Source organism: Mauremys reevesii, linkage group 10, assembly GCF_016161935.1.
Source record: "Mauremys reevesii isolate NIE-2019 linkage group 10, ASM1616193v1, whole genome shotgun sequence".
In the NCBI taxonomy this organism is placed as follows: domain Eukaryota; kingdom Metazoa; phylum Chordata; order Testudines; family Geoemydidae; genus Mauremys; species Mauremys reevesii.
In genome coordinates, this window is record NC_052632.1 from 53,677,721 (window position 1) to 53,747,008 (window position 69,288).

General features: G+C 52.7%; 5 protein-coding genes and 1 long non-coding RNA gene across 7 annotated transcripts in view; 4 read left to right on the top strand and 2 right to left on the bottom strand.

Moving 5' to 3' along the window:
• The first annotated feature begins 1,296 nt into the window (after window positions 1-1,296).
• LOC120373640 (deoxyribonuclease-1-like 2) lies at window positions 1,297-18,636 on the top strand. The gene is made up of 9 exons (XM_039492331.1): window positions 1,297-1,397; window positions 6,512-6,684; window positions 8,889-8,977; window positions 10,834-10,917; window positions 12,708-12,808; window positions 14,637-14,749; window positions 16,170-16,324; window positions 17,067-17,163; window positions 17,935-18,636. Exons 2-9 carry the CDS (start codon window positions 6,538-6,540, stop codon window positions 17,986-17,988), a joined length of 840 nt encoding a protein of 279 aa, XP_039348265.1. The 5' UTR covers window positions 1,297-1,397; window positions 6,512-6,537; the 3' UTR covers window positions 17,989-18,636.
• A 26-nt stretch (window positions 18,637-18,662) lies between these two features.
• ECI1 (enoyl-CoA delta isomerase 1) lies at window positions 18,663-29,291 on the bottom strand. Its single transcript, XM_039492330.1, has 7 exons — window positions 29,138-29,291; window positions 28,923-29,027; window positions 25,612-25,739; window positions 24,845-24,991; window positions 22,727-22,848; window positions 22,097-22,275; window positions 18,663-19,223 (listed from the first exon to the last, which is right to left on the bottom strand). The coding sequence occupies exons 1-7, from the start codon at window positions 29,181-29,183 to the stop codon at window positions 19,057-19,059; spliced, it is 894 nt and encodes a 297-aa protein (XP_039348264.1). The 5' UTR covers window positions 29,184-29,291; the 3' UTR covers window positions 18,663-19,056.
• Window positions 29,292-37,387: 8,096 nt separating this feature from the next.
• On the bottom strand, window positions 37,388-41,664 carry LOC120373446. The gene is made up of 3 exons (XM_039491849.1): window positions 41,130-41,664; window positions 38,553-40,647; window positions 37,388-37,679 (listed from the first exon to the last, which is right to left on the bottom strand). The coding sequence occupies exons 1-3, from the start codon at window positions 41,662-41,664 to the stop codon at window positions 37,388-37,390; spliced, it is 2,922 nt and encodes a 973-aa protein (XP_039347783.1).
• Window positions 41,665-45,139: 3,475 nt separating this feature from the next.
• PTX4 (pentraxin 4) lies at window positions 45,140-57,869 on the top strand. The gene is given in 3 exon segments (XM_039492413.1): window positions 45,140-45,376; window positions 47,430-48,246; window positions 56,660-57,869. Coding segments are annotated over 3 exon segments (1,695 nt in total). The 3' UTR covers window positions 57,301-57,869.
• A 7,998-nt stretch (window positions 57,870-65,867) lies between these two features.
• Window positions 65,868-69,288, top strand: part of CLCN7 (chloride voltage-gated channel 7) — a 62,344-nt gene continuing 58,923 nt past the window's right edge. Inside the window, exon 1 of one of the 2 annotated variants that reach the window (XM_039491535.1) lies at window positions 65,868-66,140. In XM_039491535.1, coding sequence (XP_039347469.1) covers window positions 65,928-66,140 — 213 coding nt within the window. In that variant the 5' untranslated portion in view covers window positions 65,868-65,927. The remainder of the gene's footprint in view (window positions 66,141-69,288) is intronic. The other variant, XM_039491534.1, reaches the window with a different exon arrangement.
• Window positions 68,139-69,288, top strand: part of LOC120373293 — a 1,936-nt gene continuing 786 nt past the window's right edge. The window contains exons 1-2 of the long non-coding RNA XR_005585478.1: window positions 68,139-68,251; window positions 68,344-68,482. This is a non-coding gene — a long non-coding RNA (uncharacterized LOC120373293). The remainder of the gene's footprint in view (window positions 68,252-68,343; window positions 68,483-69,288) is intronic.

The following is a 69,288-nucleotide window of genomic DNA, read 5'->3' on the forward strand; positions in this document are numbered from 1 at the left end:
CATTGTCCTTGGTTGTGCTATTCTGGAGCTGACTGAGTTCTTACGGGCCACAAGGACCTTTGCAAATGGTTCCAGAGGCTCAAGCTAAGCAGTGCAGACCCTGATCTTTTCAGGGGAACTGTCCGCAGCAGCACTTAGCTTGAGAGCTACCAGACAGTGCCAGTGGGGCGGGCACTGCCTGGCTGCCCGCTGGAGGGAAGGAGAGCTGTGTGGAGCCAGGGGCGGCTCTAGAAATCGGGCTGCCCCAAGCAGCGCGGAGCGCTGCGCCGCCCTTCCCCGGTCCCGCGGCGGCTCCCCTCTTCCCACGGCTCCGGTTGAGCTCCTGCCGGCATGCCTGCGGCAGGTCCACCGGAGCCCGGGACGAGCGGACCTGCCGCAGTCATGCCTGCGGGAGCTCAACCGGAGCCGCGGGAAGACGGGACCCGCCGCAGTCATGCCTGCGGCAAGTCCGCTCGTCCTGGGCTCCGGTGGACCTGCCGCAGGCATGCCGGCGGGAGCTCCACCGGAGCCAAATGCCGCCCCCCCGGGAAACGGCCGCCCCAAGCGCCTGCTTGGCGCGCTGGTGTCTAGAGCCGCCCCTGTGTGGAGCCCTCAGGTGTGCCTGGCATTACTGTGCTAGCCACGCTCTGCACAGTGCTCCGGGAGGGAGGGAACCAGGCCCAGCCTTCCCCAGCTGGGGCAGAGCTGCCTGGTGCAGAGCTCTGGGCGGTGACTGTGGGGAGGCCAAGGGGGAAACGTGTGTGGGAGAGGGGAGGAAGTGGGAGGGTACCAAGGAGACCTGTAGGCAACATGAGCCCCAACAGAGGTGACTGGTTGGTCCAGGGCAGAGATGAGTCCAGGCTGCAAAGCTCAGCTATGGAGCATTTGTTCCAGGGGCCTGCATGGAGCCTGCCTGAAACTGGGCAGCTTTGCTCCCTGTCCCAGCTTCTCTCATCGTTCTGGGGGCAAATTCACACGAACACTCCCGTGCGCTGACCTGTGAACCAGGCTCCTCCAGGCCGATTGCTGGGCTGTGAGGCCACCCTCCCCCTGCCACCTCGAGCGTCATGCTACGAAGGGAAAAAAGACCAGCTGGCTGAAAAGAGGAGAAAGATGGCATAACCCTTAATACGGCGCTCTGTCATTCTGATTTCACAAGCAAGGTGTCACCACAATCAGCAGTACCCTCTATACCGTAAATACCATAGGCTGACAGGAAGGGGCAGATGTCCAGATCAGGGACACGGAACTAGGAAACGTACCAGAAACAAGATGTGTTTTCCTCTAGCCTATGGAAAGATGAACTAATGGATTTGTAAACAACCTGCCTATAAGTACCAACCAGGTATAAGCAAATTGCAGAACCAAACAGGGCGAGGTACCGGTCGCCAGCTGTAGAATCAGGCTCACAGACTGTGGTAACTATACTCTTAGTCTTTCTGCTGTCTAGTTAATTAATTATTTAATAAACCCAATCAAGCTGACTGATGCGGAGGTCTCTTTAATCACTGAATAAATTCAACCTTACTAAAACCATCGTTGGTAACGAATTGATGGCCCAGATGGTCACCTTGATAGGCAGTAGTGTTTGAGAGCGTATCAGACAGCAATGCTTGGCCTAGTATAGTGCCAGTAGAGAGCTCAGCAGAGGGGTGAGCAAACTACGACCCAGGGGCCTCATCCAGCCCTTCAGATGTTTTAATCTGGCCCTCGATCTTCTGCCGGGGAGTGGGGTCTGGGGCTTGCCCCACTCCAGTACTCCAGCTGGGGAGCAGTGTCGAGGGCTTGCCCTGCTCTGCACGACTCCCGCAAGCAGCAGCATGTCCCTGCTCCAGCCCCTATGCGTAGGGGCATCCAGGGGGCTCCGCACACTGCCCCTGCCCTAAGCACGCCCCAAGTAACTTCCATTGGTAAGGAACTGCAGCCAATGGGAGCTGCAGGGGAGGCGCCTGTGGATGGGGCAGCGCGCAGAGATACCTGGCCGCACCTCCGTGTAGGAGCAGGAGGGGGGACATGCCGCTGCTTCCAGGAACTGCTTGAGGTAAGCACAGCCCGGAGCCTGCACTCCTGAACCCCCCTACGCCCCAACCCCCTGCCCCAGCCCTGATCCCCCTCCTGCCCTCTGAACCCCTTGGTGCCAGCCCAGAGCACCCTCCTGCATCCCCAACCCCTCATGCCCAGCCCCACCCCATAGCCCATACTCCCAGATTCCTCACCTCGTCCCATACTCCAATCCCCAATTTTGTGAGCATTCATGGCCTGCCATACAATTTCCATATCCAGATGTGGCCCTTGGGCCAAAAAGTTTGCCCACCCCTAGTCTAGCACACCACAGTGCGCCTAATCCAATCTGAGACCAATCCGTGGGGTCACGTGTGTTCATGGCTTACGTCAAAAGCTGAGAAGACACCTAAGGTTAAGGAGTTAAGAGAGGGAGCAAAATGGGGAGCTAAAAATGCTGCTTGAGAATATGAATAGTGTAACTGTGGCTCTGGCTCAGAATGGCCACGAGGAAAGCTCAAGGAATGTCAGATCGATTGTGGTGAGATGAGGGTAAGGAAGTTAAGTTGGCACAAAGAACCTAAGGAGTTGAGAAGTGCTCCCCAGGTGGCACAAGAGCAATTCATTGTGGCAAAGCAGGGTGTCCCGGGGAATCGTGTTCAGTGCTGGAAGGAACAGCAGGACTTGAGAGAGCAGGTTCGTGAGTGAAGGGGACAAATTGCAGTGTTGAGTGAGAGAGTTGAGGAGTACAGAAAGCTAAGAACATTAAATGAGCAAGGGAAGGAAACGATGCAGGAATTAACCACAGACTCACACAGACTCAGGTGCTCATTAGATGAAAGAGAGAATGCAGCTATGCAGGTCCAAGAAACACCAGTGATCTACAAGGTAATAGTGGGTGGTTGTCCTGAAGGAGAAACTGAGAAGAACCTAAATGAGAGAAGCAACAGAGAGTCCTGTGGCACCTTTAAGACTAACAGAGGTATTGGAGCATAAGCTTTTGTGGGTGAATACCCACTTCATCAGAGGCATGTCTGATGACAGAGATTATCTGGGGAAACAACCAGCTTGGAATAAAGATCAAATCAGCCTGATGGTAGATCCAGACCACACCCCTAAAAGGAAATTGTAATGTTAACCCTAAAGCAACCAAAATGACTAGTTTAAAAAGGAAAGCACTATGATTTTAACACATTTTAGATTGACCGAAAAGATATTGTTGGCTATTGGCTACAAAGTAGGTAAAAATTCCTGCTACATGAATGGATGATTTGGAAATTTGAATGTGCCATAAAATGCTTTTGGAAATTGGCATCTTGGTGTGATTCATGCCCCTCAGCCCACTTCCTGGGAGCATGGGTGTGCGTGTCCATGAAATCACATGAGCCTGAATTAAGGGAATGGAAAAAATGGCTCCATCCATTAATTAAAATTAATTCAAATTTTAAGCAAAAGGTACTTAACCGGAGATGCAATAAAGTTGTGTGATTGTGAAAGGTTTAAAGGACCTAAATGAACCCTCCCTGTCAATACAACCCTATTTAAAAAGGAAGGGGTATGTGAAATGTATGTGTCAAATAAATTGGCTTTCAAAGGATTCCGCTAAAAATCCATTTGCTTCAATAATTAAAGAGCTAAAACATTTTTATTTTGAACATGAAATGGTAAAGGTGAGACAAGTTAGCCTTGTTAAAGTAAAAGTATTATTCAAGTAATTCCTGGGATAATTTAAAGTTAAAGGTATTAGGTCCTCAATTGTTGCCGTGCCTTTAAGTTATGATTTTTGGTTCCAAGTCAAAAAGCTGACAGGCGACCCTGAAAAGCAAAAGGCAGCAACATCACTTGGACTCTGAGGCTAGCAGCTAACACGTTGCTGTACCAAGATAAAGAGGAATTGCCTTTCCTGGCAGGCACTGTTAAATGGTTTTGTCTGTGAAAAACTAACTAGGCAAGCAGAATTGCTTTTAACCAAGGATTTGGTTTAATGGGCATTAAGAATTGTTGCCCATGGACGCTGGTCCTAAAACATGACAAATGTCCAACAAAGCAATTAATTTTTGAAGTCCTCAAACCTTTGTTTTATATTTAAACAATGGATCTTGGACTCTGAAGCCGAACACAAGTAACTCATTTAAGCTGGCTTTGTTGTAGCAATGACACCAGGCCTTTGAAAGAGATGCCCCTTTAAACAAGGCGATGCCTGATGTAAATGTCAAAATGCAATTAGTAAATGCAAATAGGGGAAAACAAACCCCTACTCGCCACCCTTCTAACCTGCAAAAAAGTGCGGGGGCGGGGGGTGGAGGGTAGGAGAAAAAGTAAAACGAGGTAAATGGAAGTATTAAGCATATGTGGAGAATGCTTTGTTGCTTGTGTATTGACATGTGGGCTATTAGTTACATGTTGGTTTAATAAGTTAATAGATACAGGAGTTGTTATTTTTATGCTCCGTGAAGACAACCCCCATTTCTCCCCATCTCCTCTAGAAAACATTTCACTTCTGAAACTTTTGTAAGTAACCCTGTTTCCTCTGTTCTTTCTGAACTGCTGCCCGAGATCACGGTGATTTGGCTCCACTGCTTTGTGCTAACCTGTTTATCGGAACCATGGAATATGCTGGGGTCTGACCGTATGGTCCACCAGGGCTGCATTGCTGAGTTAACCAACCACCTTTGTGTGTAGCAACTGGCTGTTCTTTGGGAAATGATCCTGTAGCAATAACAGATTGCCATGTCACTGCAGCAGTTCCAAAGCCTGCCTGTTACGAGCTGTCAGGTCTTTATGAAACTCACTCTTTGGCCTTTTCCAGATATTGTGCAACCTCAGCCTTGCTCAATATAAGCATGACTGTGAAAGAATGCCTGTCATGGTTACTGTTCCAGGTCCTAACCCAATAGCATCCACAGGGCCGGCTTTAGGAAGTGCGGGGCCCAATTCGAACAGTTTTGAAGGGGCCCCGGCAGGGATGACCAAAAAAAAAAAAAAACCACATGTAAAAAAACACGTGGGGCTTGTACTCACCGGGCAGTGCTCCGAGTCTTCAGCGGCTCTTCGGCGGTGGGTCCTTCACTCGCTCCAGGTCTTTGGCAGCACTGAAGGACCCGCTGCCGAAGTGCCGCTGAAGATCCGGAGCGCCGCCAGGTGAGTAAAAATTAATAAGGCGCCTCTAGCCAGGGAAGGGATTCTCACTGGGCGCGGGGCCCGATTTGGGGCAATGGGTGGAACAGGCCTAAAGCCGGCCCTGAGCATCCATACCCAAATCATATGCAGCTGAAAGCATGAATTCCTTACTACAGCTGGGTGTCCACCAACCCTGTCTCTTGAGACACATCCGCCAGTTCCTGCTCTATCCTGGGCAAACCTCACTGACTTAAGTTAAGCCTTAAACAATGTTGCAGAATGTTAAAGCTGCGGAAAAAAAACCTTTCAAAAGGTTTCTACCTGTATCTCCCAAGGATAAGCAGGCAGTGAAAGTTTATTATCCTCAGAGGGTTTATATAAACTCAAAGGGGCTATATTTTATTTAATTGTTATATTATTTTCCTTTCTACTATGTGTAAAAATGTACTGGATATTAGAATGTATGCTGTGTATAAATATTTGAAAACGTTTAATTGATATAACACACAAATTAACCCTAAACATTTCTGTAACTAATGTTCTTGCTAAAACAAAGTGGTCGGGGGAGAAAGCAGTATATTTTTTTCACTTATAGAGTGAGCACCCCTGTCTTTGCAGTCAACCCCCTGTTTTAGCAATTAACCCTACAAATGCAGGGCCGTATAACCTTAGCAACCCCTATAGCAGACAGTCCAACAATCTGTGACATGCAGACACCATACAAATCTGTCCCCTCAGTGATAAGGGATCCTCCAATTCCTGAACCCGCCACACCTGCTACAATGTGGAAGAAATTGCAACTGTCCCTGCCCCTTTTGGGGAAGTAAAGGGGAAGATGCGTGTGAGTGGGGAGGAAATGGGAGGGTTCCCAGCTTTGAGTATTAGTGGATCTGTAGCCAACATGAGAACCAACAGAGGTGACTAGCAGCTTGTTCCCTGTCCCAGCGTCTCTCATCCTTCTGTGTCCAAGTTCACATTAACGCTGTTTAATGCAATCACTTGCTCTGGGCTATTTTCAGATATACAGGCATGCAGGGTTAATGAAGGGAACATGCAGAAAGGCTGCCCCATACCTGTGGTAGCTTTAGAGACTGTTGTCTGGGGGCTAAAACAGGTGACTGGGAGCCAGGACTCCTGGGTTCTTTTCCCAGCTCTGTTGCTGATTCACTGGGTGACACTGGGCAAGTCCCTTCCCCTTTCTTTGCCTTAATTTCCTTATGTGCAAATTAGAGATAATGACACTGACTGACTTCCCAGAGGGTTGTGACAGGTGCAGTTTAGTTTGGTACATGCGTCCTCTGGCAGCAGGCTACGCCCATCACAAGGCCCCCCATCATTCCAGCCCAGCCAGCGCCCCTAGGCGGCTTATTACTCCTCGCCAATACACTAACCTCTCTGCTGATCCCTACAGACGCTGTGTCCCTTCCTGCCTGCAGGATGGGGACCACGAGGCCAGCACTGGCCTTGCTGACCCTGGCCTACCTGCTGTGCACAGCCGCCACCCTGAAAATCTGTGCTTTCAACATCAAGAGCTTTGGAGACAGCAAGCTGTCCGACGAGACCACCGCCGGCATCATCGTGAAAGTGAGCAATACAGGCCGCCGGGCTCCAGGCTGCCTGGGGTTATGGCTTGGCAGGGGTAAGGGCTGAGGCACTGGTAGTGCTGGCTCTAGGGCCAGCTCAGGAACTCAGCGGCAGCCAGGGATGGTTTGTGTTTGCAAGGTTTTAAAAGGGCCCCGTCTTGGGGCTGACAGCAGGGGAGTCCCAGGGGACGGAAAGGGGATTGGTATCCACTGTCCAGAGGATTGGGGGTTCATTCAGGGGGTCACGGAACTAATGATCTCTCTGCTGGGGAATGAGGGTGGATCCAGGCTGATCACACTCACCCCCCACGCCCTGCTGCCTTGGGACTCAGCTCCCCCTGCCCTAGGATGACCCGATGTCCCAATTTTATAGAAACAGTCCTGATATTCGCAGCTTTTCTTATATAGGTGCCTATTACCCCCACCCCCATTTTTCACACTCACTGCCTGGTCACCCTACGACCCACTCGCCCAGGGCATGGTCTCAGGGGCGGGGGGTGGGGCGGGGGTGGACCCTCACCAGCTCCCAGCTGGCAGAGGAGCGGCTGGGACTGGGAGAACACATTAGTCGGGCTAGTGGCTGCGGTGGACGGCCCCTACAGTCCCTGCCCCTGCCCTGTGTCTCGTCATGCTAGGTAACGGGGGGCACTTGCTGCCAGGGCAGGGCAGTGGGGACCTCCCAGTTACTCTGGGCAGGCTCCACTGGTGACACTTGCACTGCGGATGAGGCAGAGCAGCCTCTGGGATCCTGGATCTCCTGCTGGAGACAGGCAGGGAGCTGGTATCCCAGGAACTTGCTTGGTTCCAGCCCTTTAAAGTGGCTGTGGGCAGAAAACGGCTGTGAACGGCTGGGCCAAATCCATCCCTGGGGTAACCTCACTGCAGGTGGTGGGGTTACCCCAGGGAGAGCCAGGCCCCATACTGGCAGCCCCTCTATAGTCTCCCTCGGGAGGGGCCAGTGGCAGGGAAGAAAGGCCAGGGATGCCAGGGCTCAGCAGCCAGGTACATTGGCACCTCCCTGAGCCCAGTGTGCCCCTCCCCTGATCCTCCCTCACCCTGAGACAGATGCCACTCAGCTAGTCACAGGGCCCCCTCACCCTGGGAAATGGCTGGGAGGTTGCCAGGACCACCGTAGCCTAGCAGTGGGATGGGCCTTTCCAAGAGCCCTTGCTCAGAGCCCAGCCAGCTCAGCGGTTGCAGGGTCAGCTGGGCTGGCCATTCCTCTGGTGCTGAACCCAGCCTACGGCCTGCAGACACGGCCCCTCTGCCTCCCTGACCCCCAGCACACACACACACACACACACACACACACACACACACTGCTAGGAGCAAAGAGACCCACCAGCCAGGCATCCCTGGCTCCGAACACCGGGGAAACCAAATAGCACTGAACCAGGAGGTGCCGGGCTGTGGGCTGGCTGGGTGCACTGCAATTGCACCCTGCCCAGGGCTCTTTGCAGTCCTGTAGCATGACAGGCAGGCTCAGCTGCCCCCTCTCTGGAAAGGGAGCGTCTTTCAAGGCAGAGGAGAGGCACCGCCATTCCTGTGCTCACCTCTGGGGGAAGCCACAGAGATGGGCCCAACCCAGCCCAAATCTGAGCCCGGACTCCTAGTGCTGTGCGCTCCTACCCAGCGGCTGGGCTCTGGTATGTGGAGCAGGCCCAGGCAGAGACAGGATCCGCTGTGACCCAGGCCAGGACCTGGAGCGGGACCTGGGTTTTGCTGCACAGTGCCCCCTCCTTGTCTCTTGGCTCCGAGGGGGTGCTGAGGCTGTGCGTCAAGAGGCCAGGCTCTTCACTGTTCTGTGACCCCAGGCAAGTCCCTGCCCCTCTCTGTGCCCCAGGCTCCCCCTCTCGGGGATGACATCCATGCCCTGGTGAAACAGGCAGGACACAGGCGCCTGCTACTACCTTGATTCCCCAGGTTGCAGAGTCGGGGGGCTCCGTCCATCCCCCAGTGGGGCTCCCAGCCCTGTTCGTGAGGCTGGCCCATTGCACATGTACAATTCGAATGGTGCTGGAGCCACCTTCGTTCCTCTCTGGGGCTGTGTATTGTACCGCGCCGGTGTCCACTGACCGCAGAGCCCAGCGCTCTGCACCGTCCACAGCCGGTCCACGTCAGGGCAGGGAACAGAGCTGCCCCTCCAACCCTCCCTGTTGTTTGCTCCCAGCTGTGCGCTGACAGCTGCCCCTGTGCCGCCCACAGATCCTGTCACGGTATGACATTGCCCTGGTGCAGGAGGTGCGGGATGCCGATCTCAGTGCTGTGACCAACCTCCTGGACCAGCTCAACAGGTAACCTCCGGAGTGGGTGGCAAGGACATGTCTCAGTCCCCATTAGTGATTGTGACCAGAGTCCCAGGGGAGCCAACTGAGGTCACTCAATTAGGGTGAACTGCAAAGAATGGGGCAGACAATCCCCAAAGCTGGGGGATTTTCCAATACTTAGATTTACCAAACTAGCACAAAACTGCTTCTATAATACCTCACTGGTTACCCAGAAGTCAATGGCACAGTTCCCTTAAAGCAACCCGGTCTCAGGCCTCCACCCAGAAACCCAAGTCAGATACGATTAAAATCTTATTCATCATATAAGAAAGTGCTATCAATGCCAAAGGACTGGACACATTACCTCCCAGGTTAATGACTATTTCAGATCTTACCCAAATACATGCTACAGCCAATTCTTATTAACTAAACTAAAATTTATTAAAGAAAAGAAGAGAGTATTGGTTAAAAGATCATACAGACATGAGCACAGTTCTTGAGATTAAATTCACAGGAGAGATGGTGAGCTTTGTAGTTGCAGAGTTCTTTCAGAATTAGTTCATATGTTATAGTTCAATGTTTATATTCAGGGTGTTCCAGCTTAGGACTGGGATCTCAGCCTTACAACTTAAGCTTCCCCTGCATGAAGCATCATGCATGTCAGAGATAAAAAAGATTGGGACCCAAGGCATCTTTATACAGCTTCAGGCCTTCTTATGATCGCTCAAGTCCCTAGGCAAACAATAGGCACTCAGGCAGACTTTGAAGTGGATCCATTTCCTAAGCATCGTTGGTAATTATCCACACAGATTAACATAAGGCAATTGCCTGTTTTCCGTCATTTTCAGGTGATTTGCTATACATTTGAAAGAGAGACGAACAAAGTGATATCCTATGTTCACAGTTCATTTAAATGTTAATATTCCCTTTTGATCTCTGAATCAATAGCTATAGTGACAGGCAGGAACGGTCTGTTTACCTGGCTAACATTTACAAGATACAAGTACAAACATACAATTACCCCCCTCCATTTCTCTAACAATACAGGTTTGCATTTCAAAGTTCTAGCCTATCTAGGATGGAGTGGCCCTAATTACCATTCACACGTCTCTAATGGTTGATTCTGTGTCATTTATCCGGAAGGATGCTTAACGCTTCCTGGCCATACATCACACGTTGTATACGATTTGGTGCAATTATATAACAGTGGTAGGAACAATGATTTGCATGGTCGTATTTTAATTAGACAATGTCACAGTGATAAACGAGGCCATAGAGCAGCCACCAGGCAAAGGGGCTGGCTCCATGCTCCAGGGTCTGGGAGGCCGAATCCAGCCTTGTCAGCACTAGGTCCTCAGCTGGACGGGGCCACGTATCTGTGCATAGGGCTGTGTCAGTGTCAGGAAGGGATGCGTGCCCTGCGCAGCAGCAGTGTCGCGTAACCATGTGTCCTAGGCCCGACAGCGAGAGAGTCTCCTTCAGCTTCTGCAGTTGGTGGGCGCACAGAGGGGCCACACAAGAGTGCAGGCTGGAGTTCAGCTGTGAAAGGTGCGAGCACAGGGCGCAGGAGCATTGTGGGCTGGCTAATTAGCTGGTGTCTGTAGGGAGAAGACCTGAGTGCCAAGTAAGTGCCTAGTGCCAGGACCCTCCTCCGCCGCACACAAAGAGCAGGGTAAAGGGGAGCAGAGGGAGAGTAAAGCAGGGAATGGCTCATGGGGGACTGGAAGTGTTTATCTGTCAGGTCTGCGCCCAGGGCCTGGTTCCCTTGGCACTTCCACTGGGTACATTGGGGGCACCCCACTGACACTGTCGGAGAGGGAGGCTCAGACCCAAGGCCAGCCTGTGAGGTCATCACCGCTGTTCTCCTTTGTGTCCCCCCACAGTGCATCGAAGCATCAGTACAGCTATGAGATCAGCGAGCCCCTGGGTCGGGAGAACTACATGGAGATGTACCTCTTCATCTACAGGTAACAGGGCTCACGGGAGAGGCTGGATCAGCAGCTGCCAGCCTGGAGACAGGCCTGGCTTGCCTCCCCCTGTGTACATCAGCAGCAACTCCTGGGGAACCTGACCCACGGCGTCTGTGGTGCTCCTGGCCCCACACAGAGTGGCCCCTTCACACCTCCTCTCAGGTCCCTTTAAGCTGGCACCGTGGTGTAGAGGGATCTTAGTTTAAACAAGAATGACACCCATAGTGTTTGGGCACAAGGTGATCTCATGGTCTGGGGGGAGTGAGGGCTAGGATTTGGGGGTCAGAGCTAAGGCCCTTTGCGTCACAGTAGCTGTGTATTTCCATGCTTCTAAACATGTCCGTTGGGCAGCATGTCCCACATGCAGCATTTCCTGCCGGGGCGATATTTGCTTGGGGGATGTCATGGGACAAGCACCTCCCAGCCCCTTTTGAGGCAGGGTGAGATTTATTATTTCCACCCAGCTGAGTCTGTACGATCACCCCTTGTCTTGGGACAGTGTAGCCAAGGGGCAAAAATCAATATGAGTGCCCTCCCTCAGGGCTGTGGCCTAATGGCCGGATTTAGTATATCTGCCCTCTCCTTCAAGCCTGTGGGGCCTAATGGCCAGTCAGGAGTGGGCCACCACCCAGGGTGGGTGGCAGCCAGGTAGGGGGACCCGGTCCCTCCCTGCTCCACCGGGTCCCAGCTCAGTGCCAAGTATATTTACCACTTTGTCAGAAGGGCATCCATCTGAAACACACTGACACCATCCAGCACATTGACTAATTCTCCTGAGCTCCTTCCTATGCTGTCCAGGTGCAGTGGTCCTGGCATCTCCAAGGTATTTGGGCTCCTCAGCCTATGCGTCTGTCAGCAGCTCTGTCGCTCCTTGGGCATCCACAGGAGCTTGGGCATTCACCTGGGTCTCAGGCTAAAACTTTTGTGGACCCCTTAGACATAGTCCGTGGACCTCCAGGAGTCCACAGACCACAGGTTGAGAATCACTGCTCTAGAGGACATCAGTATCGGGCTGTATCCGAGCAGTCCTGACGTGTTAAAACCCGAGTCAAATAACAGAGAAAAGAGTCATGGACGAAAATGAACAAAATGTATAGTGAACCATTGCTGCTGGATGCTCTCAGCACCATGGGGTGGCTTGGTTCTGACATGGACCAAAGGGATCCTGCTGCCCCAGGCCACCCCACTGTGTTCAAACAGCTGAACAAATGAACTAATGAACAATGGGCCAGAGCTGCAGCTGATGTTGACAAGTGCAGCACCACTGAGGGCCGTGGAGCTATATCAACTGACACCAGCTGAGGATCTGGCCCATTGCCTCAGGACCAACGTCTCCTGTGTTGACAAGGAATATCTCAGCACTGAGGAGCTGTAGCAGCAGGTGATCCACTGGGCATGAGAGGTCTGCCTTCTGGTGACACATTAGGCTGGAGATGTACTGGCAGAGCTACACTGTAATAGCTGGGGACCAGGGTGCAGCAGGCTGGGATTGAGGGGCACTGGCAGAGCTGTTGGTGGGGAGCCCAGGGCTGCAGGTCAGGATTGAGGGGTGCTGGTAGAACTGTGGGTGGGGAGCCCAGGGCTGGGACAGTAGGGGGCTGTGGGTCAGGACTGAGGGGCACTGGCCCAGCTGTGGGTGGGGAGCCAAGGGCTGGGACAGTAGGGGGCTGTGGGTTAGGACTGAGGGGTGAGATGCCCCTACCAAGCCAAACCCTTCGGCATGAACAGCCGGAGCCCCCTTCCCATCCTCTTACTGACTCTCTCCCCTCCCTGCTGTTTCCCCCCAGGACGCAGACGGTGTCTGTAGTGGCCACATACCAGTACCCAGACCCAAGCAACACCTTCAGTCGGGAGCCCTTCATCGTGAAGTTCTCGTCCCCCAACTCGAGTAAGCAGAGCCCGCTGATGGGAGTGACCCCAGCCCTGCCAAGTCCCTGCCTAGCCCCACGCAGGGCCCTGCCCCCGGTTTGCACCATCCTGGAGCTCAAGGCACCAGTCAGAGGCTCAGAGTAGCCATGAGCCCCACTGAGCTGAAGCAGGCTGGCGAGCTGCATCCTTGAGTAGGGTGAATGTCTAGGAAGGGGTAGCTCTGAGCGATGCAGGAGCCACGTGCTGGCTCATGTGCTGCGCTGAGGGGGTGACAGATTCATGGCCTCAGGATGGGTGCATTGTCACTGCCTCCAGCAGTGAGGGACCTGGCCCTCCTGCTCTGGGCTCAGACCCTGCTACTGGAGGGCAGGGAGACTCTGCTAGGTCTGGGAAATGTGGCTGTGGGGGTCCACTCCCCCCAGGTGAGGGTACCAGCTCGTACAGTATGCGGGGGACTGAACCCTGCAGTCACATTCAGCTACAATCTGGTGTATGTGCATAGTGAGAGCTGCACAGGGGGGGATGTCGCGAGATGCTCAGATCTCCCCTCCAGATTCCCCGTTCTCACCCACCCAGTGGGGTACGGGGCTCTGGCTATGTTGGCTAATAGGGGACAGGACACTCATGGATGTATACCAGGGGAGGGCAAACTATGGCCTATGGACTGGATCTGGCCCATCAGGGCTTTCAATCTGGCCTGTGGGACTGCCAGCCCCATGGCACAGCAGGTCTAAGGCAGGCTCCCTGCCTACCCTGGCCCCGTACCGCTCCCGGAAGCGGACGGCACCACGTCTCTGCAGCCCCGGGCGGAGAGGGAGGGACAGAGGGCTCCGTGTGCTGCCCTTGCCTGCAGGCACCACCCCCCTCAGCTCCTATTGGCCAGGAATGGAGACCCACGCTCAATGGGAGCTTTGGGTGTGGTACCCGCAGGCGAGGGCAGCACATGGCGGAGCTGCCTGTCCTACCTCACGCCCAGGAGCCACTGCTGGACATGCTGGCCACTTCCGGGAGCGACGCAGGGCAGGCAGGGAGCCTGCCTTAGCCCTGCTGTGCACCACTGCCACCCCAGAGCCACTCCAGGTAAGTGGCACCAGGCAGGAGCCCGCACCCCAAACTCCTCCTGCACCCAACCCCCTGCCCTGAGCCCCCAAAGCCCCTGCCTTGAGCCCCCTGCCGCACCCCTCCTGCACCCCAACCCTCTGCCCTGAGCCCCAAGCCCCTTGCCCTGAGCCCCTTCCTGCACCCCAACCCCCTGCCTCAGCCCTACATTCATGGTCCTGCATGTAATTTTCCCACCCAGATGTGGCCCTTGGGCCAAAAGTTTTCCCACCCCTATGTAGACGAAGAGAGAGAGCTGAACATGTCTCCTGGGTGGGGGCACTCTTGTCCCCACTAGGCCAGGGAGCCCCAGGGCAGCGCTGCTGGGGGTGTTACTGAAGCTGATGGACAGGACTGCGTGTGTATGGTGGCTCTGTGTGTGTGTGTATTATGGTGTGAAGTGTGTGCGCATGCATGTGTATGATGGCTCTGAGTGTGTGCATACATGTGTGATGGCTCTGAGTGTGTGTGTGTATGATGGCTGGGTGTGTGTGAGCATGAGATGTCTGTGAAAGCTCTGCATGTGTGCGAGATGGCTCTCTGTGTGTATATGTGCAATGGCTGGGTGTGTGCACATGTGATGACTCTGTGTGTGAAAGTTCTGCATGTGTGCAAGATGGCTCTCTGTGTGCATGTGTGCGATGGCTGGGTGTGTGTGATGACTGTGTGTGCCTGTGAGAGCATTGCAAGTGTGCGAGCTGGCTCTCTGTGCATGTGTGTGATGACTCTGTAACTTGTGTCTCTGGCAGAGGGGCAGGAGTTCGTGCTGGTGCCCCTGCATACGCCCCCCAGCGAGGCTGTGGCAGAGATCGATGCCCTCTACGATGTCTACTTAGATGTCATCGACAAGTGGGGGACTGATGTAAGCAGATGTATCCGGGTGCAAACCCAGCCCCATGTGAACGTATGAAGGGGCTTTAGATTCACAGCTGTTAAAGCCATAAGGGCCCATTCTGACCATCCAGTCTGAGCTCCTTCATCGTCCAGGCCAGAGAACCCAGCTCCCTCTCCCCCTTGCTTAGAGCAGGGTTGGTATTAATTATACAGTTCCCGTGGAACCCACAGCATCTATCGGCTGCTGCCTCTGGGCCACCACGCTGGCTAGGAAGGAGCCAGCTGTGCAGGCGATCAGCTGAGATCTCATCCCCAGAAGAGCTGGCCGGGATGCTCCATGGTCTGGAGTCTGCTCCCAGACAGCTCCAGGGTGATGCTGGCATAGTTCCACTGACAGCAGCCTTACTCGCCCCCAGTGTAAATAGCCGTCTGTGTCTCCGGCTCTGTGGGACAGTGGCTAAATGCCACAAAAACGCCCACGTTTCTCTGATGCAGACCATGTGCCATCACCACCTCCTGCAGGCCTGGCTCTGTGGGGCACAGACCGGGAAGTTTATAGACAGACTCAAAGCTCCCCTGGTTCCAGGAGGCTGTTCCTGCATGGACAGCCTCTGCTGGCAGAGTGCCAGAGCTCTGTGCCTAGTGCCTGGTCCTGCATCAGTAGCACGTCTCTCGGAGGTTGGTGGCTGGCAAAATGCCTTTTTAATGGAAAATGCAGTTTCTGCAAAATCTTCGGGGAAAATGTTGATGGAAAAATGTTGATTTTCCTGCAGGAAAATGGAAACGAACTATCTGATGTAGGGTCATGTTGACCCGAAGCACAGGGTTTTGAATTGTTGAACGGCATCAAAACATTTCATTTTGAGGAGGTTTGTCAGTGAACTGCATCAGCCAGCTCTGTAACAGGGCCTCATGGGAGTGGTAGTTCAGGTGCCTCATTACCCATTCTCCCCTATGGGATCGCTGGATGGATTACATCTCCCATGATACACCAGTCTCCCCTCTGCCTGATCCATGGTGTGTTCCATCATGGGAGATGTAGTCTGGTCAGGGAACATGGCCCAGTGGGTGAATGGGGGCATAAGGCCCCTGAACTACAACTCCCATGAGGCAATGCAACAGCTTCGGCACATGCCTTTTAACAGCTGACCCAAAACAAAAGGTTTAGACCTTTCCGAATCAAAACTTTCCACTCCATGTAAAACTTTGATATTTTGACTTTTTGTCCCAATTCAAGACAAAACCAAACAGTGAAATTTCAGCCCTTCCCTGGGATGCAAATTCTGCTTTTCACTCAGTCCTCACAGCGCAGTCCAAAGGGCCCAAAGCCCGTGCTCAGGCCCTGAATATCTAATGGCGTTATTGCCTACATGCTGGTCTCTCTTCTGCCCGGTCTCAGTGCCTGCCAGCACCAAACACCCAGCCCATTCACGCTGTTCCTTCCACAGAATATCATGTTCCTGGGAGATTTCAATGCCGACTGCTCCTACGTCAAGAAAGGGGACTGGGGGTCCATCCGCCTGCGCACCAGCGAGGTGTTCGAGTGGCTCATCCCTGACAGCGCAGACACCACTGTTGGGAAGTCAGACTGTGCCTACGACAGGTGAGACACCGCCTTTCCGAGCGTTGCAATGGGCAGGCTTCTCTTGGCAAGCGTGGCACAGCCCTAGGGCCTTAACGTTCCTCCGGCCCTGCAGGGAGAGACCCTGGCTCCCAGCACAGAGACCCACCTGCAGACAGGGTTGATTTCCAAGGGTTCCCTCTGTATTTCCTGGTGGGCTGTTAACAAGTCTCAGAACAGGCAGAGTGGCTTTGGCCTGTCAGGAGAATGGCTGTGTGTGGGAGGGTGTGTGCCTGCATGCTGGGGGAAGGGTCGGCTGCAGCCAGCAGGTCGATTGCGTGGGCAACATGAGCGCAGCACACAGAGGACATGCGAGTGAATGCAGCTGCTGGCAGGGATCCTCGGTCTGGTGGATCCACAGAGCAGTTGTGATCAGGACTCACAGGGCCCTCTGCTGGCTGCCTGTGTCTGCATTCCCTTTTGTGGCTGAACTAGGAGAGCTTCATGAAAGCCTTGGGTGGGGAGCTTCTTTGCCTAGGTCTTAGCTCTTGTTTCTCAGCAGAGAGCCGCTCTCGGAGGCCAGGCACAGACAATGGCAGATGGCATTTGGTCGCTGGGAAAAGAAGGGCTGAGGACTAGCCCAGCCCCGAGCTCTCTCTCAGCCCCACTGATACTAACCCCAGATCCCCAGAGTCGGGGCTTTGCCTTGCTGTGTTTGAATCTGAAATGAAAGCCCCTTGAAAGTGCAGGGTTTAACCCTGAGTCTTGTGTTGTCGTGTTCCAGGATTGTGGTGTGTGGTTCCAAGCTGAAGAAAAGCATCAAGCCCAAGTCTGCTGCTGTCTATGATTTCCAACACGCTTTCAAACTGGAGCAAGCCGAGGTATGGTGGGCTGAAACTGATCCCCAGAGAGCAAACATTTAATTCCTTCAGACAGCAAAGCTCTTCCTGCCTGATACATTCCAGGGTAGACCCCCTGGCTGTCTGGGACAGTCATACTAGGGGCATCCTTAAGGACCAGACAGGGCTTCTGGCCAGACTCAAGCATCCTTGTTTATAAAACATTTTGAAACAATGACAGGGATGTCTGCAACTCAGCCAGGAAAAGGTGAGCTCTCAAGGCTTTATCATTGGGAGTTTTGGATGCCTGCAGCACTCACAAGTGATGAAGCAAACAGGTCACCGATGAGCTTCGTACACCACAGCTCCCCACCCCCCTCTGTGTGTGCTCCATGCTACCCAGCAGCATCTGAGAGTTGTCACAAAGGTGGTGAGAACTATTTTTTATGTCCCTTCCTGGGTAGGTGTCTTTAGTGGCCAGGAGTCCATAACTATATAGGGCACCACAGATAAGGAAAACAATAACTAGAGCATTTAAAACTTCTTTAAACAAGCTCTTCTCTCCCTAGAAACATACAGCTTGAAAGTCAGGGGTGCCAGGCCCTTCCCCTAGGAACCTCCAGCTTGGGGACAGTTCTAGCTCTGTAAGGCTAAGGGAGATCTTCACCCTTTCTGAGACCCAGCTGGGGATGTTGCCAGTCTCGAGGTTAGGCAGGGGAAAGGCCCCTGGGAAGGCGACGTGCCGCGGGTAACCAGGTGGATCTAAGCTGGCAGAGCTGTTACACTGTGTCCCCACTTGCTGTTCCCATGCAGGCCCTGGCTGTCAGCGACCATTTCCCCGTGGAGGTGACGCTGAAGGCTCACTGAAGCTCCAGGCTGCCCTCACCAGCACCTGCTCAGAATCCTCTCCCTCTGCAGCAGTGGAGCCTGGCTGCCCAGCCCCACCAACTGTAACTATCAGCCCGAAAGGACCCTCAGCACTAGCATTTGCCATCCCTTCAGGACAATAGCATTGGCCGAACCAGCCCTCCTCGTGCAGCCAGGGTTTAAGTCAATGCCACGTTAGCAAAAGATGCCAGCATGGCAGCCCTGATGCCTGATGTCCTTACCCACAGGACAGCCAGCACAAGCAGCTGGCAGGCCTATCTGCCACCCATCGCAGCCTGGCTCTGCAGCAGCTCAATTGTAAGCAGGGTTCAATCTACCAGGCCCATTCAGCCCTCAGCAGCACCCTCCATCTATCAGAGCACAATTACCTTCAGCTACTATGAACCTGGGCTGGATTCCAACTGCAGCCTGATTTCCAAGCAATACTTGCCTGGAATGATGCACGTGGTCCCAGGGTTTCCTTATCCAAAATTACTGTATGCGTAAACACTGTAACTTGTGGCCTCAGGTGAAGGGAAACAACCCCTTTGCCTGCAGCCGCCTGGCTGTTACAGTCACACTCTCCAGCCTGGAGGAGCTGTAACGTTTAGTCAGTGCCCAGTAGGGACAGACACAGCCCACGTGGAAAACAAAGCGTCCCTCTCTCAATTGGCTCCTGTCAAGACATTTTATTGACAATTCACATTTTTAACATTCACGCTTTTCAGAAGGCAAATATCTGAGCGCCAGGAGGCCCCAGCCATGCCAGCGGATGATGTTTCACAGTAGCAACGGGCTGACCACTCATTTATTTATTTGGATCATCCAATCAAACATTTCCTGCAGCCCTTCAGGAAAAAGGCATCAGTATTAGGCACCATAAGACAAGGCACTAGCGTGAGAGGGCTAGAAACAGGAGGCTAAGGTAACAGCCAGGATAAATCGGATCAATTACACTGAAAAATATTTCATTTTAAAAATCTAAAGCTATTGCAGGGTGTTCAGAGGTTGGCATATGGCTCTTCAGTCTTCCAGGCCAGTGACCTTATGTGGGGGCAGGCCGCTTCCTCAGCCTCTCCTCTGCTTTAGCATCTCCATGTACATCTGGAGAGATTTTTGAATGGAGTCTTTCGTGATGAAGCTGACAAAGTTCTGAATGTCAGATTCGCGGTGGGCAAGCAGACGGTCCACAGTCGGCTTTCTCATCATGGACTTGGTGATCTGACGGGCGTGGTCTGTGGAGTAGAGAGATAGCATGTTGGCCGCTCAGGGTCAGTGTATATTACAGCCCGAGGTCCGCCTGTCAGCAGGACCACGGGGTGTAATTACCTTCCTGGGTAAAATAATTCTGGGTCCTAATGCACTCTTGATTCTAACAGGGAGTGACAGACCAAGAACCAAGAGCTGGAAGCTGAAGCCAGACAAAGGCAAATTGGAAACAAGGCACACATTTTTAATAGCGAGGGTGATTAACCACCACAGCAACCTCCCAAGGGAAGTGGTGGACACTCCATCTCGTGGTGTCCCTGAAAGCCGGACTGGATTCCTTTCTGGAAGACGCTTCTGTCAAACACATGTGATGGACTCAGTGAAGGGATAACCTGGTGAACTTCTCTGGCCTGTGCCATACAGGAGCTCAGACTAGAAGATCACAGTCGTCCCTTCTGGCCTTAAAAATCAATGGCCTTTGTCAACACTGTTAGACACAAGTGATACCACCATGAACAAACATTAACTGCCCCATCCCCTGGGGCACATCCTCTGAATCAGTTCCCAGAACAGCACAATAAAGCCAGTTTCCCAGCTGGTGACACTCAGCATTGCTCCATGGACTTCAAGGAATCTGCACCAGTTTACACCAGTTGTGTGAGGACGCGGGCCTGAGTTCCAAACACAGAGAATGTCATTATGTATTAAGGAGGTCCATCCCCACCACACTATGGACACTCTCCATGCACCTCACTTCCAGGACAGCCTGGAAACTCTCCTAAAGCCTATCCCAGACCACAGACATTCTCCACGACACGACCAGCCACATCCCCATCAGGAGAGATCCTCGGGAGCATGGCCAAGGAGCCCTCCAGTGGGGAATCTCTGGCTCAGGCACGCGGCAAAGGGAAGAGTAAGCTCTCAAGCGGGGAGGAGACCAACCAAAGTTAGAGAGCACGAAAAGCTTGTCTGCCACCAGTTGCATAAACCAAATCCTGCAGCAGGATCCGAATGGCAGCCCACCACCTCCGTTTCCAAAGCTGTCCAGCCCTCCCCTGCTCTGCCTCATACCTTCCCTCTAAGACCCCACATGCTTTTAAAGCTTTCCTCAGAGTGACTATTCTTCCAGCATTTCCTCTCCACTGAATCCTCTCCTATTTGTATGGAGCTCTTGTAAAAAATCGATGTGCAGAAGTGAACCTGGCTCCGAAAACCAGAGCAGTCACCAGAGCAGAATTTACTCGCTTGTGCTGTGCTCAATACTCCTAACCAAATGTTTTCCTTTCCCACACCAGTGTCTGATTGCTATAATGCACATCGATTATGAGACAGTAATTAAATAAGTGTTCTCATGAGGGTTTGATTGCTCAGTTAAAGTCAGTAAATGCAAGTTAGCTCTGCCAGCAGCATTATACAGAGCAAGCACCGTCATTCTAGCATGGTCTGCCTTTTGTTTTACTGGTGCAACACACGAGAGTGCATTAGTGCAACACACATTTCATTTTCCAGGTATTTGTGCAAGAGCAAATCTGGGAAAGAAACAGATCAGCTGCCCACACATATACTGGAGGCTCCTCTAGGTGATAACCCACCAGGGCCCCTGTGTAGCACATACTCTAGTTAATATACCTGCATTTCAAGGACTGGTACTAGGTCAGGGCCCTAGTGTGGGGATTGCGAGATCTGCACTGGAGCCTCCAGGAAGCCAGACAAGAGGGGACTGGTGACTTGCTCCCTTCTAGGATAAGTGGCCAGGGACTGATGGGCATCCTGACACCCTCCCCATCCTGGGAGTGGAGGGCCCAAGAGATGCTTGGGGACCTGCTCCCAAGCCAAGGATGTGTGGGAGCATCCTGGGCACCTGCCTGTCAGTCCCAGATTACAAAGATTCTAGAAGGCAAAGGAATCGGGAATGGAATGTGAGAGCCAATGATACATTACACCCAGCTCTTACGTGTAGGGGGGAGGGGCTGGGAAGGCCCAGACTTGGTTTGTCTCTCTCAGTTCATTCCCTGAGTGGCAGCTGGCAGGCACACGCAGCGCGCATCTCCCATTGGCTGGGCACCTTCTGTTTCTAATGCTCAGATCTGTGTTAAATCCCACACAACGGCTTTTGGGTGTAGGACAGCATGTGCCCTCACACAGGCTTGTTGCACGCTGAGCTGAAAATTGCCACCATTCATACATGAGCCAAGTCACAGAGCGAGCTTCTAATTTCTTCCCCCTCCACACACTGTCCTAGCCAGCAGTGGCTCACTGGCCTCACGGCAGTGGCAGCTATATGTCTGAACCCCCCGCTAGCCAGGTGAGATGGCCGGCCTGCCATCTGTGGCATCTCAACCCCAATATGCTCATTGCACTGCCTTCATTCCTGATCTCACCAACGGCGGCTTTACCACTCATTTCAGTGGGAGCTGGCTCTGGCCATGAACTTGGTAACTTCTCCAAAGGCAGCCCAGGTGTTGGGCCCCTTGAGCTCACTAGAGCCAAGCCATGCCAGGCTATTTGGCACTGGATTCTCCCATACGTGCTTACAGCCTGGCCTGTTCTAGTTGGTTCCAGAGGCTGCACTGAACCGTTATAGTCCAATTGCCTGGGTCTCTCTGCCGTTCACCTTCCCTCTGGGACTCGTCCACCCAGGGTTTCTCAGAGGTTGGCTAATGGATCTGGTCCAATACTATTATGCCTCATTTTTAATCAATCTAGGATAAATATTGCTGACATTACCACATGCAGATGAACTGGGCACTGTTAAGCCTCGCTCTCCGATTGCGTCTCATTCCCCTCCATCGCTCTCACTGTGCTATGCCAGGTGACCAGCACGCTCCGGCCGTGGGCTCACTGCGCTTTGACAGGAGCAGAGAACGGCAGCAGCCTCCTGCGGCCAGAAGTCTCTTACCTGGAATAGCTAACCACTGTGACATCACAGCAGCAGCCGTGCTCTGTACCTTCTCCTCTGGTACTAACTGATCTACAAGGCCTATTTTATGGGCCTCAGGCGGGGAGTACAAGAGCCCCAGCTCGAGGGAACGCTCTGTAGCTCGGTTTCCAATAGTGTTCACCATTGTATCCTTAAACCTAGGAGAGAGGAGAGGAAACTCTCAGGTGGGGGAACGTGTAAAGAGCAGCAGTGAGACAGCAAAACAAAGAGCTGATGTTAAGTAACCATCCTGTCCTCTTTCCAATCCCTCTTTGGAACTCACCTCTGCTGGGATGCCTTCAAACTACCCAGCAATAGTCAGGCAAGCATGCTGGCTGCTTTGCAGACTGGCTGGTATCATCTGTGTCGCCTTGCAGTCCCCGTCTGCAGCCACCCATACGCTCGTCTTATACTTTCATTGTAAGCTCTAAAAGGCAGGGGCTGCCTCTCTCTGTTACATGTATGTACAGCACCCAGCGCAATGGGGCTGGGACTCTATGCGCAACCCCCATAGTCCATGACTCTGGTGCCTCTGAATACACATTTCAGAGCAGCACTGCTCCCGTCCCCACACATAAATACACTTGTCTGATTACAGTGTAACATTACCAGAAAGGTGCAACAATACCCAGCTGCGTTTCGTTCAGGCCAATGCTGTATTTTGGGTTCTCCGCCATGATTCTGTAGTCACAGCACATGGCCATCAGACAGCCCCCTGCCGGACTGGACCCCTGGCGCAGAAAGGAAGAGACTGGGTCTAGTTAAATCTCCACAATGTGCTTCCAGTTCTAAAACACTCAGTCTCCTCTCACCATAACAACATCATTCTATTGCACACAGGACATGCTCAGAACAGCACTGGGGATAAGGCTTTGAAGTCATGTCCCTATAAATCTTCAAAGGAACATGGTCAGAGTAAAAAAAGGCATTAAAACAATTCCTGACCTATATTATTTTTTTTTAAATTCTTTCCATTTTAACCCCCGCCCCCTCCATTTATGCGGTTCACTGTTTGAACTTTCCCAGCCTGGGAAATGAACTAGTCAATTTCACCTCTGTTCCTTGTCAGTGTTACTCTCAGCTCTAGCAGGCGGCTGCCTTGTTTGGGTTGCAAAGGCTGCAGTGGAGTGGGGTGGGGTTTTCTTTTGTTTTTTTAAACCACAAATATTTTTCCAAGGGGAATTTATATTTAAAAGCTCCAAGGAAACATTTCCATTGGCCTACGCCTTTGGGAAACCGACACTTGAGACCGTACGTGACCTGATGGTGTCGCTTTTTAAAAGTCCTAACTACCTCTTTCCCTCATACATTCAGCCTCGGAGAGAAAGTCAAGAGCACTTGCTAGTCGCAGCGATATGGCAGGTGCCAGCAGTTACTTTGTGGAAAAATAAAAGCGAGTGACCAAACAATACACAGAAATTGCATGTCTAAATATACAAATTCAGAATGCATTTCTCCCTTGGCCAAGAATCACCAGATAGGCCAGTGTAACCCAAGATACAATAAACAATTAATAAAAATATTAACTTATGCCAGTAGACATCTGAACTGCCCTTGCTATGGGAGTAACAGCACAGTGCAATCACCTCTTCCCTCCACAACGCCTGTAACATAGGAATGGCTTCTCCCCTCCTGCAGAGAAGCCCTAGCAAGGAGCCAGAGGGGCCAGGAAACAAATCAGAGCTCATTTGATGGAGTTTCTAGGCAACCGTCTCCTCTAGTGGGAGGGCTTTGGTGGAGGTGAGGGGATGAAGGGGAACTGGAAAGGAGGGAGAACCCAGGATCTAAGGAGCTGTCTGCTAGCTTCTCCCACACCCTGGCAAAATGGCTTCTTCAGGTGTGATACCACCGCTGACCATGTCCCTCAGTAGATGGGCAGCAGTAGCCCAGAGCTAATGCTAGTCCAAGCAGCGTGAATTCCCAACCAAATTGCCATTTGCAAGTGTGGGCTGCGTCGGGGACAATAAAGCAAGAAATACCAAGAATGGTGCTCCAGCCTTCCCTGTCCCTACAGTCCTTGGACTCATGGACTCCAAGAAAGGAGGGTCTCAGGATGGGGGAAAAAATCATGACAACACCACGAGTAGCCACTTTTTCCATGGTGCCCTCCCCAGCTAGCCATCAAGCCCTCCTGCACACACAGCATCTAGGATAACCCCGTTCTTAGACAGGGCTTCTTGGGGCTGGGCGCACTCTTTGCTATGTCTCTGCAGCAGAAACAAAGAATTCAATCAGAGCCAGCAGCCTACAGGAGATCCTGTTGTGACCTGTCACTTTAAGAGGTTGCTAAGACGACTAGTGAGCTGCATGTGCAATTGTGTGAGGCACCGAGGAGCTCAGGCTTCCTGTGCCATGCTGAGCAAGTCCCACTGGAACCAGAGGGAGCTGAAAGTGCTCAGCACTTCCGAGGTGTAACGTATGGCCGTCCACCCACTGCGATACACAAAACCATCTCGGAGTAACTGATTCATTCATGCCTGTATCTGAGAATCAGGAACAGAACCAACCTGCAACAGTAGGGACCCCTGCATATTTCTGTGTGGAGGTGCATGTGAAACATACACGTGTATATTTTACGCACACACACACACAGACCCTGTACACACTCTGGTGTTTGTACATAAAGCCTACTGCCTTTCCTGTCCCTGCCCCCACGGTACCAAGAAACCAAGGCAAGCGACTGACAATTGAGAGCCTTCTATGAAGTCAGGTATAAAGACGACTTGCATTGATAGCGGCTATTGTCACCATGTTGGATTGGTACAGCCTGAGCCACATCTCCTGAACGGCCTTCCAGAACTCTGCATAGTGCTCTGTGCTCTTCCCGTACATCTCCATAATATCCAGGCCAGCTGAGAAGATTTTGGGGGCACCCTAAAATAATGTAAGAAAAACATCAAATGTAGCGACTGACCTTTCAGCTTGTTAGCAACATGGTCTGGTAGAACCTAACCTGATCACGTGTGTACAAAACTCTGCACACAAATATCTTTAATGTTTTGCAAATTTCCTAAGAGTTACATTACGGATAACTCAAGAGATCTTACCAGCAAGAAAAATAACAAAGAAACATACTCATAAAGGGGAAATTCATTTCTTTGGGATAATTATTTTTACTTAGCAATGCTTGTGGTTTATTTCTAATTTGATGCCAGAAAATGCCAGGTGAGTTTAAAAAACAAAGAGGACAGAGTATTTCCCTCCCAAATCAGCCTGTTTTGTAGCCCATTTTATTTCTTTTCATTCTTGAAGGCCCCTGCAGCAATGACCTCCCTCAGGCAGAGGTGGCTCAATGCGACAGCCTTCAGAGCCTACCAATGCCATGCTCTGATATCGCCTGAACTGGTTGCTAAAGAGCAATATGGCTAAGCATGAAGCAAAGGAACAAACTGGGGTCCGGCACGAGTCACACCCTGCATATAGCAACACCTGGCACTACCGGCCAGCCAAGACTGGCCCTGTAAAGAGTATCCTCATTTCAGTGCAATACGTACTGACGTCAGGATGACTCCTCTGCAGCCTCGGTCGTTCTCCAGTTTTTCCAGGCTTATTAGAAACTCTGTTAGAAAGTCCAAGCTCAGGCTGTTCACAGGAAGGTTCTCCATCTTCATCACAGCTACCCCTGCACCACAGCAAATAGAAGAATTAGAACCCTCTCGAGATGACCATAGCAATGTGTGCCATGCCTCTAATTAGCACATTCCAGATCTCTGAATGTTCCCGAGACCAGACTGGATCAGGCCTGGATGCTAGCGTAGGAATTTTCCTCCAGGTCAGATTGGCAGAGACCCTGGGGGGTTTGCACCTTCCTCTGCACAATGGGGCACTACAGGTTTAAACTAGCTGTGAATTCTCTGTAACTTAAAGTCTTTAAATGATGATTTAAGGACTGCAGAAACTCAGCCAGAAGTTAGGGGTCTATTACAGGAGTGGCTAGGTGAGGTTCTGTGGCCTGCACTGTGCAGGAGGTCAGACTAGATGATCACAATGGTCCCTTCTGACCTTAAAGTCTATGGGTAACTGGCCATGCCAGTTTACATAACTAAGTTGCTGGATTTTCTCCACCCGTATCATGCCTGTTAGGGTATCTGGCATCTCTCTAGCTCCTCCCATGGAAAGATCTGTGCACTCCACTAATATCATTTTAGCCTCACAACACTCTGTGAAACATTGTTGCCCGTCTGCAGATGGGGAGCGGAGGCACAGAAAGATATAAAGCCACAGTCACAGTGTGGCAGAACCCAGTTCTCCTGACTGCCCATCTTGTGGAAGAACCCCTTGAAATGCAACTCTACGTGAATTACATTAACAAGAAATAGGGTGTTTCGAGCTCTGGCAGCTACCATCAAAAGGAGTAAACAGCACGTCCCATTGTTTCTAGCAGGTAAAGCTAGCAATGGCTACTCAACATTCCTCCTGTATCACTAGCAGCTACCCACTGACTTCAGTGCAGTCTGGGCAGCAGGATCAGGCCCTTTAATCACCAAGACTGGTATGGATTGTATTCAAGAGGGCTAAGACAGATTAGACAGGAGCTGGAGTGGAGAGGCTAGATTTTTTTTGTAAATATTGTTCTCTTGATTGTGGTCACGTTCCACTGACAGGCATCCAAGTGGGACTGGCTATCTCACATAGAGAAGTGACACGCACTCTGTACTTTAGATATAGATCAGGGGTCGACAACCTATGGCACGTGTGCCAAAGACGGCATGTGAGCTGATTTTTACTGGCACGCTGCTGCCTGCCGGAGTCCCATTAAAAATGCATGCCATTAAAAATCCTGACCAGCCCGGCCCGGCCCACTCTTCTCCGCCCTCCGCTCCCCCCCGACCCGCGGGGGCAGAGGGCAGAAGCTTGGTCCTGCCGGCTCCCCTGCCTCTTCCCGTGGTGTGCTGGGTTCCTGCCCCTCCTCCGCCTCTCTGTCCTTCGATCAGCTGATGGCCCTTGTGAGGGAGGGGGTTGGGAAGGAGCAGAGTCACCGTGCTTGCTGCTCCCCGCGAAGGCAGAGAAGAAGCGGGGTCAGGGCCTTGGGGAAAGGGTGGTGGTGGAATAGAGGCATATCCCCTTAGCCCCCTGCCCTAATCCCCCCTCACACACAGCCCAGCCCTGTGCCCTGACCCCATCCTCACACACACCCAGCCCTCTGCCCTGAGCCCTGCACACCCCCCATGCCCATGCCCTGAGCCTCGCACACACCCCAGGCCTCTGCCCTGAGCCCTGTACCCCCCTCATACACACCTAACCCTTTGCTTGACTCCTTCACGCCCCCCACAACCCCAGCCCTGACTCTGGCACCCCCACACATACCCATCCCCCCCTGCCCGACACCTGCACCCCCCTCACATGCCCCCAGCCCTGTGCCCTGACTCTTGCATCCCCCCACATCCCCAGCCCCCCCCACCCCATGCGCCTCCCCACATCCCCACCCTGAGCACCAAACGGGCGCTCCTGCACCCCCATCCCCCACACATTCCCACCTACACCCCTCACACCAAATGGGAGCTGCCCAGGTAAGTGCCCCACACCCAAACCTCCTGCCCCAACCTTGAGCCCCCTCCATCATTCTAGCTCCTGGCCAGACCCTTACCCCCAGCCCTGTGCTCAGTGCACTCCCACCCTCAGCTCGGTGCAGAGAGAGGAAGAGAGTGGGCCAGAACCGGGGAGAAGGTAGATACCCACTGTATGTGGGCAGGGCCGGCACCCCAGACCGGCAGCGGGCTGAGCGGTCCAGCAGCCGGGATCCCAGCTGGCAGGAGCCGGTGGATGGAACCCTGAGCGGCAGTGGGTTGAGCCGCTCAGCCCGCAGCCGGTCTGGGGTCCCGGCCGCAGGCCCCGCTCAGCCCGCAGCCGGTCTGGGGTCCCGGCCGCAGGCCCCGCTCAGCCCGCAGCCGGTCTGGGGTCCCGGCCGCAGGCCCCGCTCAGCCTGCAGCTGGTCTGGGGTCCCGGCCGCAGGCCCCGCTCAGCCTGCAGCTGGTCTGGGGTCCCGGCCGCAGGCCCCGCTCAGCCCGCAGCCGGTCTGGGGTCCCGGCCGCAGGCCCCGCTCAGCCCGCAGCTGGTCTAGGTGAACAGAACCCCAGACCAGCAGTGGGCTGAGTGGGCCAGCGGCGTAAGATCAACATTTTAATTTAATTTAAAATGAAGCTTCTTAAACATTCTGAAAACCTTATTTTACAAAACAACAATAGTTTAGTTATATAATATATAGACTTATAGAGAGAGACCTTCTAAAAAACATTAAAACATATTACCGGCACGCAAAACCTTAAATTAAAGTGAATAAATGAAGACTCGACACACCACTTCTGAAAGGTTGCGACCCCTGACATAGATTATTTGAGGTGTGCCTGTGAAAATCAGCATGGCAAACTGTGGTAGGGCTTAAGGCCTATTCCTTCATCCAAATGCGTGTACGTGCAGAAGCCCATAGGCCTAAGTCACTGCAGGAGACAAGTCACATGCATGTTAAAACAATCACAGCAGCTTTTCTGGATCCATTACCAAGTGTCAGCACGTTTTACCGCAGGCATTGTGCACAGCACTGTTACAGAGAGCCTAGAGCACCGTTATCTGTAAAAACCCACATCCTAGCGTGCCGTTCATGTACACACCCTGGTGTGCCATACACACACAGCCCAGCGCACTGTACACACAAACACACACCAGCAGGCTGTACACGTACACACACAAAGCATGCTGTATATGTACACACACACAGCGCCCAACGCACTGTACCCCCCACACACACACAGACGCGCACACACCAGGCGCTGTAACCCCCGGGGGTTACACACAGGCCGCCCCTCACCGGCGCTGCTGTCCAGCTCCACCGCCACCTGGCCGTGGCCGATCGCTCTGCGCGGGGCGGCCCCGGGCTCCCGGCCTCCGGCTCCGCACAGCCCCGGACGCGGCCCTGAAAGACACACACGAGTCAGCCGCGGGGCCCGGCCGGGGCCGGGGCCGGGGGCAGCGCATGCCGGGAACGGCCCCGGGCGGCTCCCCACGCGCGGGACCAGGCCGCACCTGAGCGGAACAGCCGCCGGACCAGGGTCCCCACCACCGCCGCCATCTTCCGACTGCCGGCCCGCTACAGCGCCGCCTAGCGCCGGGGGCGGAGCGGAGCCGGGGCTGGGCGAACTGACGCGCCCAGAGACATTGACTGACGCCCAGACACTGACACACACCCCCAGACGCTGACACACACCCAGACACCGACACACCTAGAGAGACTGACACCCCCCCAGACACTGACACACCTAGAGAGACTGACACACCCCCAGACACTGACACACACCCAGACACTGGCACACCTAGAGAGACTGACACCCCCCCAGACACTGACACACCCCCAGACACTGACACACCTAGAGAGACTGACACACCCCCAGACGCTGACACACACCCAGACACTGACTGACACCTTGACATCCACCCACCCACCCAGACACTGAGTGACACCCAGACACACCCAGAGTCAGTGACACACCCAGAAACATTGACACCCAGAGACAGTGACTGACACCTAGACAGTGACACCCACAGATACTGGCACCCAGCGATAGAGGCACTGATACATACAGAAGTATTAGCACACATATACTAACACATACTGACACACAGACACTGACATACAGACATTGACACACACACACAGACACATTCACATGTGCAGACACACACTCTGTTGACACACACACATGCACCACCTCATATACACACCATCTCACACACACTGACACACTCACATGTGCACAGACACACATGCACTCCATTGACACACAAGTGCACAGTCACATACAGTCACTCCATTGACACACATGCACCTGCACAGACACACTCACATCTGCACAGACTCTCTCACACTCACAGTGACACACACACTCACAGACACACATACACATATTCCATTGACACACACTCATGTGCACAGACACCCTTCATAGGCACACACGCGTGCACAGGCTCACACACACATCCACAGACACCCACGCTGACACACACACTCCATTGACACACACACGGAGCCATGTGGAGCAGGGGCTGGGTGGGTGGACCTGGCTGCAAGGCGCAGTGTGTCCCTCACCTGTGTGTGGAGCCCCACCTGCTCCATCATCTATCAGCTGGCAGCAGCACAGGGATAGGGCAAGTGGCCATGTGGGTGAACCAGCAGGCACTGGTGTCCAGGCTTAGTGAGTGGGGTGGTGGGAGCCTCTCTGGGTGGGGTGGGCAGGCAGTGGGGGAGGAGGGAAGTTGGGGAATCTGGGCCCACCAGGTAAGCGGAGCTGCCAAGCACCTCTTGGCTGGGCCACCTGACTCAGAGCCTGGCTGGGAGAGGTGACAGAGCCAAGCCCGGCTCCCTGCCCTGGGAAGGGGGAGAGGCCCACAGGGAGGCATTGACTGACAGGCTGGCGGCGTCCCAGGCCTGCACCACTCACCCTGTCACCATAACAGGGAGTGACACTGCCCCCCACCTCGAGTGTGAGGCTGTAGTTACCCCCCTCAATATCACCCAAATACACCAGCCGGCACCCCCCAATACTCCCTCCCAGTGCACACACACCCCTCTAGCAACCCCAAATACCCTCCTCCCAGTACATACACACCCCTCCCGCACCCCTCAAATACACCTCCAACACCCCGCAACTCTACCTTACCAGCAGTGTCCTCTTTTGGGGAACTTGAATTATAGTAACCCTAAACTGAGGGTGGGGAGCATCAGAGTGTTAGGGGAGGGAAACTGAGTGGGGGTTATATACCTACAATAATTTTATTTGACAAAACCAAAGTTCATACTCTTTGTAAACTCAAAACAAATCCAAAACTTAAAGCAGTTGTCCAAAAGTGTTTTAATGCCAATATTAGCATCTATTTGACATTTTATTTATGTACTTTCTCAACGTCTCTAATGTAATTTATGACATCTTTCTTAGGGGTTATTTTTAGCTTACACAGTGGCTTGATTTTATTTTTCATTTAATGCACTCAAAATATAAGCAATAGGCCCTTGGTATGTTACACAGCATTGGATGTGTTTGTTGAACAGGGCATTTGCGATGTGAAAAATGTTTCTCTGGAGTCTTGACCTTTGACCAAGCTATTTGGACCCTGACAAAAATTGACTACCCCTGTCCATCTGGATCTCTGAATCATCCTTCCAAAGAACAAGAGAGACCCTATTCCCTCCCAAGATCACGCTGGAAAGGGACCTTATACACAGCTGTCCCTCTTCCCCAAATTCCTGGCTAGCTCTGGTAGTTCGTTTGGACTACATATCCCAGAATCCTATTGCTCTAAACTGAAATAAGCCTCAGATTATGGCCTTGTCTATACTGAAAAATTAGATTAAGCAAGCTACTTCGCTCAGGGGCTGAAGCATTTACGCTTGTGAGCAGGGTTGTTCCTAGCCATTTTGGTGCCTTACGCAGCCCCCCTATTGGGGGGCTGTGTGGGGCCCCAGGCCTCCACGGGGGGAGGGGGCTGGCCCCAGGCCTCCGTGGTGGGACAGGAGCAGGCTCGGGGGGAAGGAGAGAAACTGCTCCCCAGCACAAGCCAGCAGAGCAGAGGGAGTTGGGGCTGGGTCACTCCACTTCCTGCCACCCAGTGAGTGCAGGGGCGTGGTTTCCCCCTGTCCCCCAAGCCTGAGGACTGCAACTGGTGCAGCAGCGGGTAAGTGCAGAAACCTGGCCCCAGCCCGCTCCGCTCTGCTCCCCTGGCTCCCAGCCTTGGGACTGGGGGGCAAGGGTGAACCACCCCCCAGCACTCACTGGTGGTGCAGCTGGGAGCCAGTGGCGCGGAGCGGACTGGGGCCGTGCCGGTGAGTGCAGGCCCGACCCCTGCCACAGTCCTCAGGGAAGTGGGGGTGGGGCAGAGCAGGGGCCGGGAGGGGCTGGGGCAAAGCAGGGGCAGGGGCTTTGGGGAAATGATGGAGTGGGGGCGGGGCTAGAGCAGGGGCGGGGGCCATGGGGAAGAGGCGGAGCAGAGGCTGGAGCAGCACGCAGCTGCGTAGGGCACCAGGAAATTTGGTGCCCCAAATTTCCTGGTGCCCTACGCAGCTGCATACTTTGTGTATAGGTAGGCGCGGCCCTGCTTGTGAGTGCTGAAGTTCGGTTGACCTAACCCCCAGCATAGACACAGTCAGGTCAATGGAAGAATTCTTCCATTGGTAGGCAGTGGTGTTGGAAGTGTAATTTCCTCCTTTTTAATCAGCCGTGTTTTATGCGGTTTTGTTTTAGCACCTTGAAAATACGCGTTGGTTCTGTGCTGTCACTGCCCACTTAGTAAGAACGGCATGGGACTGCAAAATTAAACACACACACACAAAATACTCTGGCAAACTAAAGCATTGATTTGGCTTCTTGGTGTTGTACTGTCACTGCATTCCTTGTAGAAGGGTGTAGGATGGGGCAGCAAGAAGGAAGGGACCAGCATGCACATGATCTGTTGATTACACTCAGAGGTGGAGTAGGGGTTTGTGGGGCCCTGGGCCAGAGCAAGTGGGGGCCTCACCCCACCACTTACGCCTGCAGCCCCCCCCCGCCTCCCTCGGCACTCATGCTGGGAGCGGAGTCAGGGCGTGGGAGCTTGCCCTGCCCCGCCCTCCCAGCGCTCCTGTCGGGGCATGGAGGCTTCCCCAGCTTCCCAGCAGGAGGACCTGGTGAGTGGGGGAAGCCCCCGCGCCCAAACATTACTCCCCGGTAGGGTGGGGGGAATGGGGAAAGACCCCGCACCCCGCTTCCCAGGAGGAGTGCTAGGCAGGCAGAGAGGGGCAAGCCCCCGCAGCCTGACCCCACTCTCTGGCAGGCAGAGTGGGTTGGGGCACAGGGGTGCCCATTTTTCCAGGGGGCCCCAATTAGCCAGGGCCCCTGAGCATGGGTCCCGTTGGCCCAGTGGCTTATCCACCACCGATTACACTGGAAAACAATTGCTTTTATGTTTCTCTCTCACCCAGAGACTCTGACAAGGAAACGCCTGCAAATGAGATGGCAGCTGAAGGCCCTTTGATCCTCCAGGCATGATGGGACTGGGATCACAGGCTGAAAAAGGTCAGGCCAAGGATCACAGGCTCTATGATGTCTGGCTTTGCCAGCCCTTGGAGAAAAGAACCCTTGGAACTTGTGTAATGAGGCGGGGGGGAGAAGAGACAAGCCAATCAGATGGCTCTGGGAGTCAGCCGCAAAGGAGAGGCAGCTGGCTGGACCTATTCCAGGTCTCCCTAAGGAGAAGGGCTCAGAGGTCCTCCTGCACAGCAAAACTGACAGACATACTTTGTAGGTGTGTCTATGCTGCAAACAGGTATGACTGCAGCCTGGGTAGACATGCCAGTGCTAATATGGCTAAAAACAGCCATGTAGATACAATAATTCCTCGCTTAATGTTGTAGTTATGTTCCTGAAAAATGCTACTTTAAGCAAAATGATGTTAAGCAAATCCAATTTTCCCAAAAGAATTAATGTAAATATGGCAGGTTAGGTTCCAGCGACATTTTTTTCGCCAAACAAAAGACTATGTTTAAAACTTATACTGCGTATATGTGTGTACAAACAGTTTAATATTGTACACAGCAATGATGATTGTGAAGCTTGGTTGAGGTGGTGGAGTCAGAGGATGGGATACTTCCCAGGGAATGCCTTACTGCTAAATGATGAACTAGCACTCGGCTGAGCCCTCAAGGGTTAACACGTTGTTGTTACTGTAGCCTCACACTTTACAAGGCAGCACAAATGGAGGGAGGAGACACAGCATGGCAGTGGCTGCAAATATTGGAAACTGAAAGGGGTGATGAACCCACACTATCCCACTGGAGCGTACCACTCCCTCCACTTTCCAAAGTGCAGGGGACGGGAGGTGCATGTGTGTGTGTGTGAGAGTGAGACAGAGAGACACACCGTGTGTGTGTGTGTGTGAGAAAGAGACAGACAGACAGACAGAGACACACGTGTGTGTGTGAGAGGGAGACATGCATTGCCTCTTTAAGTACACTGGCCCTACTTTAAGTACACTGCCTTTTTAAGTAGATCAGCAAGTTGAAACAGCATCTGCTGCCAGCAAGCTCCCTCTGTCCTGAGCCCTGTCTCTCCCCCCACCTGCTCTGCGGAAATGAGGTATGGGAGCTGGGGGAGGAGGACACCCTGACATTAGCATGCCTCTTCCCCTCTGCACAGTAAGCAGGAGGCTCCGGGGAGCAGCTCCAAGGCAGAGGGCAGGAGCAACACATGGCAGTGGGGGGAGGGACACCTGAACTGCCGGCAATTGATAGCTTGCTGGTCGGCTGCCACACAGGGAACTTAGGGGAGCTGATAGGGGGGCTGCTAGCCCACCCTGGTGCCAAGCCCCCACCAGCCAGCTCCAATGGGCTGCTCTTTCTGCAAGCAGTGGACAAAGAAGGCAGCTGCCAAACAAAGTTATATGAGAGCATTGCGCAACTTTAAACGAGCATGTTCTCTAATTGATCAGCAACATAACAACGAAACAACGTTAAATGGGACGACGTTAAATGAGGAGTTACTGTACAGGGGCCTGGGCTTCACTGTGTGCTGTGTAAGCATGCTGGGGAGGGGACCCTGAGTACATACTCACAATGCTCACTGGTTTTAGCTGCGCTAAGGTGGGTGGAGCTGGCATGGGCGTGTCTACCCAAGCTGCAGGCTGAGGAGCAATTGCAGTGTCATCGTTCCCTGTGAGAGAAGGCTGCAGGACGAGTGGGCGAAGCAGAGCCAGGAGGGCCTCACCCAAGCACACCGAATTCCCCTGCCCATGAAGAGGAGTCTCTGCCCACTGAGCCATGTCCCGGCCAGGGAAGAGAGAAGCCACAACCTTGTTGCCGGCACAGAATGCCCGAGGTAGCAACAGTGGTTCGTTGCCCGGTGTGCTTCGCTCCAATAAACACACCAAGGTGGAGAAGCAGACAAAGTTTATTTGAGATCTCAAAGCGGTGCAAGGAGACAGAGGCGTCTCAAATCAAGCACACCGCTACAAGCAGCTTTTTCTCTCTTTATACATAACTTCAGCTAAGCATTCCTATTACCCACCCCGCCACTACTCCCCCCACTACTCCCCCTCCCTCCTATTTCCCATATAGCAGATACATTATGCAGTGGCAATTACATTAAGCAGGTTAAATCATACTTGGCAGCAAACAATTCATCTCGTTAGTGACTTTTTCTTGAACTGTTATCTTGTCTTACTCTCTTTGATTTGTTATCCTGCCCCGCTTAGCCAGGTGCAAGCAGGCCTTATTATTACCTCCTGGTACCAGTGTTACACTGATAACTAGCTGTTACACATTCCATTCTCTGTTGCTGGCCTGTAAGGTTGATTAGAGTTTAAACATGGAGGCGCTCTGGGCAAGCATAAAATAACTTTGGATCTGTTCAGGCCTGGTACAGAAAGGCTTAATTGGCACTATGGTTTTCCACCCTCCTGAGTTACCTAGGGCCATGCCTAATGCCACCAACAATTCCCTCCTTTGAGAATACTCAACAAACCTTTGGCTGAGTGTTCTCATATACTGTGGACAAGATGTGATTGAGTGCCCTGGAGCTGGGGCTCTCAATGAGAGGGTACATAGGGACCTTTGGGTGATGGGGGGCACAAAGTTTACGGAGGAGCAGTTTAAAACAAGCAATCAGGAGGAGGGTGACCAGGCACAGTACCACACCTGTGAGGAGGAGACGCACAAGGCCACTTCCCAGTCCTCCTAGGTTGGGCAACCAACTCCAAAGGGAATCAAAAATTGTGGGTTCCCTTTCCTGGGCCTTCCACTGCTCGAAAGCCTGTTTGGCTGACAGGATGTGTTTGTTAATGTCCTGTGAGTTTTTTGGGACATAAGTACAACATTTATTTTCAATAAGGGCACACATCCTGCCCTGAGAGGCTAAAACATAATCTAGGGCCTGTCTGTTTTGCAGGGCCAGCAACCGGAGCTGATAAAGCTCTGAGTTAAGGCTTTTTTCTATGGCCAGGGTCTCATTGGCAAACTTGATGAGGAACATAGAGAGCCTACGGTAAATTTGAGACAGCCGTCCCACCCCATAAGATGGGAGGAGGATTATACCAAGTCTGTCTTCCTTCCTAATGGGCTCTGGGGTGGCATACAAGGACTTACGCTGCCTGGGGCAGCCAGGGGGCAGTTTAGGGAGCACTCGAAGGGGAGGGGCAAGATATTTTACGTAACAGCTTTCATACCACTGATGCTTGCTGGTTTTAGCTGTGCTAAGGTGGGTGGAGCTGGCATGGGCGTGTCTACCCAAGCTGCAGGCTGAGGCGCAATTGCAGTGTCATCGTGCCCTGTGAGAGAAGGCTGCAGGACGAGTGGGCGAAGCAGAGCTAGGAGGGCCTCACCCAAGCACACCGAATTCACCTGCCCATGAAGAGGAGTCTCTGCCCCCGAGCCATGCGGTAGCCACTTATAGGCAGAGGTACCGCAAACGTAAAATGAGTGGTCATTTCCTACTAACCCATTATAACCACTCTTCCACCTTTCCGTTTGGGAGCCACTAAGAGTTTCAAACCGGGCGGTAGAGTTGGATTTGCCATTAAAATAGACCGGGAGAGAAGCATTCCTGTTAGGGGAGAAATAATACTGACAGGTGCTATTTCCGGCAGACCAGGTGTGGTTGTCAGACTGGAACTGTTGATAGCACACCAACCCGGGGCCCACTGACCGCAGCCTAATAGGGGAAGGGATACGCGTCGTGTTGGCTTGCAGTTCCCAGGGGTCATCCCTCAATGCATACTGGGATTCAATAGTACAGTTCTGTGTCAAGGGGGTACCCGAGATGTTTCTTCCCCTACTGAACCATCCCCAACAGAGATCTGACCAATTTTGGGGAACCACCCTCCAGGGCAACCCAGCTGCGTGGTGCGGGATTTGGGAGCATATCCAGCAGTTAGAGAGGTTAAACTTTTGGGCAAAGCAAACCTTCAGGCCCTCATACGTATTTGCTTCTAATTTGTTAGAGATTCCCCTCCAGCCCGCATGTGCCTAGGGAGAAACGGGAGTTAACGAGAGGAGTGTTTTCATAGCAAAGAGTAACATTGTGGCAAACCCTAGGCCTGGATCCATACTGGGCAAGTGACCCTAAGGCCTAACAATTACAATTCCCCAAATACTCACAAAATAACAACTACCAATAACAAACAGATTAAAAACAAAAGGGACCAGGCCCACAGGTTAGGCTGGCCCTGTGAAAATAAACACAGCCAACGCTCAGAGTTTTCACGGGGAGTGCGCTGCAACTGTTCAAAGGGGTCACAGGGCATTCCCAGCAGGCCTTACTGTCGCCTGAATAACAGTTTAAGTCCCAGATCGTCACTGGCAGTCTTCTCCGCAGGCTGGACGGTCCACCGTTCAGGAGTGGGCACTGCTTTCAGACGAGAGTGATGGATCCAGTTCTTGTATCCCTCAATCTTTGCTGCTGTGTGGGAGATCAGCAGGACGGTGTGGGGTCCCTTCCACTTCTCTTGGAGAGGCTCGTCCTTCCAGGTACGAACGAGAACAGAGTCGCCGGGCTGCAGGGAGTGGACAGGGGCATCCAGCAGGAGAGGCTGCAAATTTTTGGTATACCTGTGGAGAGAACAGAGAACAGCAGACAGAGAGCACATGTACTGAGATAAGAAACCGCAGCCTACCTCCCACTCCCCTAACAGAACCGGTATACCATTCATAGGCCATGCCCTCCCAAACACAATTTCGAAGGGACTAAGCCCTAACCTGCCCTTTGGGAGAGCACGAACTCGGAGCAAAACAAGGGGTAAGGCATCAGGCCATCGAAGAGAAGCCTCTTGGCAGACCTTTGAGAGATGCCGCTTGAGTGTCTGATTAGTACGTTCCACTACTCCACTGGCCTGTGGTCACCATGGAGTGTGGAGCTTCCAGGGGATCTGTAGGACATCCGAAATCCTCTGAACGACTTGCGATGTGAAGTGTGTTCCATTGTCAGATTCCATCCACTGTGGGAGTCCGAAGTGAGGAATGATCTCTTTGACAAACTTGAGAGCCACCGTTCTGGCAGTGTTGTTACGGCATGGGAAGGCTTCAGGCCATCCGCTGAATCGATCCACTAAGACGAGGAGGTATCTGAACCCTTGGGTCCGGGGGAATTCAGTGAAGTCTATTTGCCACACCAATCCTGGGCCTGGGGTAGGTTCCAGAGTGGCTGGCGGCACTGACACTCCTGGTCGAGGGTTGTTCTTTTGACAGACTAAACACTCAGCCTGTACCTGGGATGCCAGGGGTCTAAGTCCAGAGGTTAGAAAATACTTTTTCATAAGCTGGGTGAGAGCCTCCCTTCCAGCGTGGGTGGTTTGATGCAGTTTTTGTAGCACTGGCTGCACTAGATTTTTTGGTAAGAGGATTTTTCCTTCTGTGGAGTGGAGCCATCCTTCCTTTTCCTGGAGCTCAAGTGAGTTAGACAGTTTTTTTTCTTCATGAGAGTACTGAAGGGCTGGGAGCTTCCCTACCGATGGGATGAGGGCATGCATATGGGCCTCCTCAGCTTCCAATGGTTCCAGGGTGGCAGCTCGCTTGGCTTTCCTGTCTGCCCTGGCGTTGCCCTTGGCCACGTCCTGATCTTCCTTTTGAGGGGCTTTGCAGTGCACCACTGTTACCGCTGAGGGGAGCTGTACCGCTTTCAGAAGCCGGAGGATCTGTGTCCCATGCTTGACCGGAGAACCTTCAGCTGTCAGCATTCCTCTCTGCTTCCACAGACCTGCATGAGCGTGTAGCACTCCAAAGGCATATTTGGAATCAGTAAAAATGTTAACTCTTTTTTCTTTTGACAGTTCGAGCGCACGGGTTAAAGCTACCAATTCAGCCAGCTGGGCTGATGTTCCAGCAGGCAAACCCTCTGCCTCCACAGTTTCATGGAGAGTTACAACAGCATAGCCTGCCCTCCTTTGTCCGTCTGTGACAAAACTACTGCTGTCAGTGTACCACTTATAATCTGCATTTGGGAGTGGTTGGTCTTTTAAGTCCGGACGGCTGGAGTATTGGGCATCTATGATTTCCAAACAGTCGTGTTCCTGCTCCTCTGTTTCTGGCAACATAGTGGCTGGGTTAAGGGAGGGGCAGGTTTGCAGGGAAACTTCAGGATTTTCTAGGAGTTTAGCCTGGTACCGAGCTACCCGAGCCTGGGTGAGCCAGAGACCACCCTTAGTGTCCAGCAGGGCTTGGACCATGTGAGGGGTATACACTTGCACAGTTCCTCCCAAAGTTAGCTTTTCTGCTTCCCCAAGCACTAGAGCAGTTGCTGCGACCACCCGCAAACATGCTGGCCACCCCTTGGCAACTTGATCCAGCTGTTTAGAGAAATATGCCACAGGACGTTTCCAGGTGCCTAATAACTGAGTAAGCACTCCTAGGGCTACACCCTTTCTTTCATGCACATACAGTTGAAACGGCTTAGAGAGGTCTGGCAGACCAAGGGCGGGGGCTTCCGTTAGTTTTCTCTTTAACACTTTAAATGACTTGTCGGCTTCTGAGGACCAGTGAAAGGGGTCGTGATCCGCTCCCTTAACGCATTCGTACAGGGGTTTAGCCCACAGTCCGAACTCCGGGATCCATATTCTGCAGAAACCTGCCATGCCCAGAAAAGCCCTGAGCCGTTTACGATTGCTTGGGACAGGAATTTGACAGATAGCTTCCTTCCTTTCATTTGAAAGCCGCCGCTCCCCCTGCCTTATGTGAAACCCTAAGTACTGTACTTCTGAGAGGGCAATTTGAGCCTTGCTCCGAGCCACCCGGTATCCTCGGAGTCCAACAAAGTTCAGGAGGCTCACAGTTGCCTTAAGGCAAGGGGTCAGACCCACAGCAGCAATTAACAAGTCATCTACATACTGCAGGAGAAGAACTTTGTCCGCATTATCCCATTCTTCCAAGTCTCTAGCCAGAGCCTGGCCAAAAAGGGTGGGGGAGTTTTTAAACCCCTGAGACAACACAGTCCAGCAAAGCTGCTTTTTAACCCTTTTCTTGTCCTCCCCCTCGAAGGAGAAAATCTCCTGAGATTGAGTGTCGACCGGAATTGTGAAGAAAGCGTCTTTTAAATCAAGAACCGAAAAATGGGTGTACTGCCCCTCTACAGATGCCAACAGTATATACAGGTTTGGAACAAGGGGGTGCAGAGTCTTAACCTGCTCATTAACCGCCCTCAGGTCCTGGACCAGCCGATATGTGCCATTGGGCTTTCGTACAGGCAAGATGGGGGTGTTGCAGGCTGACTGGCATTCTCGCAGTATCCCATACTTTAGAAACTGATCTATATTTTCCTTCAGCCCTTTTCTGGCTTCCCTTTTGAACGGATACTGCTTGATCCTCACCGGACCTTTTCCTGGCAGGACCTGAACGTTAACGGGGGTGTGATGGGCTGCCTTTCCTGGGACCCCTGATGCCCATACTAGAGGGAAAACCTGGTCCTCCCACTGGCTCCACTCTGGGGCTTGAATGGCTGAGGGCTCAACTGCAAAGGTCATTATCCAGGCATTCTCTGGGGGCAAGGTGAGGGTGATTTCATCTTGGGTGAAATGCAGGGTGGCACCTAAGCGACAAAGCAGATCCCATCCCAGTAGAGGCGTTGGACAGTCGGGGAGGTAAACCAGCTTGTGGGATAGAGTTTTGTCTCCCAGAGCACATTCTGCTGGGGCATACACTGGACACTTGGTTCCTTTCCCTGTGGCGCCTACCACAGTGAGGGAATCTGCCACGGGCAGCTGAAGGGGTTGATTTACAGCAGTTCGAGCTGCTTCAGAGTCTATTAAAAAGTCTATTTCCGAATTTCCCACCCGCATTTTTACTCGGGGTTCCGGGGGCAGGATAGTCCGTCTCCCCTGACACCCCTAGTCTTGATTCTCTGCTGCCATCATAGGGGTATCTTCCCTTTCAGAGCACTCATTTTTCCAGTGTCCCTCTTTTCGGCATATGGCACACTGATTGCGACCCAAACGCCTTTCCTGGGAACCAGGGCGCCCATGTCCACGGCCTCTTATTCCCTGGCCCCTTCCTGAAACTTTCTCTTGTCACCAGCCTGTACTGCTGCAACCATCATCTTCACTTGCCTCTTTTCCTTCTCCCCCTCTCTAAGGCTGTAAGCCCTGTTTGCAGTTTCCAAAATCTGTGCCACAGACATGCCCATCAAGTCCTCCTTTTTCTGCAATTTCCTTTTAATGTCAGGGGCCGCACGGCTGGTAAAGATACCTTTTGTAATTGCCTCAGTTGCTACATTATCAGGGTCTGTGTTAGTATTTTGCCGAATGGCATCCCGGATGCGCTGCAGAAAAGTGACAGGACTCTCCTTAGGCTCCTGTATGAGCTCGTATGGCTTGGCCCAATTGTTATGTCGGACAGCCGAGTGACGGAGTCCATGCAAAAGCAACTCCTTGTAGGAGTTGAGGAGGGTGAGGTGAGCGCGGTTGTTAGGATTCCAACTGGGATCAGTCTGGGGGACAACCGCCTCGGGTCCAGGGGCAGCTGCATTTGCATCCTGTCTTCGCTGCACTTCCTCCCTCACCTTGGACAAAACCTGAGCCCGCTCCACCTCAGACAATAGGGTTCTCATGAGGACATTACAGTCGTTCCAGTCAGGCTTGTGGCTAGCTAAACACCCCTCAAACACCGAGATAAACTTGTTTGGGTTTGTGGAAAACTCCCCTGCCTGTGCCTTAAAGGCTGCCAGGTCCACTGGGTTGAAAGGCACATGGGTGTAAACTTGTATAGTAGTGGCTGGGTGCGTTTCCGTTGTTGGGCTGGATACCGCGGTCTCAGTGATCAACGGATAGACACCCACTGAGGGGGCAATCCCCGGAGCATGGGTACCTGTTCTTTATAGGGTGGGGGTGTAGGAGCCGAAGGGGACACCGACTCTGCCATTACAACCAGGGAGGGGTTTGGGGAACTAAGACTAGTGACTACCGAACCTGTCGGAGTCAAATTACACTTTAACAGAAGATCTGACCTATCTCTTAACATCATAAACAACTGTGCATACATAAGTTCATTCCATTTATTCATTCGCTGACAAAACAAAGCTAATTGAAGGATCATGTTGTAATTAAGTGATCCCGCCGGTGGCCACCTCTCCTGGCCCTCTAGCTGGTACTGAGGCCAGTCAACTGTACAGAACCTTCTCAGTTTACTCTTATTCAATGGATCTTTTTCAAACACCTTCCAATTCAGTAGAATACATTTTAAGGGTGTACACCATGCCCTGCCTGTACTCTGTTCCTGCCCCATACCTATGGGAAGACACTGGGCGTCCCCAGGTCTTAACAGGCAAAAGTCCACACCGCTGGACTGTTTCAACCTTATCCGCGAGACCGGTTCCCCACCGTCGCCTGCAGCCTACCTTATCTGCGAGACTGGTTCCCTACTGTCGCCCGCAGCCGCTTCTCCACTACCGAGCGCGTTGCACCGTAGTGCCCTCGGGGGTCGACCACACCGCATCTCCGCCGAGACCCCTGATGAAGTCACCGGTGCACGCTGGGTGTCGGTCGTTGCCGCAATCCGTCAACCTCCAGGAGGGGTCCGGGCAAGGCTAGATTTTAGCCTCGAGCCCACCCAGGGACGCTAAGACTGTTGCCAGCACAGAATGCCCGAGGTAGCAACAGTGGTTCGTTGCCCGGTGTGCTTCGCTCCAATAAACACACCAAGGTGGAGAAGCAGACAAAGTTTATTTGAGATCTCAAAGCGGTGCAAGAAGACAGAGGCGTCTCAAATCAAGCACACCGCTACAAGCAGCTTTTTCTCTCTTTATACATAACTTCAGCTAAGCATTCCTATTACCCACCCCGCCACTACTCCCCCCTCTACTCCCCCTCCCTCCTATTTCCCATATAGCAGATACATTATGCAGTGGCAATTACATTAAGCAGGTTAAATCATACTTGGCAGCAAACAATTCATCTCGTTAGTGACTTTTTCTTGAACTGTTATCTTGTCTTACTCTCTTTGATTTGTTATCCTGCCCCCCTTAGCCAGGTGCAAGCAGGCCTTATTATTACCTCCTGGTACCAGTGTTACACTGATAACTAGCTGTTACACATTCCATTCTCCGTTGCTGGCCTGTCGATTAGAGTTTAAACATGGAGGCGCTCTGGGCAAGCATAAAATAACTTTGGATCTGTTCAGGCCTGGTACAGAAAGGCTTAATTGACACTATGGTTTTCCACCCTCCTGAGTTACCTAGGGCCATGCCTAATGCCACCAACAACCTGCCGCAGGAGAGACCTTCCACCCATCCCCCTAACAAAAGCCAGCTGGTGCCCCGGGGACAGAGAGGGACTGGCAGCTGGGACCATCAGGCGCCTCGGTGGTCAGCTGGCAGTTTGCCTGCCCATGGACTCCAGAATTAAGGCCACTAAAATACCCGACTCCTGAGAGAGACCCAGTGAAACTCCGCTTGAGAACCTCAGCTGAGAAAGGTCACAGGCCAAGTCCTGCAGTGGGACTGATGTGCTCCAGGCTGCAGGATCACCTGCTGCCGCAAGGAGGCTGCTGGTGGGATGCAGGTGCTCCATGCCCTCCTCCCCCACTCCCCCAAGTTGCAGAACGCTTGGCTCTGACCTGGTGACTTCTGGCCCCGGAGCACAGAGATAGGAGGAGGCAAGGAGCAAGGAATACAGGTTTCTATGGCGCCAGCCCCACACAGAGTATAGTGCTCTCTGCACATCCCCCTGCAGCATGTGGAATAGGCATTGGGCCCAGTCCTGTCCCTAGTGCTGTGAGCAGGAGGAAGCAGGGTTTACACCCGTTAGCTGATTTGCTCTTGGTCCGTGGAAGGGTTGCTCTGCCTTGGGCCTGCTTGTCACTGGTTCTGGCTGGTGTGGCAGATTTCCCCTCTCTCCCTTGCTGCTAAAGTTGGCTCATTGCTACCCCGCCCTCTCTCTTAATGGTTAAGGAGCTCAGCTCACATTCCCTGGTCACTTCTCATGGGCTTGGTTTCAAAGGCAGGGCCCTTCCTCACAATGCAAACAGGGAGCAAAGAATCTTGGGGCCACAGGCCTCCAGCAAGGGTCCATGGCAGCTGATGTGACTGTACAGGAAGTCTCCCTCATTTCATATCATTGTGTTTCTTTTACCCAGCCCACCAGAAGAGGCGATGGTGATCATCTAGCATGGATGATTGTTATCCCCAAGCAGGGCAGCTCCATTCCTTGGCTTCCCTACCCCCCCATCTCACAATAGAGGAGTTGTTTTTTATTGCAATCTGGGGAATTTGACTGCACCAAAAAATATTGCAGCTCTGCCTGAAGATACATGTGAATCTTGTGCTTTAAGGCCTGCTGAACCTGTGCCGGGAGGTGCTGAGCATCTGCCGCTCCTCCTACCTCCAGCTCCCAGGACGTGATCAGCAGAGCCTTGATCCCAGGCAGGTGGGAGGCTCAGCAGGCCTGGCCAGGAGCCTTTGCAGGGAAAACAGGGTTGGTGCAGATATAGCTGCAGCCCACAGAGCAACTGGAGCTGAGCTGTTTGCGTGTGTAAGATTTTCCCAGGTCACTGGGTGCAGAAGGGTTACATAGCCCTGCTCTGGTGCATATAGACAAGGATCTACTGGTGACAATGGCTGCTGGGTCTGTTATTAATGTCTTGGTGAACTGTGCTGAGTGGAAGCCATCGGTAAACGTTGCTGATTCCGCTCAAACCCTGGGGAGTGTTAGCAGGAGACAGCAGGGCCCCACGCACTTCTGCAAAACCCATCTGGCCTCCTGCATGCAGAGATTTTCAACGGGCCGTAAACCAGCAGGGCTGACTCTGGGCCAGGGGGTGTCAAGTGCTTGTATAAACAGGACTGGTGCAAACACTGCCCTTCCCCCAGTACTAACCATCAGCAGAGCCCCTGCACCAGCCAGCTTGCTCCTGAAGAAAGCGCTGGCTTCCGTGCTAAACGTGGCTCCTGGGGAATGCTAAGGGAGTCTGCAGATCTCATCTATTTTGAGGAGAAACCACAGGCTCCTTTTTGCCTGGTGGGAGGAACATGAGCCCCTTGCATCAGGGCGGGAAACCAGTGAGATCAGCCACAAAAACCCGAGAGAGAGATGCAGAGGAGAATACAGAAGTCAGACACTAAACCAAAGTCATTCTTCCAATTCAAGACCTACCAGAAGACTCTGTGACTCCCGGCTCTCTGCTGCCGAACGCGCTGGGCGAGGAAAATGCTGCCCGTTTGCCTTCTTCTTGCTGCTGTGTGTCTGCAGGGGAGCCTGCTGCAGGAGGCCGGGACCAGGGACCAGAGAAAGCCGTTCTTTGAAAGGTTTAGGAGACTCGAGGAGCAGGTGAATATTCGTGACTCTTTGTTATTGGACAGATGGGGCCAAATCCTAGTGACTTCAGTAGGAGTCAGACCTTACTGCAAAGGGTCTGCAGTGTATCCCTCTGATATCAGTGTGTCTACCCGTGTGTTCCTACAGTACCTGGCTCCCCAGCTGGCCCGGCACTGGAACTGACCTGTAGAAGTATATGGATGTACTATATCGGGGTGGCCAAACTTCCTGGCCCTCCGAGCCGCATAGGATAATCTTCAGACGTTTGAGAGCCAGGCCTACCTGCTGGGGCTCAGGACTTCTACCCTGGGGCGAGGTGGTGGGGCTAGGGGCTTCTGTGAAGCAGGCACCTCCTGGGGGCTGAAGCCCCAAGACCCCCTTCCCTGCAGGGCAGAAGCTCCTAGCTCCACCACCCTGCCACTGCCACAGGGCAGAAACCCTGAGCTCCCCACCACCACCACCGCCAGTGTGGTAGGCGGAGAATGGGGGAATGTGACGGGGGACTCTGCAAGCCGCACTTTACTGTAAAAGAGCCACATATGGCTTGGCCACCCCTGGAATATACAGAACATCAACACCCTTTACTTGCACGGTTTTTACTCAAGCCAAACTTCCCTTCCCTTTGCCTGGAGTTTGCCTGAGTCTTGACTCTCTGTTGCCCTAGAGGAGACTGTAATATCTGTGCAGACATATGAGTCTGTGATAGCCATTAGAGATACACAGCCAGCGTTTTCCCAGCTAGATCTCTGGGAGCTGCTGGCTGCTCGGCACCGCTGCAGATCAGACTGTTTCTTGAGGTGTCTAACTTTAGATCGAGAGGTCAGGCTTTAGGGGTTTGCTTTTGAATGCTGTTTCTCTCTGCTGAGGAAAGTGCCGACAACAGGGCATGGGCTCACTGATTTCCACAGCAGACCCAGGCCCCTTTGTGAGTTATCAGAGGACAGGACTGCAGGGAGAAATGTCTCTGTCCTGTGAAGATTTGGCTGGGGACCCCCTGGGCTTGGTGTGTCGGGGAGTCCAGGGGATCACAGGAGCAAAGAGTCAGGGTTGCAGTGACCAAAGTGTAAATGATCCAGTTTCCACGATGAACGTATGGATCACCAGGGCCGGCTCCAGCTTTTCTGCCTCCCCAAGCGGCCAAAAAAAAAAAAAAAAAAAGCTGATCGGCAGCACTTTGGCGGCTGCTCAATTGTGCCGCTCCATTCTTCGGCGGCAGTTCGGCAGCAGGACCTTCACTCCCTCTCTTCTTCTTTGGCGGCACTTCGGTGGCAGCTCAAAGAGGAAGAGAGGGATTGAGGGACCCGCCGCTGAAGACTCAGATGGAGTGCCGCCCCCTTTGTATTGGCCGCCCCAAGCACCTGCTTCCTTCGCTGGTGCCTGGAGCCGGCCCTGTGGATCACATGTACGTAGTGTCCCAGAAACTAGAAATGGGAGAACACTGACTAGGTCATCAAATCCAGTCTCCAGCGAGGGCACGAGAGAGTCCCCAGTCAGAGAGTGGGCTGACTTCCTGGGAAGTGTCTGGGTTGGCAGCCTGAGAGCTATAAAGGGCAATGCAGACCTGAGTTACGGAGCATTTTGATATTATTTTGCATTTTCCAGCAGGCGGTCCTGTGTGAAGGCAATACCTGGTTTCTCTAGACTCCATGGCACATGGCTCACCCAATTGCTGAATTTCAACTGGAGAGGTCTGGTTATGTAGATAAGGGCCGGATTCCAGGCCCAGCTCTGTCTGGGGGGCCTTTGGCCCTAGATTCTGGCCCTTAGTTATAAAAGTGGCATCAGATTTGGGGTGCCTCTGGGTGAGGGTGCTCAGTGTGAGACCCCTTGGCGGTGGTTCCAATCTGCAGTCAGTGGGAGCTGACCACAACCAAAGCAACCACAATTAAAGGCCCCTTGTGAAAGTTTAACCCTTAATGCTTGTGTGTCAGTTTCCCAGGGGTCCAAGGATTGCATAAGTCCCTGGGGTTGTGGAGGGTTGATTTGCCAGTGTTCGGCAGCCCTGCCCAGAAACGATCCCTGATCTAAGTGCTGGGAATCATTCAGGGTTCTGGGTGTTTTGCAGTTTCGTCGGTTTCAGGAGGTGACACTGCTGCGTCTCCAGGGGATCGCCGGGAACTACAACATTTCCTACAACATCGACACCAGGTTCCAGCACCTGGCGGATCAGTACGACACTGTCGCGGCTGCTCTCAACGTGTCGCATGCCGCCCTGCAGGAGGACCTGGGCTCTTTGAAAACCTGGATGAAGAAGCTACAGAGAAGAACCAAAAAGCTGGCTTCTAAACTCTCGTCGTTGGCTGAGTCCCTGAGTGAAAGCCGCAAGCAGAGCTCTGGGGAGAGGCTGCAGCAGAGCGCTCTCCTGTCCAACCTAACCCTGCAGACTGCAGGCCACACGGCCGACCTCACCGCCCTGCGCGCCAGCAGGAACACCCTACAGAAAGAGCTGGAGAGCCTGCGGGAGACCAGTCAGAGCCAGGGAACCAAACTGGAGGCTCTGGAGCAGCAGCTGAAGAACATGCTGCACAAGGAGGTCCTGGCATCTGGGCACCATGAGCTGGCTGCGGCCCAACAACTGAACCAGACACCCCAGGACAAGCTGCCGGAGGCAGGGGGAAGCCAGGGGCACAGCGTGAAGAAGCTGCATGCCAAGCACAAACAAAGGAAGAAGCTGGGGGAGAAGAGGCAGCAGCTCCTGGCCCAGGCTGCAAAGAGGAGGCTGCAGAGTAGCCTGTTCCATGGCAATAAGACCCCCGGGCAGGAGAGACAGCCAGAGACACCCACTGTGCCAGAGCCACAAGCTGCCAGGCAGCAGCTCCGCAGGGTTGCCAAGATCTCACAAGAGCAGCTGCAGTCACTGTCACCTGAGAAGCCAGGCACAAGTATGTTGAGACGTTTACATTCTCTCTGTCTCCCCCAGCACACATACCCACATGATGTTATGCTAGGGGGTGCTTTTGTAGAAGGAAAGCTCAGCCCTCCATTGCTTGCAGCAGGCCTTTGATCTTCAGCAGACCAAAACCCCTCAGGCTAGAGAGGTGCCTTTTCTTTGTCCCGGGAAGAGAGAGAGAGCTAGGTTGGACTCCCCCTGACCATCCCCTGGACCCAACACATGGTGTCAGCAAACTGTTCTCCCCACTCTGGGATTACAGCCTTCTCTTGCTGCTAGCTAATGTAGTTAGACTTGCATGTCGAATGGTAGCAGGCTGCAGTGTAGTGCTGAAAGTTGACAATGATGCATGATGGGGAGCTTGTGTTAGTTGCACATAATAGAATCTGGCTTTATTTTGCCTTTTAAAAATAACCTAGGATATTACATACAAAAAAATATGTTAAAAGACCTACATTATTTAGGCTGCAAAATCCAGCACTTGAAAGTTAGGAAATGCCAGGTCTGTGGTTGCCTTTGCAAACTTAATTCACCCCTCTGTCCATATGCCATATGTCCATATGCCTATTTTTCTGCACATGGGGCCAAATTAAGATTGTGTGAGCAAATCTAAATCTGATATTTCCTAATTTTCAAGTGCTGGGCTTTACAACCTGAAGAACGTTATGATAGAGGTATAAAATCATGCATGGGCTGAAGAAAGTAAATAGAGAAGTGTTATTTACCCCTTTACCCAATGCAGGAATGCGGAGTCAAGCAATGAAATCAACAGGTAGCATGTTTAAAACAAACAAAAGGAAGTACTTCTTCACACAATGCACAGGCACAGTCAACCTGTGGAACTCATTGCAAGGGGATGTTGTGAAGGCCAAAAGTATAACTGGGTTCAAAAAAGAATTAGATAAGCTCACAGAGGATAGGTCCATCACTGGCTATTAGCCAAGCTGGTCAGGAATGCAACCCCCATGCTTTGGGTGTCCCTAAACCTCTGGCTTCCAGAAGCCAGGCCTGGGCGACAGGGGATGGATCACTTGATAAATTGCCCTGTTCTGTTCATTCCCTCTGAAGCACCTGGCACTGGCCACTATTGGAAAACAGGATACTGGGCTGGATGTATCATTGGGCTGACCCAATATGGCTGTTCTTATGTTCTTTTAACATTCTTTTTATATGTAATTGTGCGCATATGGCATGTGCAATTGTCAGAATCTACCCTCACTTGAAACTGGGGAAATCCTAGGGTAGGTCTCCCTTGCTGCCACCACCCTGGGAACAAAGATCTCTCCAGCCTGGAGAGATAGAGATTTCTGATTCAAACTGCTTGAATCAAAAGGAATTAACCAAGTCCAAAGAAAAGAAAAGAATTTATTAAGAGAACAAAAGAAAATACAGAATCTCTATGAGTCCAAGCAGTACAACCAGTACAAGCAGAATTAAGAATAATCAATAACAGTTAAGACACAACGTATCTTTCTAATACTCACTATCTTGGCTAGAAGAATTTAGTTCAGAAAGGTAGAACTTGTAGGGACTTGATTAACGAACTCCAAAAAGACAAATAGAAATTTCAATTTCTCTTCCCTGATTGGTCCTTAGGTCAGGTGTCTACCAGGTACTATTTTTAACCCTTTACTAACTATTCATGACAGCAATATAGGGCACATACGCTGCATTACAGCAGGTGCCTGGGAACGCCTTCTGTAGGTGATGGGGGCAACATACAAGGGGGCAACGTACAACTTCCATTCTAACCCCCCATTTTGGCAAACAAATTCCTTTGGGGCTGAACTTTTCCAGGGCCAGGCCTGAATTCTCAGTTGTGCTAGGGCACCCTTGTACCATTTTGGCAGCATAAAAGGTAAATGTAACCCCCCAGCCCCCTTTACGCTGCCAGAGTGATCTAGATAGCTGTAGTATCAGTGAGAATTCAGGCCCTATGCACTGTGCAGAGATTTTTGGAAGGTTTCAGCAGCCGAGCTGGTCAGTTGTGTTGTCATTCTTAAAACACCAACCATAAATAAACCACCTTACCCATCAGTTCCCATCAGAAAGGTTGGCCACACATCACCCAACAAGTGCTGGACCAACTCGGCTTCTTTTATAGATTGTGCTGGGTTTTGAAGCACCAGCCGAGCCGGCTGGGAATTGCGCTGGGGGGGTTGGAAATTGGGAGTGTTGATATTTTCCCACATGCATGAAGCAGGATTTTCTATTGGGTTTTTATGCTCCATCTCAGCCTTAGCCCCATTCTGCTCCCACATGCACCGGACAGTGCTGTTCAGGATCTCTCTGCCTGCCCTGACAGGGTTTCACAGGCAGCTGAGTAGTGCTGGGCTCTCAGTGCCCAGCAAAGCTGACAGATCTTAGACTGCTGAGTTCTCTTCCTCTCTGGCATTGACTGGCCTCAGTCCTGCTTTGCAACTCTGCAGCATGTCCCCACCATCATGGAGCGAGGAGTGGAGAACCCAGAGGGGGAAGAGTCTCAGGGGGGCTGTGCGGGAAGCCCTGGAGGAGAGGGGATGCTTAGCGGATGTAGCAATGGAGCCGGCAGGCTCTGCTGGAGAGGGTCACTCAGGGGTCTCACCAGCAGCATTGCTACGGGGACTCTCCCTGGAATCCCAAGCTCAGGCTGGCTCTGTAAGGGGGATCTCCAGTGCACCAGGCAAGCTGCTCTCTGGGCCTTTCGGAATCCTGCTCTGCTGGGAGTTGGCACTGAAGAGAGTCGGCTGGACAAGAGATGGTGTGAACTTCTCCCCTTCCCCGGTCCCTCCCCCTCTCCTTCTGGATCCTGCTCATGGACTCTGAGATCTCTCAGTTAATCTCCACTTCTGACCCCCATACCTAGTCGCCCTTGCCCTCAGCCCCTGCTCTCCCTCCCTCCCCTGGCTCCTCTCCCTCAATGGACAAGCCCCTGGTAGGATGCGCCATCCACCAAAAAACCCATCCCAACCACCCAGCCTCTGATTCCTGTCTCTCCTACTAGTCTAAGCTCCTGGAACAGAGTCTTTGCTGTCGCTGCATCACCTCTGGGCTTCTGTTCCTTCCTCAGCCTCCCTGATCTCTCTGCAGCCTTGAATACTCAGGGTCCTTTGCTGCCTCCCCCTTGTCTCCTGTATCAAGTTTAAACCTCTTGTCCAGGCCTTTGGCTCCACCATAAACAGCTGGCCTCTGGGAGGGCTGGGGCCAGTGGACGGGTGAGCTCAGAGGTAGCTATTCCTGGTGATGCTTTCTTGTTAGGATGCCTGCAGCCTTTGGGGATCTTTCTTTGGCCGCCATGGCAGGGGCTGAGAGATCATCCCATCTCCCCAAACCCCTGAGCTATTGCCATGACCGAGCTGCGTCTCTTCTTTTGCATCCAAACAGGTGTTACACCCCTGTTCCCTCCATCCCCACGGCCTCTCCAACATCAAACAGGGCTGTGACATAGACCTGACTAGGGAGGCTTTCCAGAGGAAGGGAGGGCAGCCGGCCGAGTGGAGGGTTTGTTGAGCCAGTTAAACCATGAGGCTGGGTGGATCCACTGGCATGAGGCTCTCAGATGAAGCCCTGTGCTGTCGCCCCAACTAGTGCAGCATCACTGTCAGTCAGAAACTGAGCAGGCCCGAGGGATTGTAGAGCAGCCACTGGGTGGCACTGTTGCTCCACAAAGGTTCATCCCCTGCCCTGCTCTGGGCTGACATTGGTGTGGTCACTGGTGGTGTTGCCATGTGGGTCCCAGAATCTTAGGGCTTGGCTACACTTGCGAGTTACAGCACATTCAAGGAGCCCCGGATGCCCTAGCTCACTACCCGTCCACACTGGCAAGGCACGTAGAGCACTCTGACTTCATGGCTAGAGCGCTCCTGGTCCTCCACCTCGGTGAGTGGAATAACGTTTGCTGCGTCCCCGCTGGAATGCTGCAGTGCCAGTGTGAAAGGGGTGTTGCATTACTGCGCTCTATTGGTCTCCAGAAAAGTCTCATAATCCCCTTAACTCTTGTCATTGTTATGGATATGCCCTCTGAAAGCTCTGTTTGACAGCCAGCTGCTTATCTGCTCCGAGACAAAGCAACCATTACTGTGGAATGCTGTGTGTGAGAGAGAGAGGTGGGGGAGAGGGGAAGGGGAGGTCTGCTGCTGTCTGAACTTACAAGACAGCATGCTGACATGCTCTCAGCCCCCCCAAAACGCACTCTTTCTCCCCCCACATACACACAACACACTCCATGTCACACTCCAGCCCACCTCCACCCCATTTGAAAAGCATGTTGCAGCTACTTGCATGCTGGGATAGGTACCACAATGCACTGCTCTCTGTGGCACTGCAAGAGCTACTAATGTGGCCACGCCAGTGCGCTGTCAGCTGTCAGTGTGGACAGACTGCAGCGCTTTCCCTACCGCACTCTACGAAGGCTGGTTTAACTCAAAGCGCTCTACATCCGCAAGTGTAGCCATGCCCTTAGAGAGACATGGTGGGGGAGGTGATATCTGTTATTGGGCCCACTCCTGTGCGTGAGAGAGACAGGCTTCAAGCCACACAGAGCTCTTCCTCTGGGCCGGGAAAGGCACTCAGAGAGTCACAGCTAAATATAAGGTGGAGCAGATAGTTTAGCAGAAGTAGTTAGCACATATTCCAAGGGACCATTCAAGGGGAAGTGGCTCGTTAACACCCTTGTAGTTATAGGACAAAAACAGGTTGGGGGGAGAGGAAGAGCAAGGGGGCGGATTAGTGAGTTACAGGTTGTTGTAATAAGCCTCAAATCCAATGCCTTTATCAAGTCCATGATGTTTAGTCCCTAGCAAAGTTATGAATTGAAGCTCCCAGCACAGGCGCCGACTTTCTGATTTCCACGGGAGGTGTTCGACCCCTGCTCCACCCCAGGCCCCGCCCCCACTCCACCCCTTCTCCCAAGACCCCACCCCATCCCACCTCTTTCCACCCTTGCTCTGCCTATTCCTGCCCCCGCTCCCACCCTCCCCCACACAGTAGCATAGCTAGGGAGGGAGCGGGGAAGCGGCCACTCCCCCACCGAGTACAAGCGGCGCCTTATTAATTTCTTGGTGCCTTTGTACTCACCTGGGGGAGCGATTAAAAAAAAAAGGCACCACCCACTGCAGCGCTTTTATTTTACTCACCCGGCAGCGCTCTGGGTCTTCGGCGGCATTTCGGCGGCGGGACCTTCACTCGCTCTGCGGGTCTTCAGCGGCATTTCAGTGGCGGGTCCTTCAGTGCTGCCGAAGACACCCAGAGCAAGTGAAGGGCCCGCCGCCAAAGACCTGGAGCACCGCCGGGTGAGTAAAAGTGCTGCAGCGGGTGGTGCCTTTTTTTTTTATCGCTCCCCCTGTTCCCTCCACCTGGCTACACCACTGCCCCCACAGTGCTTCTAAGCACTGGTGAGCGGGAGACGCTGGAGAGGAGTGGGAGGAGCTGATTGGTAGGGCTGCTGGTGTGTGCTGAGCATCCATTTTTTCCCATGGGTGCTCCAGCCATGGAGCACCCACGGAATCGGCACATATGGCTCTCATCTTTGGAAGGTGTGGTGCGGGTTTCCATTGAGGACGAGGCCTGAGAGGTCAGACATGGAGTGATCGCTTTGCCTCCAGGTAGGGCAGGGTCTTTTGTCTAGATCAGTTTGCAGTGCGAGTTCATTCCAGGGCATAGTGATTGTCTGGTTCCACCCACATCATTTTATAACGCACACACAGAGGCGTCATTCCCACCGGAGTGACTTTCTGAAGCTGCATGCTGGCTGTCCATCTCCACCTGAGCCTATGCTCTCCTGGGCTGGTGAGGTTTCTCATAGTACAAACTCAGGGAACTTCTGGCCTGCTCTGGGTTGTTGGCATGGCTCTCTGGGGATTGCTCTGTTGAAAACAGGCCCTCATTGAAATCCTGCAGTTCTGCAGGGGGAAGTAACAACTCAGCAGGGGTTTGCAGGACAGCTTAAGGCACCTGGGACCCCGCAGGGTTGAGCAGGAGGCAACCAGAGAGGTCCTGCAAGAAGGGTGCAGCCTCTTCCTGGCTGAATCATTAGTGCAAATAACAATATCCATGGCTGCATCCTGTCTTCACCAGCCAGCCTAGCTCACTGCCTGCTGACACTCGGGGCAGGGGGGAGGTTAGTGATGGCCATGCTACACTGTGCTGGTGGGGTTTGAGCAAGGGGGTGGGGCTGGGGGTGCTGCCCCCCAGCCAGCTCACTCACGTCACCTCCAGCAGTGCCATTCTGGGACAAGGACTGATGGCCCCAAATTCTGTGTTATGCAAGGTGCTGCCATGCCTGCAATTGTGCCTGCTAGGAGTGGGAGGGCGGCCTGGGGGATCTGGGTTCTAGCTAGGCCCAGCTCTGGCACAGACTCCATGGGTGACTTGGGGCTAACTGATTTATCTGAGTTGTGGAGCAGCCAGAACGACTCAGTACCACTGAAAACCTGGCCCTTTGCCTCCCTGTGTGTCATGTTAATGAAGCACCTGGGGTTTCCCAGATGGAGGCACTAGGAATTATTATCTAGATGGGGTGGGAGGGGGGGAAATATGTGGGGCTGCCTGCAGGGCAGCTCCTATGCCAGGTGAAAGGGAGGGTGTCTAATTGCATGATCACTGTGCTCAGACAGCTGGGGGGCAGGAAGAGCTGTCCTTGACTGACCCTCAGGTATGGCGGGGTCACCAAACAGTAATAAGTCACCAGGACCAGATGGTATCACCCAAGAGTTCTGAAGGAACTCAAATGTGAAATTGCAGAACTACTAACTGTCATGTGTAACCTATCATTTAAATCAGCTTCTGTACCAAATGTCTGGAGGATAGCTAATGTGACACCACTTTTTAAAAAGGGCTCCAGAGGTGATCCCAGCAATTACAGGCCAATAAGCCTGACTTCAGTACTGGGCAAACTGGTTAAAACTATAGTAAAGAACAAAATTGTCAGACACACAGGTTAACATTATTTGTTGGGGAAGAGTCAACATGGTTTTGATAAAGGGAAATCATGCCTCAGCAATCTGCTAGGATTCTTTGAGGGGGTCAACAAGCATGTGGACAAGGGGGATCCAGTGGACATAGCGTACTTAGATTTTCAGGTCCCTCACCAAAGGCTCTTAAGCAAAGTAAGCTGTCATGGGATAAGAGGGAAGGTCCTCTCATGGACTGGCAACTGGTTAAAAGATAGGAAACAAAGGATAGGAATAAATGGTCAGTTTTCAGAATGGTAAATAGTGGTGTCCCCCAGGGGTCTGTACTGGGACCAGTGCTGTTCAACGTATTCATAAATGATGTGAAAAAAGGAGTAAACAGTGAGGTGGCAAAATTTGCAGATGATACAAAACTACTCAAGATAGTGAAGTCCAAAGCAGACTGTGAAGGGTTACAAAAGGATCTCTCAAAACTGGGTGCCCGAGCAACAAAACAGCAGATGAAATTCAATGTTGATAAATGCAAAGTAATGCATATTGGAAAACATATTCCCGACTATCATATAAAATGATGGGCTCTAAATTAGCTGTTACCACTCAAGAAAGATCTTGGTGTCATTGTGGATAGTTCTCTGAAAACATCCACTCAATGTGCAGCAGCAGTCATAAAATCAAACAGAATGTTGGGAATCATTAAGAAAGAGATAGATAATAAGACAGAAAATATCATATTGCAATATAAATCCATATAAATCCAGGGTACGCACACATCATGAATACTGCGTGCAGATGTGGTCGCCCCATCTCAAAAAACATATATTGGAATTGGAAAAAGTTCAGAAAAGGACAAAAAAATGATTAAGGGTATGGAACAGCTTCCATATGAGGAGAGATTAATAAGACTGGGACTTTTCAGCTTGGAAAAGAGACAACTAAGGGGGGATATGATAGAGGTCTATAAAATCATGACACGTGTGGAGAAAGTAAATCAGGAAGTGTTATTTACTCCTTCTCATAGCACAAGAACTAGGGGTCACCAAATGAAATTAATAGGCAGCAGGTTTAAAACCAACAAAAGGAAGTATTTCTTCACACAACACACAGTCAGTCTATGGAACTCTTAGCCAGAGGATGTTGTGAAGGCCAAGACTGTAACAGGGTTCAAAAAAGAACTAGATAAGTTCATGGAGGATAGGTCCATCAATGGCTATTAGCCAGGATGGGTACGGATGGTGTCCCTCTGTTTGTTAGAAGCTGGGAATGGATGATGGGATAGAAGACTTGATGATTATCTGTTCTGTTCATTCCCTCTGGGGCACCTGGCGTTGGTCACTGTTAGAAGACAGGATACTGGGCTAGATAGACCATTGGTCTGACCCAGTATGGCCATTCTTATGTTCTTATAGGGGGAGAGGGGGGACAGGAGGCTGGTCCATTGTCACAGTGCACGCATAAGCAGCAGCCCTATGTGCTCGGGACAGGCAGTGACTGTGACTTTCTCTCTCCCCTCTCCAGTTTGCAATGTGGATTCCATGCTGCTTTTCCCCAACGCTTCCACTGAAAACTTTGCCACCTTCGGCCAGGGGCTCCAGACTAGCCTGCACGAGCTGTCGGTCTGCAGCTGGGTGAGCACCCACGCTCGCTCCCTGGGCACCATCCTGTCTTATGCCATGGAGGAGAATGACAACAAGCTCGTCCTGCACGGCCGGAACACCGCAGCCTTGGCCTCCATCCACTTCGTCATCGGTGACCCAGCTTTCCGGGAGCTGCCGGTGGGGCAGCTCCTGGATGGCAGATGGCACCACATGTGTGTCATCTGGTCCTCCATCCAAGGCAAGTACTGGTTCTATGTGGACAGGAGACTGGCATCCACAGGCTCCAAGTTCCAGGAGGGCTATGAGATCCCTCCTGGCGGGTCACTTGTTCTGGGTCAGGAGCAGGATGTGGTTGGGGGTGGGTTTGACCCCTCAGAAGCCTTTGTGGGACGCCTGGCTGGCTTTGCCATCTGGAACCGCACTCTGATGCCTGGGGAGGTTTCCAGCATAGCGATCGGGAAGGGCCTGCCCCGTGGCACCATCCTGAGGCTGGCTGATGTCTCCTCCCTGAATGGATCAATACAGGAGGTGAATTGCACCTGCTTGGAACACTGTTTGTAAACCAAGCCCGCCCCCTCCCGGGCTGTCCCCAGCAATACAGGCAGCCCGGAGTCCAAATGCTGGGCAGTTATCGACATCAGCCGGTGGTGCCTGTTTGCCAGAACACTTCCTCCGCCCTGCTAAATAGGCACAAAGCCCTTTTCTCCATCGGATGAGAGCCGAGGGCCTCTACTGACACAGCCATCGCCATGGAGATCCGGAGAGGCATAAAAGCATCACTCAATTCTTCCCATGCCAATTTAATGGAAACTTCTTCATGTGATTGCTCATGTCTCCTCATTGAGTCCAGAAATCAGTGCGGCCGTGTCGAGGGTCCAGCTATACTGAGATGATGACTGTGTCCAAAGGGATAGCCAGCCAGAGGTCGGCTCATATCATACTTCAGCGTTGCATTGCTTTTCCAGACCCTTAGCAAAGACTCAGCAATCACGTCTCCCACCAGTGAAATGCAGCCAGCTCTGGGGAGGATTTGGGAGGGGGCATGGTAGCTGTTTAACAGTGCACAGCAATACCACACACCAGATTAGGACAAGAGATGAAAGCCTCAGGTGGGATTTAGATAGAATGCGAGCATTCAGACTGGAACACAGCACCCTGCACTTATGGAAATTGTCACAGAATTTTTAATTCCCAGTGATGGTCGAACCTTAGTCTTAGATCTCATCCAAGAGACAGCCCCGTAATATCATGCTGGGCATGGGGTGGCCCAGAGATGGAGGGAAGCGGGCAGTCTCCCGCAAATACCGCTTCTGATAAGTCCCACTTTTCCAGGAAGGGCTCCCTGCCGAATACTGACCTAAGCAAACCCCACAGAGCTAACACCAGCCCAGCTTATATGTAGCCGCATATAAGCACAGCAGCCTGGGGGAAAGGCTCTTGGATTCTATTTCCAACCTGAGGCGCAAATGACTATTGCAGTTAGTTTTCACAGTGAAATGACCATGACGGAACTTACCTTCGACACTTAATTCTTCCCAGGAGAGCCCAAGGAGGAGGTCAGGGGGAAGGTGGCCCTGGTAACGCTGCCCAGGCCTGCAGTCTAGGTTTGTGAAGTGCTCTTTCAAACATCAGCAGTAGCTGTGTACCAGATGGTGTGTACCCTGGTCCTAGAGGGTCAAGCTTACCCCTGGGGCTGGGCTTGATGACTAACTCAAGGAACAATAACAGAGTAGAAACCTCCACCTAAGCTTTCTCCTCAGGGCAGATTGTTCCTAGGGCTCCCTGCAGGGCCTCCCTGGCTCTGCCCCGAGTTCCCTCTCCCTAAAGGGCCACCCCACCTCTCAGAGTCCGATGAAGTTCAAAAACGGCATGTACCACAGTGAAGCAACAATTCATGCAGGGCTCTAACCTGGCTAACAGGGCAGGTCAACAGCCGATCTCTGCCTCTTTGTTCAGCCCTAGCCCTGGCTACATCCCCCTGTGGTGCCAAACACCGAAATCAAACGGCCTTGATCTAATCATGAATGAGAGCTGGACAGTGAAACTGGACAGAAACAGCAATGGTGCTTTTCCTTTGGCCCAAGCCCTTCCTCTGAAACGGCCTCAAGTCTAAAGCGCCTTGGAGAGTCTGGCTGCTGTGGTTGCAGCCTCAAACAGCTCCAATAAGCTACCAACCTGCTCCAGTATAACAGGTACACACTGCATCCAGCTTGGCCTTGGGAAGCCACAGGAGTGTGTGGAGAGGGGAATGTGGAGGCTCTGTGTGGGCTGGTGGTTTAGATGAGGCGCCTCCACAATAACCTGTACGTGGTACTGCAGCTGGCTAGAGCAATGCTGCATCTCTCTCGTGAACGCGAGGCCTGTGTCTCTTGCAGCTGGGATCCGGCAACATTTCAAATAAAGAAGGAAACAATCAAATAGGTCTGTGTGTAGAGCGCATACTGCCGAAGTAAACAGCAAAAATGGGGATGGGCAGGGGAGATTTTTAAGATTATTTCAACTTGAAAAGGACAGCATCAGCTTGACATTTAGTCAGTTTCAGAACATGCTGTCGAAAGCCTTTTGGGTTCTGCCCCTGCTCACCCAGCAGGTTTTACAGCCACGTATTTTCCGCTTTAAAAGAAATTGTTTTCTCCTGTTGCTGGATGAAAATCTCACGCCGGCAGTCCAAGAAACTGACTATTGTGGAACAGTGAAATTGACGATGCACAGAGTGTTGTCAAATGGACACTACACAGAACTGGGAAAATAGAGAAAAGCCTCATTTCTGGCTAATCTCTCGCCATTATGGTGACATTAGCTGCCACTTCTAGCAAGCAGGTAAATCATTCAAGAGAAAAGTGATGGGTTTAAGCTGAGCGTGTCCCTTTAATCATCTAAGGTTTTAGTAACATGCCCAAGGAGCGATGTCTGGTTTTACATTGACCCTGCCCCTTTCCATCACGTTTACAAGCTTGAGGGTCATTTTATTCCTAAAATCAAAGGGCCAGTCAGAGGCAGGTTCCAACCCCAAGAACGTATGGTCATGGGCTAGCTCCCCAGCCAAAGGCTCCGTCTTGCAAGGTGCTGGCTGGGTCCCTTTAACTCCTCTGGATGTCAGTGGGAAGTGAAGGCACCTGGCACCTCCAGAAACTGCTCAGCACTGTACAGAATCAAGCCCTAAGCCGTGTCACTGGCAGGTGCTTGTCAGGTGCCCCGTAAGGCCCGTCAGTGACATGATTCATTGATGTGTCAGCAATGGGGGAAGATCATCAGGATGGAAACAGGCAGCAGTGACCGGGAATGACCCAAAAGACTTGGGGCCTTTAGTCACCATCGCGCCTGCTCTGCGGCTGCTTTTTCTCCTCTTTATTTCTCTTCTCTCCTCAGTGGCACTAGCTGGGCTCCCAAAACAGCTATTCTGCTCTGGTCCCCACATCCTGCCCTGGCCTGGAGGCAGCGCCCCTTCTCCTACACTTTTATTAAACAGTCTGCTCTCTCTATTTCCCCCATTGGCTCGGTATTGCTGCTTAAAGGCAGAGCATGGCAATGCAGTGGGCTAGTGCTGGCCAGCTCCAGCTGTCTCACTCCTAGCTCTCTCACCTCACGGGCCCGGGTCAGAGTCTCCTGCGTGTTTAAATGCAGCTTGGAGTGACCCTGATGTTCTGCAATAGTCGCTGACACCTCAGGTAGTGTTTGTCACTGTGGGAAAGTGACACCCCCTCAGAAGCTATTACATTCATAGCATCCAAGCAGCCATACCCAGAACTGCTCTGAGGATTTGCCAGCTTGCTACGTCCTGGTCGTCTCCACTAAGAGAGGCCGATCGGTGGTTCTGTTTTTCATGTCCATGGCAGACAAGAGCAGGCAGCCCAACATGGGGCTGGTCACTGTCATGGATCTGTGTCTGGAGGAGACAAGGCAAAGGTCTTCTCTGGAGAGGCTGGTCCCATCCTGTGCACTGAAGCTCTAGGGGTGATTGGGAGCTTTGAGTGGCAGCCTGCTCCTCCTGATTATGAATGCAAGTGGGCAAGAGTTGTGCCCTCTGCAGGCTGGATTGGTAATGCCTTCCTGTGTGGGGGAGGGAGGGAGGAAGGAGCCAGCCTCCTGCACAGCTCTGTTGTGTGAGTGGGGAGGGGAAACACATGGGCATGTTCTATATGGCAGAGCAGCGGTGTGAAGGCCCACAGGGCTGGCTAGCTCAGATTTCTCTGCCCATAACACCCCAGTGACCCACATGATGAAGCACCATTTATATGCATAAGTGAGGCCTTTGCATGTGGCCCAAGTTCTCTGAGACTGGTACAAACAGCAGAACACACCAGAGAAGGGCCCTGGAGCATCTTATACCAACAGCACAGGGGCAATGGAGGGCATCCGAAGGGAGGGGAAACAGATACACAGATTCTTAATAGTAACTAGAACTGGTGGGGGAAAAAATCACCAACATATTGGAAAACGCTGTTTCATTTCAACTAAAATGTCATGGCTACATTTTGGCTACATTTTGTTTAGAAAAAAATGCCGGGGGGCAGGGGGACGAGTTCCTGCTTCAACACTTTTGGGAATGAAAAGTTTCAACTTTTCATGTTAAATATGACTTTTTGTTTCAAAATGAGTGTATTACAAACTTTAAAATTGAAACAAAACCAATGTATCCAAGTGCACCGTTGTGACTGAACCCAAAGGAATTTTGTTTTGAATTTCATTCTGTGAACAATTTTGACGATTTTGTCCCAGATTTTGTGCCTGAGCCCAGCCTCCCCAGCACTTAGAGCACAGCAGCTGCACCAGTGCTGAGCCAGAGTGTAGAAAAAACTAAAGCCAGAACAGTTTCTTTTGGGCTAGAGGAGCATCCTCATACACTGCGGCATCCCCTCGGTGTGATCTGAGCTATGGTGCCTAGAACATGCCTCCCCATTGAGGTGTTGTCCTCCAGACATCCCATGGGGCTCCACTTTGGAATCATAGAATATCAGGGTTGGAAGGGACCTCAGGAGGTCATCTAGTCCAACCCCCTGGTCAAAGCAGGACCAATCCCCCACTAAATCATCCCAGCCAGGGCTTTGTCAAGCCTGACCTTAAAAACCTCTAAGGATGGAGATTCCACCACCTCCTTAGGTAACCCATTCCAGTGCTTCACCACCCTCCTAGTGAAAAAGTTTTTCCTAATGTCCAACCTAAACCTCCCCCACTGCAACTTGAGACCTTGTTGAACCTCATCAGATTTCTTTTGGCCGAATCCTCTAATTTGTGTAGGTCCCTCTGTATCCTATCCCTACCCTCCAGCGTATCTACCACGCCTCCCAGTTTAGTGTCATCTGCAAACTTGCTGAGGGTGCAGTCCACGCCATCCTCCAGATCATTAATGAAGATACTGAACAAAACCAGCCCCAGGACCAACCCTTGGGGCACTCCGCTTGATACCGGCTGCCAACTAGACATGGAGCCATTGATCACTACCCGTTGAGCCCGACAATCTAGCTAGCTTTCTATCCACCTTATAGTCCATTCACCCAGCCCATACTTCTTTAACTTGCCGGCAAGAATACTGTGGGAGACCGTATCAAAAGCTTTGCTAAAGTCAAAGAATAACACGTCCACTGCTTTCCCCTCATCCACCAAGTCTCTGTTATTCCAATCACATCATAATTACCTGACTGTGCCAGGACTTCCAATTCTCCCTTCTTGTTTCCTAGGCTTCTTGCATTTGTGTATAGACCCTTAAAATAACTCACAGATCATCCTGCTTTCTCAGTCTGAGGCAGGAGTCCTCCCCTCTTGCGCTCTCCTGCTCGTGCTTCCTCCCGGTATCCTACTTCCCTACTTACGTCAGGGCTTTGGTCTCCTTCCCCCAGTGAACCTAGTTGAAAGCCCTCCTCACTAGGTTAGCCAGCCTGCTTGTGAAGATGCTCTTTCCTCTCTTGGTTAGGTGGAGCCTGTCTCTGCCTAGCACTCCTCCTTCTTGGAACATCATCCCATGGTCAAAGAATCCAAAGCCTTCTCTCCGACACCACCTGCGTAGCCATTCGTTGACTTCCACGATTCGATGGTCTCTACCCGAGCCTTTTCCTTGCACAGGGAGGATGGACGAGAACACCACTTGCACCTCAAACTCCTTTATCCTTTTTCCCAGAGCCATGTAGTCTGCAGTGATCCGCTCAAGGTCATTCTTGGCAGTATCATTGGTGCCTATGTGGAGAAGCAGGAAGGGGTAGCGATCCGAGGGCTTGAGGAGTCTCGGCAGTCTCTCCATCATATTGAGACCCCAACCCTCAAGATGGTAAGAAACGTGTGTGTGTGTGTGTGTGTGTGTGTGTGTGTGTGTGTGTGTGTGTGTGTGTGTGACAGACTGGTACCTTGCCCCCGGTAAGCCTCAGCGTGTTTCGGTAGGATCTCCCCGCTGAGCCAGTGGCAAGGTCCTACGGTGCTGTAAGCCGGGGTAATCCTATGGACTCTGGCCACTAGACCATGCTGCCCAGCAACGAGGGTAAGTCCATGGACTCTGGCCACTAGGCCGTGCTGCCCTGCAACGAGGGGCAATTCTATAGATGCTGGCCACTAGGCCAGACTGCCCTGCAACGAGGGGCGTAAACCCTCACATGTAGTGGAGAATGTGGGCAGCGATTCAGGCCTGTTGAAAGGTCCAGCGTAAGGGAGTTAAACCGGGGGAACCCCCCAAGCCTCACGATGGAGATGGAGAAGCTCCTAAAGTGGATGCTGGAAAAGCAGCAGGAGCAGGCAGCCCAACAGCAGCAGCAGAAGGTGCAGATGCTGCAGCAGATGGCCAGCCAGCAGCAGCTGCTGATAACCCAGCACCAAGAGCACCAGCAGCCACGCCTCCGGGAATTAGCGGCCCAGCAGCAGACGCAACAAGAGCGCCTGATGCAGCAGAAGGCCACGCTGTTACGCCCGGTGGGAGCCGCAGCCGCCATACCTCCAGGGACCGGACCCAGGGAGACTCTGGGGGAACTGCCGGTACGTCTCACTAAGATGGGGCCAGAAGACGACCCAGAGGCGTTCTTAGTGACGTTCGAACAGGTAGCGACCGCCGCCAGGTGGCCCCCAGAACATTGGGCCACCCTACTAGCCCCCTATCTGACGGGACAGGCCTAGGCCTCCTATTGTAGCCTCGATCCCCGGGAGGCCCTAGAGTACCCCCGAGTAAGGCGGCCATATTGGACCATACCGGCATTAGTTTCACAGCTGTTATTCTCTGAATGTCAATTTCACTGAGCTGTTGCCAGGATTTCCCAGGGTCTGTGGCTCCAGGGCAGCCCTGCCATGTGGAATATCCCAGGGCTGGTGACCTCTGGGCTTCCAGACTTCTGGGCCAGCTGGCTCCCTGGGAATCGGATGGGCAACCTTAGGAGTCAGCTGATCTGGGAGTCTGAAGCCTTGGGTTCTTGGCACCACATGGTGGAGATGCCCTGGAGCCACGGCCCCTGTAAGCTGGTCCAAGACTTCCAGGCTCCCATCTCCATGGAGAACTGCAGAGCTGGGAGTCAAGCCCTGGCTAGTGTTGGGGCTCCCAGGGCTTCCTGGTGCCCTGTTCCATGGCAGGGAGCTTGATAGAGCTTTGCCAGCCCTGAGAGCCCTGGCTAGGACCCTGCCATGGAAAAAAGAGACCCATCCAGGGCTCTATGTGGCAGGGAGCCTTGGTAGCCGCAGGATCCCCAGCCCTGTGGCAATCTTCACAGCAGGGCTGCTCCCAGCCGGAGCTGTGGACTCTGGAACCCAGAATGAAAGCAGGCTGCTAGGAAACCATCTGTAAACCTGACTGTGTTTTGGTGAAAGGTTTGTTGACCCTGTAATGAGTTTGACAGAACATTTTGCCCCCTCAGACTGTTTTTTTTTCTGACAAAACTGTTTCTTCTGAAAATTTCCAACTGCGCCTATTACCGAGTGCTAGAGGCTTTTTTGGAGCTAAAGATCCTGGTTTCCATCTCTGCTGATCATTGAAATGTCTGTGGCCATAGCTTGTTACAGTGTTTTCTCCCAGCTGCCTTCCTGCCTGCACTTCTCAGTTTCTCTTCCTTGGCTGTTGTTTTGGTTTCTTGGACAGTGTATTAAGCTAAGATCAAGTGTAACTCTGCCAAGTGTTCGGGCTCAGTGAAGATACTGTGCAAAACACAGTTGTATTGAACTGTATTGCACAGATGATGCAGAAGAAAACTGTTGGGATAATTGATAACATTGCTGCTGGTGTGAGACCGGACTTGTACAGTAAGGCCGAGCAAAGGAGAATACGTCAAATGCCCTCAACTCTTCCAGCCAAGACACGAGCATTGTCTTTAGTCCTGGTTTTGTGTGTTCTGCTGGGCTCTTGACATGCCCTAACAATTACTTTCTGCTGGATTCAGTGAAGACCTGGTCTTGGGTTGCCGTACTGTACTAAAGGATCATGCACAACACTGGGACTGGAGTGTTGTTTAAGCACTGTAGACCTGGTTCTGAGCTGTTACACCAATATGAATCTGGAGTAACTCCACTGTCAGTGAAGTCTCTCCAGATTTACTTTCCGCCCCCTCCCAGGGGTGTTACTTTGGATTTACACCAATATAACAGATGTCAGAATCAGGCCCCCTATGTGTAGGATTTTCTGAAAGGTCTTGAAACTTGTTTTCATACTTTCAGAGACTGAAATGCCATTAGCTTTGTTTCTGGTGTAGTGTGATTAACGTCACTGAAATTACATCAGGAATGAATTTGGTCCATGATTATTTGAAGGAATTATGCCAGATATACACACAACACAAGCCACACATGAAGGAAGAAATTCTGTGCTCCTAAGTCAAGCAAACCTCCCGTTAACTCCAACTAGAGGCCTGGTTGGGTAAGGCCTGCAGAATTGCACATGCACATCCCATAGGTGCGGTGTTCCACTTGATCTCCCTTGGGAACGTGTCCCTTTCATCTGCCCCATGAAGCCCTTTGCTATACAGCCGTGTGTCGGGTGCGCTGCTCTGGACCAGGCATTGCACGGCTCCCATTGACCCGAGTGCACACACACAACGAATGGAGGTTACATTGCATGAGACATGAGACACCGACCTGCATAAGACACGTGCACTACAGGCACCCTCCGCGCGCGCCAGCAGGGGGAAGCCGCCAGACTACAACTCCCATGATGCAACGCTCCCGTGGGCTCGGCAGCCGCCGTAGCGCCTGTCACGTGAGCGGCGGCGCTGCCCGCCCCACGGGGTCACATGAGCAGCCCGGAGCCCGATGCGGAGCCCCGAGCGGCAGCTGCCCCTGCCGAGCGCCCCCGGCCCGGCCGCATGGCCAACGTCGCCAAGAAGGTGTCCTGGTCCGGCCGGGACCGCGACGAGGAGGACGAGCCCCCGGCCGCCGGGGAGGCCACCCCGCTGCTGAACGGCGCGGGCCCGGGGGCGGCGGGCGGCCCCCCGCACTCCCGGCCGGTGAGCGAGCGGGAACGGGGGCTTCGGGCTGTGGGGCTGGTGTCAGGGGCCGGGCGTTGTGGGGGGGCTGCCGGGGGCCTCGCTGAGGGGCGGGGAACAGGCAAGTCCAGATCCGGTGCGGCCCTGGGGAGGCTGGGCTCGCTCTAGCTGGTGTCCTGCATCCTGCCGAGCTCGCCTGCGAGCAGGGAATGTCCAGTGAGCTCCAAGCTGAACTGTGTCTGTGTCTCTGCCTCTTGCCCCCGACCCATCCTTGCCTATTGGCTTCACCCAACCTATTGCCCGAGCTGTGCTCGGCTTATAAACCTCCGTGGTCTAGCCCTGCAGCCCCAGCCACACTTGTTGCAGCTACTTCTCCTCGGTTCTGGGAGCTGCTGTACATCGCAGAGCCTGCCGGAGCTCTGTGTGCTTCCTTCCCTGGAGTTCAGCCAGGGCCTGCACCGATCCCTCCTGGTGTAACCGAATGGAAGCACCTATAAATGGGTGAAATCTGGCAGAGCCCTGAGATGGGCCTTGAGCTGTTCAGGCAGGGCCTGGACAAATGCTGGACCATTGCAAAGACAGTGTAGATGGTGAAGTGACAAGGGTCCAGGGTGAAATAAATTCTCCTGGTGGCTTGTTTGGAGAACAGATGATTGCTACAGGATCTATGCAGCCCTGAGGGTGGGGGAGCTTTACATCCTTAAGAGGGGGTTTTGTGTTGAGTGAGTTTAGGGTGCAGAGAATTCATATGGGGAAGGAGGAAGGGTTAGCGATCGGGTTCTGCCTCCTTTCGTCTTGTTGGATTTCACCTCATGCGGTCTCCCTGGAGAGAGCTCCTTGAAGGTTTCCTTTAGTATTGGAACGTGTCTCCACAGCCTTCAGTGGAATTGGAGAGACCGGGAAGTACTTGGAGCAAGCAGTGAGTAACTGGACAGCATCAGTTAGGTGTCAAAATGATTTGGTGGGTAGCTGAGGCGAGGGACTGGCTTACTGGTGGCATGCAAGGTGCCTCATTTTGGGTTTCCAGGACTCCTGAATGTGCACTGACCTCTGCAAATGGGTGGGGATCTGAGCTTTGCTTCCTTAAGGTGGGCAAACTTTTTGGCCTGAGGGCCACATCTCAGTATGGAAATTGTATAGAGGGCCAGCTGGGGCAGGGGATTGGGGCGCATGGGCGTGGATGAGGGTTCCGGCTGTTGGTGCAGACTCTGAGGTGGGGCTGGGAATGAGGAGTTTGGGGTGCAGAAGGGTGCTCTGGGCTGGTATGGAGGGGTTTGGAGGGCGGGAGGGGGCTCTCAGCTGGAGCAGGGGATTGGGGCGCATGAGGGGGTGAGGCTCTGGCTGGGGATGCAGACCCTGGGGTGGGACTGGGGATGAGGGGTTTGGGGTGCAGGAGGGTGCTCTGGGTTGGGATCAAAGGGTTTGGAGGGTAATTAGGGCTAGAGCTGGGGCAGGGGTTTGGGGTGCAGGATCTGGGCGGCGCTTATCTGAAGTGGCTCCTGGAAACAGCCACCCGTCCCCGCTCCAGCTCCCACGTGGAGGTGAGGCCACGCTGCTCTGTGTACTGCCCCGTCCTCAGACACTGCTCCTGCAGATCCCATTGGCCATGGTTGCCGGCCACTGGGAGATGCAGAGCCGGCACTTGGGGTGAGGGCAGCATGGGGAGCCCCCTGGCTGCCCCTGCTTCCAGGAGCCACGCTGAGCTGCTGCATGCATGGAGTGGAGCAAGGCAAGCCCCAATCCTGCTCCCTGGCTGGATCAGGGCTTGAGGAAAGCTCCCAACCCTGCTCCCCAGTGGGAGCTCGAGGGCCAGAGGTCCGATGGGCTGCCCCGCGGGCCGTAGTTTGCCCACCCCTGTTTCAGGGTCACTCTCTGTCATCCTTGGGAGACTGTACTCGGATTATTATTTAAGAGGGGGGATAGAATTCCTTGCTGCCTAAGATTTGGATCCATGTTCTCATTAGGGGTGCTCAGCCAGCGACGGTCTGAGCAGGGGGTGGGGAAATCAAGCAGAAATTGTGAAAATATCATGGTAGATATTCTCTTCCTTCCTCAGGAAAGAGAAACTTTATGCCTTCAGTTACAGCACAGTCCTGAGTGCCTATCGCTATTCACTGATCAGTCTTGGACAGGTCAGTCTTTCTTGTGTCTGAGTCAACCAAAGTGGATTAAAAAGCAGAACTTTACAGGTCACCAGATAGTGAGCTGAGATTTCCTATTGCAGAGCGATACTGGAACAGAGCTGTAGTCAGGCTACGGATGACTAGGACAACCAGCAAGGAAAAACACAGCACATGGATCTGATTCATACAACGTGTTTTCTCGTGTCACTGTGACAAGTGCCTAGCTGATCGCTGTACTTGGTGAGCACAGCTGATGAGACAGGCTGCTGACCCCCTAAGAGGAGCAGTGTTGCTCTGAGGGGTTGCTATGGCATGGCAATGAAACAGATGGGGTGGGTGGAAGAAGAATACTTTCAGGAGCTACTAACCATTTCGTAGTGATGATCCTTATTAAATATAATGGATACAGGAAATCTTCATTTCAAAGTCATGGTCTCTGCGGATGAGTAACCTGTGAATCTTTTGGCTGATCAAGGTGTGACCAGTAAGAAGTAGCAGGGTCTATAAGAGGGATCGGCAACCTTTGGCATGCAGCCCATCGGGGAAATCCGCTGGCGGGCCAGGATGGTTTGTTTACCTGCAGCATCCGCAGGTTCGCCCAATCGCAGCTCCCACTGGCCGCGGTTCGCCCTTCCAGGCTAATGGGGGCTGTGGGAAGTGGAGGCCAGCATGTCCCTCAGCCTGCGCTGCTTCCTGCAGCCCCCATTGGCCTGGAACAGTGAACCACGGCCAGTGGGAGCTGCAATCGGTTGAACCTGCAGACGCTGCATGTAAACAAACTGTCCCAGCCCGCCAGCAGATGTCTCTGACGGGCCATGTGCCAAAGATTGCCGATCCCTGGTCTATACGTATGGAGAGTGGGACCAGTATGTTATGTACGACCCTTTTAATGGGCTCCTTATCCTCCCCATTTCTTGGGGAAAGCTCCCAACCCTGCTCCCCAGTGGGAGCTCGAGGGCCAGAGGTCCGATGGGCTGGATGCAGCCCGCGGGTCGTAGTTTGCCCACCCCTGTTTCAGGGTCACTCTTGGTCATCCTTGGGAGACT

Coding starts and splice junctions, on each gene's coding strand:
- ECI1 (XM_039492330.1), bottom strand. CDS start 29,183: ATGGCGGCGGTGGTGGGGACCCTGGTCCGGCGGCTGTTCCGCTCAG. Junction 25,740..28,922: donor GGAGCTGGACAGCAGCGCCG/GTGAGGGGCGGC, acceptor GCTGTGGTGCAG/GGGTAGCTGTGATGAAGATG. Junction 24,992..25,611: donor GAGGAGTCATCCTGACGTCA/GTACGTATTGCA, acceptor ACATTATTTTAG/GGTGCCCCCAAAATCTTCTC.
- LOC120373446 (XM_039491849.1), bottom strand. CDS start 41,664: ATGAGAACCCTATTGTCTGAGGTGGAGCGGGCTCAGGTTTTGTCCAAG. Junction 40,648..41,129: donor GGTTGCAGCAGTACAGGCTG/GTGACAAGAGAA, acceptor TTTGTCGCTTAG/GTGCCACCCTGCATTTCACC. Junction 37,680..38,552: donor GGGAAGCTCCCAGCCCTTCA/GTACTCTCATGA, acceptor TTCTCTCCACAG/GTATACCAAAAATTTGCAGC.
- LOC120373640 (XM_039492331.1), top strand. CDS start 6,538: ATGGGGACCACGAGGCCAGCACTGGCCTTGCTGACCCTGGCCTACCTG. Junction 6,685..8,888: donor CCGCCGGCATCATCGTGAAA/GTGAGCAATACA, acceptor TGCCGCCCACAG/ATCCTGTCACGGTATGACAT. Junction 17,164..17,934: donor TCAAACTGGAGCAAGCCGAG/GTATGGTGGGCT, acceptor GTTCCCATGCAG/GCCCTGGCTGTCAGCGACCA.